Raw genomic sequence first — 72089 nt, 5'->3', positions numbered from 1 at the left:
AGGCTGTTAAACCTCACTGAATATGTTTGCAATAACTACTTGTTATTTCATTACAGAGCAATAACTCTCCTTATTAAGTCTAAATTAAATCCTTATTTGAGACACTTCATTTAAGGCGTTATTGGGAAACCCACCTTGGAAGAGGTAGAGCCAGCCTTCACTTTATGGCTTACAAGTTTATATTATACACATATGTATAAATGTCTATTTTCAGGGAATTTCACCTCCATGGCTGCAGCCCACAGCCACAGTCCCCAGCATCAGACGCAAAGCACAGCCTGGAGCTATTCATTACTCTGAGACCACCACGGCTCCTGTGACCCCCTCCCTGCCTGGTGTCACCAGCACCTCTCCTTTCCTTTACAGCTGCTGCTGTGAGGGGAGCTAGCATCGCTCTTTTCGAAAAGCTCCCAGGCCTGAATCCTGTGTCTCCCCATGTGTGTCCAATCTTCATGCTTAGGCTCAGCTGTATTAATGACCTTCTAGCAGCCTGTTCCATCAGGAATGGGCAGGAGCAAAGTGAAGACAGGTTGATTTGCAGATTGAAGTATAAGCAGGATCTTTCTGGTAGTCTATGACGAGGTGAGCAGTTCAGCTGGGTGGCAAAAGTCCTCTCTTGTACTCCGTGGCCAGCAGAAGTCACAGAAAGAGGCTTTTCTTAGGAAACCATAGAGCCACCTCACCTGGGTCATGCCCCATGAAAAATCAAGACTGTGATTCAGGATTTAAAAAAAAAAATAAATCAATAATATTGATTAGCACTGACTGGGAGCATTTACTGGTAGATCTGAGAGAGCTTTGTAGAACTGTAGCTCTCCTCTACAGCTAAGGCAATTGAAATGCCATTTCTAAGCTGCGGTAGAAGGGAGATTACAGCTACCCCTGCTGAATCCTGTCTCACCCACTCATTGCTGGGTAAAGCAAAAGGGACCCCTTGAAGCCAACGTTTTCTACAACGCTTTTGAAAACTCAGCCTCCACTGGGGTGTGTTTAGAAACCACAATGGAAAGGGACAGGTTGGCTCTTAAGACAATGGGATATTTTTAGATTCTTCCACCCACAGGCTACTGGTCAAGGTTGGTGACGGTCTAATGGCTGCTCAGCTGCCCCTTGAAAGAAATTGTGTTCACTTCGCTGACTACTGCTGCTGTAGAAAGTACCTGCTCCGTGGCTTCTCCTCCCTGGCTCTTGGTGGCAAACCAACCCAGGGTTGAGGGGGCACAGAAACTGGTCCCTTTTCCTCCCCACAAATGTTTCAGTGAAGCAGCATGTGGGAAAGCCACCAGGCCTGGGACTTCTGCACATTTGTAGAGCAGGGCAGTCAATCTGTTTGAGAAAACGTACTTTTTGGCAGATAAATTGCATTTTTGAAACAAAGCATTCCCAGAAGAAGGGGCAAAATCTTCCTCCCTCCTCTGCCATGTCCTCCCAGTGGGGTGATATATGCTGCAGAGACCACTCTAATGAGCAAAACTCATCCAAATCCTTTAGAGCTGGAGACACTCACATCCTTATCAGACTCCAGACCCAGCATCCGGGGTCTATTTCTAACATAAAGCAGAGGATTTTGCCTAAAAGCTATTGCTGTCTCTTGGAGAGGAAAGAAATTTTGAATCTTGACAGTCCTGGGGCTGGGCTAACATAGTTATACCAGAGATTTCTCCTCCCAAAGTCCTTTTAAACTCAAGAGTCTGTGTTTATACAGTGCTTAGCCCAAAGGGGGCTCATTCTGTGTTCGCCCTTTGGCACTGCAGCAATAAACAGGATTAATAACTGGAGTCAGCAGGGCTCGGTACCCGTTAGAATTTCCCATGGACTATGCAGAAGGTGCTGTTCCTACAAGCATCTTGGCAGTGAATTATTTATGGGCAGCACAAGGATCGCAGTGCTTGCCAGTTTATTAGATTTATAACTAGCTGTGCTAGGTCCATTGTGTGTATCTGTGCATGTACGAGCATCTACGTGTTCAGCTGTTTCTCTCCAATCCCCTACTAGTTAGGGAAGATCTGCTTACACACATTTCCAATATAAACGCACCTCTTCATGACTCAGATGTGAGAAAATCCAGGAGAGGCAAAGGATTGTTACTAAGGAAAAAAATAACTTGTTTGGATACCTCAACTTTCATCCAAGCGCAGGCTGAAAAATGAAAACCCAAGATTAGTTGAAGGATGAGATAGTTTGGTTTACTTCCCAGTTTCACAGCTTCTTAGAGCCCTGCCTGTGTGGGTTTTATTTGGAAACACGTAGACTTCTACCTCCTTTTATGGCATATGCAGAATTTTGATACCCAAGGAACTCCAGATGGGCAGCTCGCTGCTGGATATCGCAAAGGATTTTAAACACAATCCTCTTTTCAAACCCATGGATGGGAGCACTTGCCTTCCAGCTAACGTCTGCTATTCCAGTTCCAACAGATCGCAGAATAGATGTTATTAAAGGCTCTTCTTTTCCTGCTTTCTCTGATACACCTGTGCTATGATGTTGCCAGTGGAGTCATCACTGCATATGAAGGCACTGGCCTGGGGCCATGAAGCTCTACAACACCTCTCTCTGAAGCAGCACAGGTGACTCTGTTGCTATCACCAGAGGTTCTACTATGAGGCAGGAAAGAGGTGACAGGAGCAAAGACCTTTATTCATGCAAATGATCCAGGCAAGAGAGCAAAATTTCCTACAGCTGGAGCAGAACTGGCTGAAAGCAGAATGTTTTGCAAAGTTTTCTGTGAGTCCTCATCAACCCTGACTGCTGGAGAGAGAGCCTGTTTGAGCTGTTCAATAAATTGGGTGGTTTAAATAATACATGGACTGTCTTTCTGGATTCGTGAAAATAGCTGTGAGAAGCAGTGACTAGTTCAGGCTATAACAAGTTTCTTTTCTTTAAAAAGTTATCTTCACTAGGCATCAAAATCTCACGTCTAACTTCTGGATTCTGCTTTGGAAGACTTCTGGTTAGACCTGAGCAGGTCGGTGTATATTTCACAGGTCTGTTTTCATGCTGTCTTGCTTAAGTTTGGTTTTGTTTGTTTGTTTTGGTTTGTTTGGTTTGATTTGGTTTGTTTGTTTATTTTTTTTTCTAATGGTCATTTAAAGAATCTCCTGGTAGAGAAAGGAAAAAGGTGACCCAGTCAACCCATTTCACATCCCCAACTAAGCTCAGATGCTTCTCCAGCCTTCAGACACTTACATTTATTGCTATTTGGACTGAAGTTGTGTATCAAATCCAGAGATCAACACCTTTCTGGGCCATGGTTTTATGTCTTCATCTCCTATCAGCTAGTACTTGTGGTCCAAGAGATAAACCTGAGGAGGGTGAAGGAAGACAGTTACTTCAGTGCTGCAGGTAGGAGATGGAATCACAGAGGCAGCGAGTTGCCAGAAGTCACAAAGATACAGCATAGCAGAGAAAAAGGGCTGAGCTCCTTTTTCTGGTGCTTTCATCGTCTTGTCATCTTCTTTCTCTGCCCCTTGGTTACTTCAGGTATGATGATGATGATAAAATGAGGACTTCCATAGGCCTAGTCATCTCTGATTGCTGAAAGATGCTTTCAGAGGACTGATTCATAAAGCTGCACAAAGCTGTCTGGTGTACTGTATCCAAGATCAGTATGAAAATATCATTCGTGTTGCCCTGTGCTGCTTGCAGCGCTCTCCTAAGTTGCCTCAGGATCCCTCAGTGAGACCTGCCTTTAGCCTGATCTCCGTAGTTGAACCTACCCTACTTCCCTGTGGTAAGTAACAACAGCAACACCACCACAGCATCAGAGACATCAGGGCAGAAGAACTGCTCATGCAAGCATTCAAGGGCATGGAGTGGCACTGTGCAATGCATAGAAGTCACTTCAATCAACGGTGGTTTCAGTATCTACAAATGATTCAGTCATGCTAGGACCCTTCTATAGTCAATGGGGAGAAACAGCCTGTTAAGGGTGTGATTCATGTGACCTACTTTAGGCATCTGCTTTGGAATGAGGTGAATTACACCTCTGGCTCCATTGACTGTATATTGATGAGATGTCTGTCTACTATAAGAAAGGAGCTTTGGGTGACTAGCTTAAACTTAGAAGCCTGAATTTAATCAGATTCATCCACCCAATATGTCTACACATGCTCCAGTTCTCTCTCTTGTTGCTGTGTAGACATGACAGGGAGTGCTTTTTTTTTTTTTTTTTCCTTGGGAGACTGCAAATAAATCAGATTCAGAAAGCATTCAAAAAAGAGCATCAATGTAAGATAGGGATAGCATGTGCAGGAAGCTGGGCAGGGAAAGATATTTGCTTTTCCTCTTTCTTTGGAACAAATCAAGGGCAATAAATGTGATTTTGTGCCTAAAAATAAATATATATTGGTGAAGTGAAGTTTCCTGGAGTCTTCTGGCAATTTGCCACAAAAAGGAAAAGGTCCTCTCCACCCTACTGAGACATTCTTTGTTGAAAGGTTTGGACAATTACTGCATTTTACTTTTTCCACCACAGTGTGGATGCTTTCTTCTTTTTAACAGTTTGTCTATGAGTATTTTAGCTTCAGCTTAATAAGAAAGGATTGATGTTCACACTCTATGGAGAGGTTGTGCAGGGTGATGTTTCTGTTTGTTGCAGTACGAAGATTATTGAAAAAGATGCCTCAGACAAATGGGTGGGGGGATAATAATAAAAACTCACCTGTCCTCTTCCTCCACTAAAAAACCAACAACCCCAAGCCACCACAACCAGCTGCAAAGAGAGGCTAACAGATCTTGGTGGCATGAAACAATTGTCATCATGAAAATTAAAATCCTACCAAAACAGAATGATAACACTTTATGTTCAACCCTCCCACTGGGAATGAAAAGGAAATCTCACCTATTTGCCCCATGGCTCTGACAAAAGTAACTTGACTGCTTCAGTCGAGATTTACAAAAATGTGCCTTGTTCCATTTATTTATTTCAAGCGCCCGCCTCTCTGCGCAGATCTGAACTCCTGCAAGATGCTCACATACCACCTCGAGAAGGGCTGTACAATAACCAGGAAATAATAAAGTAAATTTCAAAGGATGCTGTCACAAAACTATTTCTCTTATTATCACAGTGCTGCTTTGCAACTGCACAGCAAAGACCACTTTGGGGCCTGACATCAAGGCAGCATTTCCCTATAGGGCTGTGTTCAATACCTGATGGAAGATGGGCTGATGGGGACAGTGTCTGATACGCTTCCCATGTTCCCAGCAAAGCGAACACTGTCACTTCTTTAGACACATATTGCCACTTCTCAGCTCTCAGATTCAACCAGTAATAATCAAGAGCCAAATTTCCCTCTTACTGTCCTGTGGAAATCCACTACAGGATAAACGAGCTTTTTGCAACCAAACTGAATGACCAGGGTTTAGCTGTGTTCCCTCAGACTTCAGTAGAAATTGCCAGGCTAGGGGTGGACAGGTCAATAGCCTCAGGCCATGTCAGCATGGTAAAGCCTCTCTTAAACTCTGAATATCATCCCAATTCTCTTCAAGTTGACACAGAGAAGCCTCAGAGTTTAAGATCAGTGGTTGTGCACCTGGAAACTGTGCTTCAGCGCTTGGCTCCCCACTTAATACTACGGGGATATAAAAGGTAGCCAGGCTCCAAGTCAGTAACAGAATTGTCTCCTAATCATCCCTCACTCATGCAGAAGTCACTCCTGGCTGAAATCCACCTGCCATTTCATTTCTCCCTGTCGATGGGTTAAACTGGATCCTCTCTGATCTGTCTTGGTGTGCAGGGTCACAAAAGGCAGGGAGTGAAAATGCAGTTAGCAGCACAGTTTTATACCAGAAGAATCCATGTTCTGCTGCAAAAGCACGGAGTCTGCTTTTTAATGACTTGCTTCTTTGTATCTATTTTTATATATATTTGATCTTTTCCACTTTGAGAAATATCAGCAGCAAAATACATCAGGGCTGACTGCATAGTGAAATGGGTGGAGGGCTGCAAAGATGGATTGCTAGTGCCAGAAAATTGCCTGATAAGGTGGTAACTGCCAGATAAGATGGAAAGTTTGAACACAGATCTGTAGATCTCAGATGCAGAAATTTAGCTCTTTCACTTCAAGGCATGCCTGTGTGGATGAACCTGGTCAAAAAGAGGTCCTGGTCAAAAAGGACCTTTGTGAGTGTGACTTCCCCCTGTCTACATGAATTACTTTGCATCAGTCAGCTTTGATCTTCTAAACTACTACTCGAGGCCATGGACAGCCCCCTTTAAGGCTTTCTGCAGATTATTAAATGTAATATAGCTATAATTTCAATATCACATCCTGCTCAGAACTCATTAGAGCTCCAAACAGGCATAAGCAGCAGTGAAACCATCTTGTTGCCATCTTAAACCATCCAGTAGACTTAAACTATTTAAATGTGAGCTTACCTTCTAGCAAACCAAAGCAAAAACTGCAGAGAACAGGTTACTGCTTGTTCTCATCACCTGGCCAGGGAAAGGGACTACAGAGACCTGTGAGAGATGCTGCCACATTTGCTGAAGGACGAGCTGATGTCCAAGAATGGCCTCCAAGGCTCGTTATTCCATCGTCAATCCGCAGTGGCTCCATTGTTGTCATGACGTTTTCCTGATTGATACCTCTTGTCATTGACATAAGAATCTGCTCCCTCTACACTTTATGAGAAGCCAGGTAAAATATTTCCACCATGCCTTCCTTTTTATGAAAATGGAGCAAAATGTGGCACACAGACATTCAATCTCCCATTGGAGATAAAGCGCCTTCATTTACTAGCTCAGAAAATCAATACCTGTGATTTGATATGAGCATTTATTTTCACTTAACTCCTTTCTATCACAGAGCCGTTGGGGGAAGGCAGGAGAGCTTCATTTAGTGCAGTGGGATTTGCAGCAAATGCTACGAGTGAATTGCATTTCACTGTGTGTACACATTCATCTGTCTTTCTGATATTCGTCTTATGTGTCTCTGCCTTTCCCAGTGGTATCAGAGAAAGGTTGTGTCCAGAGATGGGGCAAACCATGGATCATGGGCTTATATCTTGGACTGTGGAACTACTGTCCAGTAGCTCTTTCACTGTGAGTCTGGTGACCATGAGGCATCCCTCCGAGCTGGCAGAGGACAGGATGGCTCTCGGGGGCTAGGGATTCATTCCTGGAGTCATGGATTCTGAGCTCCAGATGAGAGACTCACTTATTTAGCTTCAGGGGAATGAGGTAAGAAATGCTGCGTGGGATCTGCATGGGAGAAGGCAAAAAGAAAGAGAAGAGAATTTGAATCAAGTCCCTTTCTTGCAAGGACAGCAGAAGCCGGGATTGCCTGTCACTGGTGTGTGCTGGCTGCTGGAGCGTCTGGCTGTGGAGGGCTGTAGTGGCTGCATGGTCTAGCAGGGACAGTCACCACTGGTTTCTTCATGGGACCCCGAAGTGGTTTTCAAAGGTGTCTGCGGCCATTTTCAAATACCAGAGGAGTTCTCCCAGGGGTGTAGTCATATCCCTGCAGAGGGGTGGCAACTAGCACTGGCTGCTGCTCCTGGTGTTGGTGTGGAGGCATGCGGGTGGTGAGGAAATAAATAATAAACAAAAAAGTCAGCTTGTCAGTGTGCGAGGATGGAAATGAAGAGCACTGACCAGCGATGACCTTTTGTTTACATTTCCCTCCGAAAGGGAGAAATAATTGCAGTTTCTATGTGATGCTGCCTTCAAATTACACCCTCTCTCCCTGCTCTATTCAAGACCAGCCAGTGATGGCATTAGAGTCTTGAATCAAACTAAGTGGTTACTATGGTGTCAGGCTGAAATTATGAATCTCAGAGCCCGCCAGCTTGGAGAAGGAGCAGTGGCGGACACATAATTAAAACTGGGAGAGAGAATAGAAACCACATTGTATCTGAATAGCAGTGAGATTGCACTTCCGAGGAGCCGTTACCAAAAAAAAAAAAAAAAGAAAAAAAAAAAAAAAAGATGTGCTTAGCAATGCAGTTAAATGCATAATCAGGGATGAGGAACAATGCACTCTGCTGGTATTTTACTGTTGGCTGTACCTCTGCTTCTTTCCCTTCAGTGCCTCCAGTGACTGCCTAGAGCCCTCCCCAGCAACCAGCAGCCCCCTCGTAGTCAAAAAAAAAAAAAAGCATAAATCCAACAACCTCAACACTTTTCATCCAGAACAGTTTTACACGGCAAAGTGACAACATACTAGGTGGCTGGATGCAGGCTCTGACACAATCCTTTCCCACCAAGCTGGGCGACGAGAGAGTGATGACTGGTGAGAGGCGCGGAGGTAAGGCCAGGGTGTTGGGAAGCAGGACTGATTTGGTAATTTCAGCGGTCATTAGCAGAGTTTATTTTGAGTTTGATAGATCTGCGCTGCTTTGTTACAGTTACGTGGACTGATTGTGGAACACAGAAACGTTTTTAGTGACATGACAGCTAATTTAGAAAAGGGGGGAGTGGTGGGAAAAGAACACGCATTATTCCATAATTATATCTCGCTCTGTTCCAGCCCCATGACTGACTCCCCTGGGAACATAACTCTGGTTTCTCTGACACCCTGAACAAGAGCAAGATGTCAGGCTTTTTCCTTTGGGCTGCTGCACGGTAGGTCCCAACCTGCTTGTGGCCTTTTATGCATTATCCCACTGCCGTACTCGTTAAACGCCACTAACAGCGTGATTCTGCAAACCCTCATGCTGCCCAGGCATCAGGCTTCCATGAATCCTTAACACAATGCACAGGATTGTGTTCTTGCCTCCTCCGTTTGATGTTGGAGGCTGCCCAGTTAAACCACCCTTCTGATGTCCGATGTGGATTAAGGAGAAGATCTGAGCAGGGAGAGAAATTCACCCCAAAGCTGGCAATGAGCCATTTCGTTTAGATTTGGAGCATTTCTGCCAGAGCCCTGGGAAGAAATGGGCCACCATGCTTTCCACTACAGGCACCCCTCTGCGTTGTTTCTAAGGGGCAGATGCACAATTAATAGGTGATAAAAAGTCAGGGCAGGGTGCGTCATTAAATACAGTCAGAAGTAAACCAGCAGAAGTCAGTGCTGAGGTTTATCAGCCATGTCAGGGACATCATCCACCCTCTACAGATGGTCTAAAGAAGATCTATGAATTCACCTTTTAGATAAGGTGTGACCATTGGGCCACGCTGGGGACCTTGTTCAACAAAATGTTTATATATGTCCTTGGCCATTTATATCCTGTGGAAGTCAGGAGATCAGAACCTTAATGGTCTTGCAGCAGAAAACACTAGGAGAAATGTACAAAAGGTGGTTCTTTTATATCACTAGGCTCAAAATACCTGAGCTGAATGCTCTCAGGGACAATTCAGCTGAAAGAATAGATGCTGTTTCCACCCTCTCCCAGTCCTTGCTCCACCTATACAGATAATTAAAGGCTTGCAGAACTGGATCCCAACACTACAAAAGAAAAACATCACATCTTTTTAATTGACCGTCTGTGTATCCAATATAAAGAAATCCAGACTATGGTCGGTAGGCAGCATAAGAGTTGCCTTCCATCTTTCTTCTTTCAGATCTTTGAGTCTGCATCTAAAAAGAGAAGGAAAAATAATTGGAATGCAAAGCAGAGGGGTGGGGAGTTGGCAGGAAAGCCGGGGGTGGGTGGGGGTGGGGGGCGGTCCTGAGAGCTCTGCATTGGGAAAAGTCCTCAAATGCAGCTGCTGCTTCATGGGAGCAGTGGGCTATTTTTAATGTGCTGCGGCTGTATTTGCACTTTCAATTGCTGTCATTAAGAAGGCAATACCGAGTCTAGTAATTATTACGTCAGCGTGGTTCATCGGAGGTAGCCACCTCCCCCTTTCGAACACCTGCTGTATGTCTTGCTATGCTGTAGAGGTCAGGTGAGTGTGCTCCAGTTATACCAGTCTGGTAGTGTCACTGGGGCTTGCACATTCCTCATGTAACTACAGATGCGCTTCAGATGGAGATCTTTATGGCCCAAGGATGACAGCAGTTGGGTAAGCCAGACTGAAGCCTCTCCAGGCAAGAGCTGAAGGAAGTTACCTGGCCACTTGGAACATCTCTTTGCAAATCAGACTTTCAGGTGGGCATGTCCCTGGCACAAATATTCCCTCCCCAGAAGAATGCTGAAGTGAAGGAGATGGGGTTCAGTGTCCTATGGGAGTGTCCGTAAGTAGGAATTCTGTCTCCGGACACAATTAGGGATCAATGGTAGGAGTTCCCACTTTTTGGGACCCTTGGCTAAGGGCAACTGGTAGGATACTATTTGCCCTTGCTGTTGTGATGGGTGCAGGTCTTCAGAAACAAAACAGACACTAACGATCAGGGATTGCCCAGGGTCGACAGCCAACATAAAATCTCCCTGGCAAACTTAGGAGGAGGTGCAACTTCTTGCAGATATGGATTTTTTGAGAATCCTAGATTTTTAAGAAACAGCAGGAAAACTTCAGTCAGGAGAGGGGAATTTTTCCTTCCTCCACCTCATTTTTTCTTCAGTTTAGAAAGATTTTAGTAAATTGTTTCTCTTCAGTGTTAGCCTATCTAGTTCTTCTTTCAACTTTTCATGGTCAGCCAAATGTTCCAGGCCTTACTTGCTACCAGAATCCCTGTTATAGCAGAATTTGAATTATGTCATTAAGAAAAAATATTCAGAAAATAGAAATATTTGGCCAAGTCTGTTGAGCTTTAATTAAAATTAATATTATACCTTATTGGAGCCGAAATTCTGAAGCATCACATGTAACTGAATATATTTAACCAATTAACTAAGTCAAACAAGGCTGTCTAAACTTAATCACAGACCTCTCCATTCCCCTATTACGTCAAGTGCTGCTAATGCTGTTACACTTTTGACAAGTGGCCCCTGGTAAATGAGCAAATCAATAATGTATTTGAGCTAGACAAGAGGGGGAGGAAGTGAGCACATTTGCATTTCTGCAGTGGCTTTTGCTGAGGATCTCAAAGCACTGTGTGAACTTTCAATTCGTTAAACTTCCAGCAGTGAAGGGAGGCAGAACCTGGTGGCCTAATGAGTCACCTTTATGGATGGTCTGCATGAGGTGGAGGGACAAAGGTCTGGATCCAGACAGAGCTTTAGATGACATACTAGACCCCTGGCTTGTGGCAGACCTCGTCCTGCCCACATTCCCCACAAGACAGGGGTCTCCTAGTTCTTACCTCACTGGGGACTCTCATGAAATGCTGAATTCCCACCCACTTCCATTCAGTTTGTGGTTTCCAATCTGAGGTGCTGGTCTGTCTCCAGTACTGCACGAAACAAACTTCAGCTGCTTTAAGACTCAGCTCCATGCTCATCCTGCTACTGCTTGCACCTCTCTGGGATTCAGGGTCCTGTCACACCCTGTGATTCTCTCCTGAACTCTCTCCATCTTCTGTGCTGCACAATATGTTTTATGGCCCATTCAGGCTCACATGAAGGTGCAACACAGCTTGGTTGGCCATCCTTATTGTCTTGGAGAAAACATGGCTTCCAACATTTTGGAACTAGTGAAGTTTTAAATGCTCAGAAAGAACCAATATTGACTTTTCATTTGGGACCTTTTTGCAATAACAGTTAATCTCATTGCTGGGAACCTGCCTTTGATATTCATCCTGAATTTTCCTATTATTAGAACAGAAGTCTAGGGACATATTTGTAATATCCCTTGTACAATAAGTAGAATAAGTATTTATATAGTCACAACACTAGGCTGTTTAGCTTGAAATTTGAAAGACCTTTCCAAACACTAAAGCAATAACCCAGGTGTGGAAAGCAAACATTTTTAGACCCACTGTACAGGAGAAAATCAAGACCATGAGAAATCCATACATGATTTGCCCGACGTAGCGTATTGGGTCTGTGGCTGAGCTGAGCAGAAAGTTTGTGGGATTCATTCCCCAAGCCCTAGACAATTTCCCTGTAATTAAAAAAAAAAAAAAAAAAAAACACTACACAAGTGCGGGTTTTGTTCTTCCTACTCATGGGAGAAATATATTTAAAAAATGATTTTTCAATAATGGGTCATTTATGTTGTATCACAGTGTGATTAACGGATCTTTATATCCCCAGAGGGGATCAGGCTAGTGACACTGATGCCACACCACTTCTTCTGAAATCAGGAGCTTGGTTTCAGTTTTGGCAGCTCTGAGATGAACTGGAACAGTTTCCTTGACTCCAGTAAGAGCCACTTGGGATCACTCCCAGTCTGGAGTCTGTGGTGGTTGATGTTCAGGAGGTCTTGAGACCCATCACATGGCAACAGGAGGGTAAAGAGCAGCAATTGCACTTGAAGTGAACAGGTACTTAGAGGAATGAAAGGCAAAGATTACTTGTCCCCTGGAAAGCAGCAATGTCAAAGGAAGAAAGTTTCAATAATGACAGATAAAACTGTTACACATGAAAGGAAACTTTTGACTACACTGATGCTGTGCAGTTGTGTTTAGGGGCTCGCACATGTGGGAAGGGGGTAGAAATTTATACGAAGAAAAGATGGATGGGGGAATCTCTTTTATTAAAGGAGGAAAGAGGCCACAAATAGAGGCAGAAAGGGTGGGTGAAGGCAAACACTCCACGAGTTCCAGAATTTTCGGGGTGGTGAGTTGGAGCAACTTTGTCACATTGCCGAAAATCCCAGAGTCCCTTGAGCGACACCTTTGTGCTCTGCCTCTGTGAGAAGATGGCTTTATGAGATAATGATGTTATTTCAGCACAAAACTCTTTCATTCCTGCAGTGAATTAAAAGAGGAAAAAGAAAATGAAAGGAGGGTGGGGGGCTGGGGGAAGAAGCCAATGTTATTTACTCCTCTGCAGCTGACATTAAAGGCTCCTTTAAGGGCCAGTGGGTTATTAACTTCCTGTCGCCTGCCACAATGATATGCTGTGACATATTGTCACCGCATTCCAGCGAAGCCTTAAACATTAATTGGGAAGTAAGATGAGTGAAGCGGCTTTAATGAGATACCTTGTTGTAACTTCTAACTTTACACATTATTTACAGTGATTCCACTAATGGTTCCATCCATCAGAGACAGAGAGAGGGATTGGGGAGGAGCGCAGGGGAAGGAGGGGGGGGAAAGACACAGATAGATATCAGAAGTTGAGAGAGGAAGGTAGGGAGTAGGGTGGGAAGAAGAATCAAGGTGTGGGACAGAGATAGAGAAGTACCATCCTGCTGGTGTTTCCCCCCTGAATTTACCTTCCTTCAGTCATTTTTCATCTACAGCATTTCTGTAGCAAGAAGATGGGAAGAGAGTTTATTCCCTAACAGACTCCCACTGATTAGCCTGGCTTTGAGCCTTGGCATTGCTATCACAACCCATTACGAGCAGCAAAGCTATCAGTCACAGCTTCCTGACTGCCCCAGGTCAGGCAGGTTCATCCTGTCATGCTGTTGTGTCAGGTGAGCTGGGACCAGTGGGACATCCCACCACCTCCTCACTCCAGGGAGGACTCACAAGGATGCCAGGCTGGATGCACAAGGGCGATGGATGATTCCTTGCTTTCCTCAGGTGGGGCTGTTCAGTACTAAAGCACTGCTAGCACTTGCAAGCAGGAGGTTGTGTAACCAGCTTCAAGTGATCCTCAGCCTTACAGTTGCTTTGCCATGCTTGTCTTACTCCTCCCTTCTAACGCCTCTCTGCTTCCTTTTCCCCTAGGACGCTAACTGAACTTGCACCAAATTCACCTTGGGTTTCCAGGGTGGGCAGGGAACCCACCCTGATAAGATGGGCAGCTGGAAGACATTCATGAGGTTGTTGTTAAGCGCTGACAGGATGGGCTCATCTCAGCAAGCTGAGTCAGCAAAGCAACTACCGTGAAGGTAATGCAAGGATCAGTGGAGTGAGTTTGTTTACATCTTTGCTTGAAAACTTCAGAGCCAGATTGCCAGCACTGCCTTATTGAAGCCGCTCCAGATGGGACAGCGTGGCTGTTAAATCTTGTAAAAATGCTGTCCAGTTTAAACCCACAGACAGCAGTTAAAATCACCAACAGACCCAAGACTGGCAGGTGTGGATTTAGAAGGCAAGATGTGGGGAGGCTGCACTCTCCAAGCTGGTGTTTCCTGGTGTAATATTCAAACCTGCAGCTGTGTGATAGCGCAGAAACTCCATGGCAGCACAGCCCTTTCCATCAGGGATGGAGCTCTGCCCACCTCTGTAAAGCCAGCACCAGCCCTAAGACTGAGAGGAGACCATTGCCCACCACCTTACCTGCCCTTCAAATACAGCCCTAAGGAAATGACAGGAAAGGTGGTGGACTGGCAGCCTCAGAGCCTGAAACTGTCTGAACGAGGGTGTGAGGCCAGGCTAGATCGTGTAAACGTGATGTTTGTCCTCCATTCAGCACTGGGGCAAAAGCTGAGCAGGTAGCAGATGACCCCAGTTTCCATGCTCCCTTTATTCCCTAAAAAAGTCAGCTGAGATTGTGGTTTGGATGGGTCAACACTGAAAGGAGGAAGATTTGACCCTGTTTGAATTAGGAGCAGAATGAGAAATCATGGAGTTGGGGGAAGACCATGATTATAATAATATGGCCTGGCAGGAAAGAGCCCAGAGCACCGGGCATTTCATTCCCAGCAGAAGTCACTTTCCTTGGATTACAGACGACATGATTTCAGGATGCTCTGCGTGCCAGCAAGTTTATGCTCCCTGTTCTGTTTTCCACTAAATCATTTCTATCCTTGTTAACAGCAAAGCCCTGCAGAAGCACATGCAATCACAGCTAATGGATTCCAGTTTTATTCTTAGATTTAAAGTATGCTTCTTTTCGCAATACTGGGCTGGGTGGCTGCTGAAATGGAGCAGACAGAGACAATTAATTGCAAGCACGGGTGTATAAAAAGCACCTGGGGATAGATCAGCTGGGGAAAACACATGGAGTTTAAGAGCACATGCGCGTGCCAACAGCCCCCTTTCCCATGAAAAGTTGAAATTCTGAACTCCACTCTCAGCTACCTGTCAAGGTTGGCGTGCCTTTAATTATAATGTCTGTGTGCTTCTTTAGGCACCATTTAATTCTCTCTGACAGCCACCCATTTAAAAATAAAGGCAAACACTCAGAACTTAGTGGCAGATCGGAGCCAGGCAAGGGATGTGCTAATTGCCAGATGTTGTTCATTTGACTCTGATCCATTACCAAAATTAAAGAAGAAAGAAATGGAAGTAGCAAAAAGGAAAAAAACCCATCCCGCCTCCCCTCCACAAAGCTGTCTGTGGGTTTGACTCGCTGCTGTTAGCGAACTTCACTGAACGGAGCACATTGGGGTGTTTCTGCATTAACAGCCTCACAGGCCAAGTCACTTTATGCAATGGACTGTGGAGCATCTCTCTTGGGGTCTGGTGCTCAGCAGCTTCCAGGGCTAGCAAGGAAATATTTCCCCACAGTGCAGCCATCTGTAGCCTCTCTCTGACATTTCCAGTAGCTAATCTGCTTTATCAGAGATGAAAAATTTCCGTAGCTGGTGGCTCAGGAGAACAGGAGGAGAAGTCAGAAAGTCAGTCTGGATTTAAAGTAACCTTCACTTGGATGGTTGCTAACACCTAGTCCCGGCATCTCTTGCGCTATTTGGTCTGGGAAAGAGGATTGCTAAATGCCAAGGGAAAGGAAACAAGGTCAAGGATGAAGACAGACAGCTTAGATTTGCTCCTAAGGCAAATCTGAGCTGGATTTGGACTTAACCCAGTAGGTGCCCAATGCATTTTGCTTCTGTTAATCCTAAGGGGAGATTCATTTATTCACTGATGACTCTTGGGGAGAGACTCAGGTGCCCCAAATAGGCATTTAAAGCCAGTTAAGACATAGGAATCTATCAAAGAGATCCGCAGAGAGCTTACAGGACATAGAAGCTAAGGGAAACCTAACTCTTCTGGAGCAGTTTGTCTCCTTCCAGGTAGTCACAGCATGAGGTGTGGTCCCCGGAGGGCAGGAATTTGGTAGCCAGCAAGCAGTAAGGTCAGCATTTGTTCCTGCCAGTTCCTGGGGAAGCCACCTGAGGTGGGATGTCAGTCTCCCACGGCTGCTGGGTAATGAGGGGGAGGGCATGTCTTGGTAAGAGAAATTGCTGCGGAAATCTGGGCTGCACAATGCCTGGTACACATGGAGACCTTTTCATTTGGGACTTCAGCATTTGTTATAGCTGTCAGGCCATGTCACTCTCTTTGGAGTGTCTTTTGTACAGCCAGGCCAGAGGGGCAGCTCAGGGAGAGAAGCTGGGTACAAACACCCAGCATCATCCTGTGGCTGCTTCTAGAGACAGAGGCATAGAGGGCTTCAATTTTGTTTTAAGATAAAAGGGCTTCTCTTTCAACTGTCAGGTGGATCAATTCATTAACTAAAGCCTTAAAAAATGCCTCTGACTCTTGTTGCTTACAAACTGCTTGGGGTTAGCCATCAAGCTGGGTATTTATTGTGAGCAGAGGTCAGCTGTGAAATGCTTCACGTGCAGTGTTGCAATATCCACTTTCAAAACAAAATCAAAGAAAGAAATTACTGGAAATTGGGATTTCGGCTCGTTACCCTCTGAAAGGTGGCTGACAGCCCATGGAGTCCAAATGACATTCTCTTGGACTGATATGTACCTTTATTTCCCCGCCCCGGTCTATCAGATAATCCATTGAGCCTTCTTTTTCCATGGGTTTGTAAAGCTCCTGTCAACAGGCCAGGCTTGATGCAGGAGTGAACCAGAAAGGGGCTGGATCTCCACATGAAGAGGTCCCTGTGGGATAGGATGTTGCCTGGTACAGGAAAGGATGTATAACTTCATTTTGAGCCATCTTCCTCGCCTCCAAGTCAAGGTTTTCCTGATACAGTGCAAGAACTACATACACGCCTAAAATATGTAATTAGGCTCATGGCTCACATATAGTCAGTGAGCCTAAAAGAACCAGAGCATCCATAAATATTGGAGGGGTTTTTGACTTACTCATTCTTTTAAAAGTAAAAAGTAGGACAGATGAGCTGTGAAGGGGGGGTAACGAGGCAAAATTAGTCTTTTGTCATTTGTGGCTGCTCTGATCCACATGAAAAAGGTTCTGAATAGCAGTGTTTGGATCCTCCTCTCTCGGTGGGGTAAATGCAGAGAATTCATTAAACAGACAACCTAGCTGTGCCTAAATCCTTCATCTGTCACAGGGATTTGTTTTAGAAAGCTCTGCTCTTGCATGAGATATATTTGGATTTGGAGCACAAAGAGTATCTTCATTTAATAACTCTCCATTCTTATCAGGTTGGCCTTCCTTGGGGCTGTCTTTTTAGTTCTGTGGGAGTTTATTCTCATAACAGGCTCATCTATCCCTTTGTCAGATATTCTTTTAAAATGGCCTCTGTGCAATAAATTGACTCAGTTCGGGAAAATTCCTTCCTTTAACTGGTCCATATGGACAAGCAAAATCTACTATTAACTGGATAGCAATAATGTTTTACAAGGACATTTCTGGCTTTCTACCTGCTACAGATTCAGTTTAATTTTGACAATATTTTAAACCAGGCTATAGGGCGTTGTGTCCATACTTTGCTGAAGAGGTCAGCTACCTTGTGCATGCCCCCATTGGCAGTCCTTCCATGTTTTTGACCTCCAAACACCATGCACGGACCACCTGGAGGAGGATGCCTTGGTGGGCATTCCTCTGATGACAAAAAATCATGCTGCCAGGCTGCAGCTGGTGGAAAGCATCTTTTATTCAGGGTTTTCTTGAATACGAGGGCTGTCTACATGGGTCAGCTCACCGTTGCAGCACTACCCTGTGTCGGGACCCACCAAATCTAGCACAATCAGTTGGAGGGGTCCAACCTTACGGACCCAAAGGGGAACTGCAGGGCTGTGTTGTGAGCACCTAAAATACTGAGTGCTTTCAGAGGCAGTGCTCAAATAGGAGACAGGTGACAGAGTGCTGCTTGTCTAGTGCAGGAGCAACCCTGACAGGCCTGTTTCTTTAGCACCTGTGCAACAGTAGCAAATCTCACTACTGTCTTTCTCCACACATACGATACTACTTGCTGTGCTTTGCACCAAAAGTCGAGAGTTATCCTAAGGGTTTTGAGATTTGTGTCATTTTGCAAGAAGGCTGCAGTAGTCAGTTGAAATGCTCCCTACATGAGCTCTAGATGAAATGCAGGGTGAGCGGAGGGGAGAGGGAAATATATTCTTTTTTCTCCCTAATAAGGAGCGATACCGAAAGAGAATACAGTATACAGTTCACTTAGCTAATTTTCTAACCAGTAGTCATTGCAATGTTCTCTCTAGGATTAGAAGGGACAAGGGAAGAGGCAGAATAATAAATCCAGACTGGCTTTTTGCAAGCTACAGCCATATCATTATAGGAAGGAGTTTAAGACATCCACTCCAGAGAGAAAAAAATTAAAAACAGAGGCCATTTCAGCTCACCCTTGGCAGCACAATTAATTAAAATTAAATTCAAGAAAAAATAAGTTTCAGATGCCATCTGAATGAAATCCACCATCTAAATAGTGTTCTCTGCAGATCTGGGGCTAGCTGCACTAGTGAGTTGATTGGAATGGGAGCATGCATCATCTTGGGATGTAATATATCCGTTTCCCACCTGCTGCTGCTGTCTGGAAGATAGGTCCACATTTCCACTCTCCTCTTATCCTACCCCAAGATACAGGGGCTCTGAGGAAACATGCCATGCAACAGAAGTGAAAAGCAGGGCGAAGGCTGGCGCGGTTGCACCCAGCATGGCTCCTAGGACATCCTCCAGCTTTGGCCAATTCTGCTTCTTGCTAAGCTTAGCAAAAGGTGCATGCCAGGCCTGGTTTAGCTTAAAGCAAATGCATGTCAGTGCTGTCACAACACTGTGTGACATTGCACCAGGAGCAACATGCATACAGTGAATAAAGAAATCTGAGAGGATTTTTTATAAAATTTATATGCAATTATATTGCATGCCTCCAGTGTAGGGAGGGTATCTGCCCCCTGCAAACCTGCTGTCAGCCTTCTCTGCTGCTCTCCAGTCTTGTCATCCCTGTACCAGCTCCTGCCTTACCCTGCCAGAGCAGAGCCTGCCCTGGTGTAAAGGCAGCAGCTTAATCCTCTCACACTGCTGCTAGGCAATCTCCTTCCAAGGCAACATGAGAGCCCTGATGTAGAGTTAGTGGCCATTCAAAAGAAAGCAGAAAAATCAGCTGAGCGTGGTTTTGGCTTTTTGTTTTTTTGATTATTTTTTTAAGGGGAATTTTAATTAATTTCTGTACTTTTCATTTAGGCAGGACTCCCAAAGGATCAGAGGAGAGCCCAGATGATCCAGGCTGCACCATATCCTTATTAGATTAGACAGCATCAATTTCCCCAGGCCACAACCCCAAGGACAGGGAATTACATGAGTTTTCCATCTCTCCCTTACTGTTATAATCGATGGTAAAAAAATGAAATGCTGATAGAGGAAGGGAGTTATGTCCCTGGAGGCACATCCCCACCCCAGAGCACTTGGTCCCCTTTAGTTTCTTATAGCAGCTCCGGCTTTTACCTCTCCTGGTCCCAGTCTTGCGGATGTGTGGTATTATCGCTCGGAAAATTCCTGAGGGAGTAAATCTCTATCTCAGAGGTTTGTCTCCCATAAATCAGTATTACTCTTCTGTCCATACTGGGCCTGCTTTCCCCCTGCTTCAGTTTTCAGGCAATAGGGAAGAGCTCTGCTGCCTCACACAATAGGCAGGACTAGTGTTTTCAGACACCAGAACAGAGATTTGCCACTTGCGTATCTCCCACCACCACTTTACTTTGTAACTGCATAATTATTTAGTGATGTCAAAAGTGCATCTAGATTAGAGGAGATGAAGCTGTGAGTGTCTTTGAAGAGATGCTTAGAAAGGGCTTGCTATGATACAGATACACCTGCAGGCATGGAAAAGAGGAGATGGGGAAGCTTTTCTTTCAGACAGGGTCTCCAGAGGCTCTTTAGCCAAGAAAATGCAGTGGCATTATTAAAAATGATAATTGTGTGATGAAAAATGAAATGGCAGGTGGCAGGCAGAGTTTAGGATGGAACAGGGGAGATGTGCATTGTTTTACTGCAGCTTACAGATATTACAAGGCATTCAGAGATCGATCCCAGAGCAGTTAGCTGACATCTTCTCACTGATTTCAAGGAAAGCTGGATCAGGCCTTAAAAAACCAGGAGGATGCTGAGTTTACCCCACTGGGATTAATCCTGATTTACACTAATATGCAGGAGATCAGCCCAAGCTCTATTGCCTGGAAGTGCCTAGACATGCCTATCTGTCCTCTGCCTGTATTTGAGGGGAGCAGAAATATCTCTGGATCTTCAGCTTTGCGTGATGCCTGATGATACATCGCTCTGAAAGGATCTGCTGCTGCCTTTGTCCAAACCAGCCCTGAGGCATGGCTGACATTTCCTTGCACTGTCCCTCCTTCATCTCCCTGCTCCACCAAGGTTCCCACCCTGATGGACACACCGCTCCATCCCCAGTGCCCTCCTCCTTCCCTGCGAGCACCCAGGGCTTGGTTTTATTCCTGGTACTAGACAGGCTGGGAGACAGGGCTGTTGCAGTGAGAGCCGTAGAGGCTAAACTGCTTTTAAAAGCCACTTAATAAAGCTAAGCAGAAAATCTAAAATGAGTTAAAGGAAACTAATGTGAATCTCAATTTTTAAAATTCATAACATTTATCAGTGTCTATGCGAGGCAGAGTAACAGAAGTAAACATCGACTCCCATTGACTCTGCTGGCTCCCCGCCTGCGCCGCTGACAGCAGAATCAGTCCCTCTCTTTGCCACTTACAAGAGAAAAGATCCTGGCTGAGGTAGCTCAGACATCCATCTAACATGCCCTAAGACAGCAGCACCGGCGACAAAGATCCTCTACAGTCTAAACGAGCAGGACAGAGGCACGTCCTGGTGCTCTGGGAAAGAGCGTTTCCTGGAGCTTTTTTACATGCTGTTCATCTCTGACATTCCCTGCAAGTCACACAACTCCTGAAGCTGCCAGGAGGGGAGGGATAATCACCTCTGTGCTCCAGTCCTTCCTCCAAAGCAAAACGTTTCTAAAATTGACAGTGCAGAGGTGCCAATTGCATTTGAGGCAAGTTTTGAAACGCTGGTGAGGGTCAGAGAAATTACTCTGGAAATGGCATCGTGTTAGTGCACAGACTTGGTTTGTAGGCAAATTCCTCCACAAGTCACGTCTGCCGGGCTGGCTGACAAAAGCAAACCAGCCCTGAGCGGTCAGTGTGCCAGTGCCTGCCAAGAACCCGTGCTTGCAGGGCTGCCTTGTCCCTCAGGCCTGGGTACCCAGCTGTGAACCCCCCCCCCCCCCCCAGCTTCTGCACCCCCTCAAAGGCACAGACCTTTCACAGCTGTGCTGCTCAACCAGGAGAGCCCCACGGCTGCTCCCAGGGGCTTTGCAGCTGCAGGCAGGACACCCAGCGTGGGGGGAGCCCAGTCTCTGGGGACAGGTGCCTGGTGACTTCATTGTACCACCAAGCACACACACTGGGAGCTGCAAGGCTCCCAGGTGGGGCAAAGGTAGGATGGTGCTTGGGGCTGGCTGTGTAGGGTGAGGAAACTGTGTGTCGCAGCACTCACCAAACTATCAAGCTGCAACAAGGTCTTTTACCATCTCATCCAGCATACTCTTCATATAGTCCCTCTGCTGCCTTCTCCTCATCTTGCCTCATTCAGGACCTTCTCTCTCTTCTCTTGCTTCTTCCTCTTTCCCCTTCTCTTCCTCGGCTGCCCAACCACTTAACAGAACCAGCCACAGCTGCACCTTGTCTACATCAGCCAACGCGCCGGCCCTGAAGCCAGCCCACAGCTGTATATCAATGCTAATTAACCCAGCTTCGTTCCACTACACCTGTGAATCGCCACGGTTGGACTGGAGCAGTGAAATCTTACAGGAGGGGTTGCTCTCTGGTGCTGCAGCATGGGGTAGTTCTCTGGATGCAGTAAGCCACAACGTTTTCCACCGGCAGAGGACTAGGGTGGGTTGACAGGCGACCTAGTGCAGGGGTGGAGGGGCTGTGCAGCAGATCCCCTTCCAGCCTACTGGCTTATTCATGGGGGTATAAAAAATCATGACTCTCTCAGCCTTGGGAATGACCCTTGTGAGTTGCCTCTGATCATCCCCCTAAAAACACTCAGCTGAATTCTTGTTTTCTGAGCCTTTTTCCACTGTAACATCCATCAGACCACTGTCTTTTTATTCCTTCCTTCTCTTACAAAGTCTTCGCTCCAATTCGCTCCTCCAGATGAGACCAAAAGCTGCTAGCATTTATCACTGTCACCAAAGTATCCCTTTCTTCTGTTTGCTGACACTTCACCCACCGATCCCAATTACTGGCTGTCTTTTCTTCCATTCATACAAATTCCCCATGCAACTTTGGATCATCAATTTTCAGCAAATGGGCTGTTGGTGAGTGCCGGGCCCTGCCTCATCCCCCCTGGCTGAGTGGTTGCCTCTGACACACGGCATCCCTACTGCTCCCAGGCCAGATGAATGAAACTTTGTCAGGAGATCAGTGAATGAAGAAAAAAGATCTCGTTTCCCATCCCAGATTCCTCCAGAATTCATAGAAATTCAGCTTTTGGTAAATAGCATCACATGGGGCAGAATATGAATCCCAGCTCCAGCACACAGTTAAGCACTGACCACACTTAATGAAGCTCAAATTACCCAAAGAAATGGGAACAGCCCTGGGAACCCTGAGAAGAGATGTAGGATGCACATTTATGTGACCAAGCACATAGATCTCATCGGGTCAAAGAGGCACTCCAGTGCAATCCTTCCTGTGCTTGAAGTCAAGCATTTATTTAACCCCGTGGAGACAAGAGTAGTCATCCTGCTCACCAGCCTGCTGTTGCATCGCTTTGCTGGTGTCTGGGAGCATTGCAGAGATGGTCCCAGCCAAACACTGCTCTGTTTGCATGCATCTGCAGGTGTGTTACTGCCTTCTGCCTCAGCACGGCTTGCACTGTGGCATTTCCATTTCAGTGCTGAAATTGAATGAATACTTTTTCCACAGCCCTTTGCACCTTTCAGTGCATCCATGTATCACTGCTCTGCACCCCTGGCTTATGGGATTGATCAGAGATGAGGAGGGAGAAATTTGGATGATATCCCCTTGTTAAAACCCTGAAAGCAGGCACATTAGGATGCTACTAATAATCCTTCAGTTTCTTAGCATATGATAACTGCCTCCTAAAATATTAATCAAATCATGTCATGTGATCCTAAAAATAGGCTTTCCGATTCCACTCTGCTCTCTGCTTAAGGTTTCTTGGCTGTTGTGGTTTAACCTTTTCTGGCATTTCACTGATTGCAGCAACTGCTTTTCCAGAGAATCACAAAACCTGATGCCCTTTCCCAGTGTGTACACACATGTATGTATATAGCTACACATGCCACTCATCTTTCCCATCATTTTGGTACAAGTATCTCTTCACCAGTATGCAAATACATTAATCCACCCAAGGAGATGAGAGGAATTTATTCTAAAATATGGTGCTGCAAAATCCCAACCTCTTTTTAGCTCTTCTACTACCTCGCCTGTCCCGGTCCCCTCCAAGGCAAGACAGACGACACACACATGCCGGAAGATTTTGGGGAAGCCAATCGGCAATGTGCGCCCCTTGCAGGTCTAGGAGCACCCTGGCTTCACTGCTTCCTTTCTGCTGCTGCAATGCTAATGGATGAAGTTCTATAAATATTTGATTGACCTGTCACTCTCATGCTGCTCTCATTTATCACTTGCTCAAGTTGGATCTGAATTACTTTGGAATATTTTGTGCTGTCTTTACAAAGTGTTCAGTACTTCCCCTGCCAACCCCACTGCCCCCCCCTCCATGCTGCCTTCAACACAGAACATCCCAGAATGGAGCCGCTCCTGCAAATAGCCCCTCCTGGGCCAGGTAAGTAAACAGAGCCAAGCGCTTGGAGCAGTGGGACAGAGAAGGTGAATCTGAAGAGATGTAGAAATAACTCGGATAGGGCAGGGGGATGTATGAAGGGTGAACCCACCCAAGCCTCAGTATGAGGGAGTACATACCACAGCGTATGAGATCAACAGCCCCTTTCGGCAATTTCCATAGTGCTGAGTCCCAGAAGAGGATTACAGATTTACTAGAAATTCAGGTAATTTGCTCGTCATGTTACCCATAGGAAGTGAGTAATTCTCTTGTGCTCACTACTCTAATCAGAGTCTGGGTATTTTTAAAGCGAGGGCTCTGGAATAAATTAGGAGATATAGTCCACACAATCAAATTCTATTCTGTTCATTTTCACTCCTGTCTTCTTTAGATTTTTACATTTGGGATGAAATCAGCAAATTTTAGTGCTTGCCAAGATTGAAATTACTATGTTTAGTGATATAGCCCCTGAGCATGCAGAGACCAGTGCTACTTTGCTCACAGTAACAAGCCCCCCCGGGTGCTCGCAGCCCTGCCTGCCCAGGGCTCCCACAAGGGCCCTTCACCCCATGCTGCTGAGTCTGCTGACCCTGAGCTGATCCCCCACTGCAAACCACCGCCACACCTGCCCCAGCATTTTCATGGTCAGTCCAGCCCCCAGTCCTCCCCGCTGATGTAGCCTTTTACTATGGATCTACCCTGCAAAGTCCCGAGGCTCTGGCAGCTAGTGGGAACTCCTGGTGTAGGTGGCATATAAATCCCACGGGCTGAGTTGCCTCTGCACAAATGAATCTTTCTCTCAGCCCTCAAAAAACAAAAGCCTGACACATTGAACTACTTCTATCATTAGTATTACCCCTCTCATTAGCTCTCCTCCTCTGCCTCCTCCCTTTCTCATGTCACCAATATGCTGATCCATCCTGCTTATACGAGCTCTTACCTATACTCCAATTACTTTTTCATCTCCCCCACTGGCTGTTTTCAATACTATTATCTGCTGCATTTGCTGGATCTGGCTTTCAAGCATTTGACTGATGCCTGATTCCTGTAACCAGAACATGTCTGTTGATTGGACTGTCAATGGATTTCTTGGCAGAAAGGGCATTGGGCCTTGCAAATGTGTAACTGTATTTCAATCTCATTTAGGAGGAAAGAGAACAGAGAAACAAAAATATCCTAAAGCCACCTTTTCCCTTGCTTTCTTTGAACAAGTGCTTTAAATAAACAAGCATTTTACCTTTTTTTAATAAGGTCATTTGTGACATCACTTTCTTATCAGAAAAAGGAACATTTTGTGTTGTGTATTTTCAGCACTGGAATACCCATCTTTATTTTGCAGCAAACGGCTTCTTACTGATTCTTCTCTGGGGAGGAAAAGAGCGGGGAGTGGGGAGGAAGATGTACATCCATCCCTGTCTTCTGGCTGCCCGCAGTGACACCTTGCTGTAACAGGAACAGGCAAAGCAGCCTCCTGGCCAGCCCTCCACATGCTTGCTCGCAGCCAGAGCCTCTCTGGAAGAATGCACCTTTGACTTTCCTAAATAACAATGCAATTACCTTCAAAAGCTGGCAGCCAAAGTGCGTGCTGAGAAATGGCTACCATTAAGAAGAAATTATCTGCTTTCAGGGAACAGCCAATTTGTTAAGTCGTGAAGGAGGCGAAAGATCCCAGCTCCAGACCATGTGGGTGTGAGGATGGTGGAGGGAGAATGGCTGCTCCCAGCCAGCCCCAGTCCAAGGCTGGAGAAATCTCCTGGGGTTTGAAGGATGAGCTCTGGGTGAGCTGGATCTGGTGCATTTTGCTCCCTGTGCTGTACAGGTGCAAATAAACAGGTACACACCATGCAATTCTCCGTGCATAATGCAGGGGTCCTGCAGAGTCATGCCGTATGTGGAAGCCACTCATGAGGAATCAACAACACGGTCCTGCTGCTGGAGACCTGATCTCCAACACATCCACTCTGGTCACCTGCCTGTGGCTAGAGGAGGGTGCCAGAACTGCTGGTATCACCTGAACCTTCAAAAGCCCTTAGGTCAGGATCTGCATTTGCAAACAAAGCCAAAAACAGGGAGAAGACAATTTTTGAGACAGGAAAGACTGAGGCATAAATAAATTACTTCCATCAGTCTGTACCTTTAGGGCTGGACAGGTGAGTTCTCACACACTAAATGTATTTTTCCCGCTGGCTTATCAAAGGCTCTTCAATACAAAAAGCGAAGATAACTGTGATCTATGCAGAAAGATCCAGGTTCCGTTTAACATCAGAGGCAACCTTTGATTTTGCACCAAGCTACAGAGAGCACCATGTGCCATTTTCATATCTAAATGTAACCTCAAGAAGCCCACCTGTGAGTTAGCTAGGAACACAGCTGAAATCACTAGTGCTGACAGGACTATGTCTGAAAATATTAGCGTGTTCGAACTCAAAGGCTTGCTTGAGACCTTTCTGGCAGACAAGAAAAAAACCCTACCTCAGTGGCATGGAAATAGATCTGGTGGGCTTACAGTGCTAAATAAATAACAGCAGAATCAGGGAACTTTGAAGATGACAAGATTTTCTAGGTCACGTTGTCTTTTTTTCCCCTTTGGCCAATACAGTGTGTTTCTCAGCGTGTAGCCTTGAGACCTCCTTCCAAACCAACCCTAAATGTTACAAGCAATGCAGTTTGACAACTGCTTAGCAGATACACATAGGCATTGGCTTTGTAGGTGCTGAAGCTGTCAGAGTATAGCTATTAATCTAAGCAAGGATGTTTTGGGTATTTATTACCTTTTTAAGAGGAATGAGCTTGGAAAAAGAGTCTAGAAGCAGATTGTGCAGAAACCCCCACCCTGAAAAGGAAGAGGGGACAGATATGGACCTAGTGTCTTTTCAATGCTTCAAGGTGGAAAAACATAGAAAAAATGGCAAATTTGGACTTTGCTGCCTAAAAGCCAGAGCAGGAGCAGAGACAGGCTTGCTGTGGGAGAGAGGAAAGAGAGCACTGCCAATGGAGGGCAGAGCGTGGTGCTGGGATTTCTGGAGAGTCAAGTCCATTTCTTTTTCTCGTGGAGACAATGAGGCTTCTCTCTTATCTCTCTTTTGACTCTTCCAGCAAAGATACTGCACAGCCAGAGGCAGTTGCAGTGAGGAAAATGTAAACGTTAGGAAACACAAACACAAACTCAAGGTAGCATCTGTTGTCCCCTCAGGGTCAAGAGTGGTCTCAAAGGATTGGTCATCATGGAGGGAGCTCAGAGAGAATGGAGCAAGAACATCTGCCAGGTGACAGTCAAGTCCTACAGAGATATGCTGGCCAGAAGACCCGGGGTTTCAGCTCAAAAATCCCATTCTGGGGAAGAACAGTAGGCTCAGGAGAAGCTTCTTGGCTTCCTCAGTAAGACTTGAAGGCAATACATGGCTTCACCAGAAGTGATTTGTAAAAATCCAGACTATTTCAGTCCTAGTACTGGACTTCTGCATTTTGCAGGCATTTATGTCCAAGCCAGAACCTTGTTTCTCATGGCCACATTCAAAACACTCCAGCTTCAGGCAAACCCACTCTTAGGCTCCCTCGCAGAGCCTGGAGGTGAAGAGGATGGGACAGGAGGCATTTTTGGGTGCTGCAGACTTGCTGTCATGCCATGGGCACTCTGAGCCTAGTGCTAGGAGCCAGGGGAGCATCAATGCCTGCTCCAGCAGTGACCACAGGTACCTCCTCACCATACTGCTGACATCCTTCTTCACCGCACGACGTGCCCACTGCATGGTGCTGGAGTGAAACACAATTAGGGAAGCTGACAGAAAGAAGGGAGAAGGAAAACCACAGCAGCCTGAAAAGCAGCAGCAGGGCAAGAAAAGGTTATTCCCTTGATACATCGCCTCTTCCCCCTCCCTGTCATGCCAGCAGCCTCTTTAGCTTCACACGGAGGTTGTGAGATTCATTAGTTAATGTTTGTGAAGTGCTGTATAGATGGAGAGAGGTATGTAAGTGCTAAGTATTATTATTATTACACAGAGTCGCTGTTAAGGCAATGGATATGCTCTTAAGTGTCATTTCATATTTAATTAACGTATAGTAATTGTCTTCCTAAACCTGCAGGTAAATCGTTATTCCTGACACTTCCTTTAAAGGAACATTGCAGCAGAGCTGCTGCTAATGGGCCTCCTCCCTGCTGGTCTTACCCAGAGAGGGTGGGATTAGCTGGGAAGCAGGGCAAGCAGAGCCACCAGGGAAAGGAGGGTGGCAAGGGCTTTTCAGCCTCTCCTCCACACCCCATGCATGCTGGAGCCCCACGGCAAACCTGGAACTGAAAAATCAGTTTTGATCACTGAGCTGAGCTGAAAGGTTTGCTTTGCCAGCCCTACGCCAGCCCGGAGAGAGGTGGGTGCTGCCCCTCAGGTGGAGGGCAGAGCTCCTGAGAGCTGCTGTGGGAACTGGCGAAGGGCACGAGTCTGCAGCCTTTCCCTAGTGTTACCCATGAGGTCAGGCTATTGGCAGCAGCATCCAAGCACCACACACATCTTCTAAGTAACTAAACACAGCTGCATCTGTGCACCTTGCCATTATGGGTAGAATTAAGGAAATAAAAAAAGATGATAGTGAAGCATGAAAGCACAGGGAATTTCCCTGCTATTTTTCAGGGACATCTTTGCCAAAAAATGGTATTCTCAGAGCAAAGCTATGTGTCTTTTACCGACAGAGGGAAGCAAGGAGAAATCATCTGTGGGGCCATCTGCTCTTCTAGCAAACAGGAAGGGGAAGCCACCTCTTCCACCTCCCAGCGATGTTTGCATTTTCAAGAGAGACAGGGGAAGTAAAAAAAGAAGGAGTCCATCATTAACTCAGAAGTAACCCACCTACAGGGGATACAGGATGATGCCTGGCCCTTGGTGTCTCTCTTTCTTACCCAAACACCTCTTTTCTCTAAGATTTGTTGACAAATCAGTGCCCTCTATGGGCATCGCTCCGAAAAGCCCGAAGGATGCATTTCCTCAGGTTGCTGCCGCTGTGCTCAGGGCCGCTGTGGTAACAGCACCGAGCCCTGCACCTTCGCCTTTGCGATCCCCTTCCCGCTGGCAGGCAGGAACAGGCAGCAGCCCCCCTACGCCGCACTGCTCTCCCCTTACTCCCATGCACACACATACCCTTCCCACCCCCACAACAGCTCTAATGCGATCAGCTGAATGTTCCTCATCAGTGCCGAGTGCTCTGAAGGTCACAGGTGATAAAGCTCCCACCACTGCCAAGGACCAGGCTTTGTTCCAGCTCTGGCCTCATCGTCACCCTCCTCTTCTCTCCCCACGGCCCCTGAGGCAGTTGAAGTGATGGGACCCTGGGAGCTCACTCCTCGCCTCCCCCTCCAACCTCCCCCTTTCTTCCTTTGCTCTCATTTATTTCAATTTGCTATGCTTTCCTCCGTGGCTTTCAGCATTAGCTGGGGAGGGGGAGAGGAGATAAAAGAGGGGAAGGGAGGGAAGGGAAGAGGGATGCTTTCATGCTGGAGAGCCAGGGAAACCCCTGTGTTGCATGGCAGTGGGCAGGGGTCTGTGGGCAAGTGGGACTGCAAAGTGGAGGGGAGATGACAGCAACCAAACAGCCACGCAGGAGCTACAGGGGCGGGTGGATGTCAGCCAGCAGCTCATGGTGAGATTTAAAAATGTTAACTTAGATGTAAGGTCAGACTGGGGTTCACAGGAAAATCAGCCAATTTTTTAGGCTGATTTTGGGTGCAGCCTCTTGCGGTTTGGAACATAACGGAGGTCAAAGAATTGGCAAAGTGTTGTCAGGACCTCAGGATGCTCTCATGGCATCTTGGACTACCACAGCTGACTACCTGATTGCCAATGCAAGGGAAAGAGGGCAATGTGTGCTCAGGGAGAGGTGGCACTGAAGCACTGGAAGGTTTGGGGCATGGTCCAGACTGTTGTGTGAAAGGCGTATTTGTGAAATTCATCCTCCGTGCAGGCACCACATTCCTGTGATTTGTGGCTAAAGGAGAAGCACCTCTGTAACAGCACTGCTCATTTTCTCTGCACCTCATGAGTTTTGCTTTTCTTCCTGGATTCCCAAATGGCTTCACTTGCCAGGAATACCTTTCACAAACTTCAGCTGTTCTAGCAGACACAGGATCTGCATTCCTCACCTTCTGCTACCCTTCCTTTCACTGTGTCACCACCTACTGCCATGCAGAAGCTTTTGTACCAGTCATTGAGGCAGTCCATGCTGCCATAAACCTGATGCTTTCCAGAGCACACCAACTTTCTGGTCCTTAACAATGCAATTTAAGGTACAAGCCCTGCCTTTTCGACTCTGTAATTCCTGGACATGACTCACGATGTCCATGGCATTCCCTTCCTTAAGGAATGACTGATGTGCTATGTTACTACTATCCAAAAGTCTATTTCCATGACTCTTCGTCCTGCAGGTGTCCTCAACAGATCCTTGGGGAGATGGTTTGCAGGGTTTGACCCTTTTTATTTCCTAAGAATCCCTTCACAATGGCTCTAAGAAATTCCCCCGTTAAAACATCTTCTTCTGGATTGATTTTACTATTTGGAATCATTCAGCTGTCGTGTAGAAAGGAGAAGTGGAGATGTACTTGAGGAAAGACAGACCTAAAAAGGACACTTCATGTTAGCATATAAAATCATAAAAAACCTGAAACCATTAAAAGCCTCAACAAACAGGTGACAAATAATGTATATACTTACTGCTGACATGATCTCCTATCTGACATACTGAAATATAGCATGAATTTTTAATTCATCTTTGGAGCAGAAATTCAACCAACCTTTCTGTCTAGAAATACATCCCATGCATTTTGGATAATGCTGTTAGTTGGTATTATCAATGCTGTCTTTTCCCCAAGAGTTTTCTTCAATAGTCATCACCCTGCATTTCAGTTTGTCCAATAGAAAATTGGAACAATGATAAAGAATAAAAGAAGAAACAAAGCAAAGAGAAAACTTCATGCTCACACCACAACAAATCTTAAGAGCAGATGGAAGGAAACGTCACCACCAGTTCCAAAGGTGGATACGAACACACAATTAAGATGCCTGTATTTCAATATATTGTCCAGAGAGTGCACTAGCATCCAAAAATACAATAATAATCAGAACAATCCAGCATTTTCAGGATGTGTGTTTCTACCTGTTAAAGGGAAAGGCAAGAGAGAGAATCCAGTTGCTATGGAAATCAGGCCATCTCCATGGGAATTCAGAAAGTTGAGTATCTTCTTGGCCAGTAAATTAGACACTGAGCAGCCATTTCTTGACCATGGCATTGAACAAATCTGAGCTGCTCACAGGACACATCATTTCCCCACCGCTACTTCCCTGTCTCAGTGCCAACTAAATTTGTGAAGAATTGGATTCTTACTGGAGTTAAGAACTTGTTTTGTGGGGTGTTTCTGTGAAGGTGTCTCTTTGCTTTAGCTCCTGTTATTGGGGCATAGATTTGTGTGGGTGAAAAAAAGGAATTTTTGGGTTTGCAGCTCAGTAAGTGGTTTTGCTTTCATATTGTTGCTGTGGAATAAAAAAGGGTCAGTTAGGTACACAGGGAATAAAAGAAGTAAAGGCCACATTACAGAACATCAATAAGAAGACCTGGCAGTGTTGTGCAAATCAATGCCTTATTCAGGACTCCTCTCTTTGCATTAACAGACTGACTAAAGAATATTCATGGCTTAGCTGGGGGATTCTATCCCTTTGCCACAGGCACTGGCTCTGCTGCTCCTGGGCACAGGTGATTGCTCAGAAGTGGGAGCCACATGGAGGACTACATGCACAGGTCTCCCTGAAGACCACTGGTCCTCACCTCTGGTTTTGCTCTGGTGTCACTGTATGGAGGAGGTCAAGAAGCTCTGAGAAAAGTGTCATGGGACGCTTTGCTGCAGAGCTCTTCTGTTTTGTCATTATATTTAATCATAGGTGGGTATTTGGTCGCTAGAGCCCAGCAGACTGACAATTGCCCTGGCTGAAATCAAAGGAAGCTTTGACATGAGCACCAGTGCATGGACAATTGGCTTATGGAAAGCAGGTGATGGATTTACGGTGCTGAAATCCTTGCTTTGACTGCTATGCAAACACCATATATTATATCTGTAAGTCCTGTATAAGCCAAGAAGATAAACAAGTTCTTCTAGAAAAGATCCCTGGCCAGATATACCTTCGTTCAAGGGGACAACTGCATTATGGTACAAATGCATGTATGTCATTTAGCTATGGTGAAGTTAATGGGGCTTTATTTGAATGTATCTCAGTAGGTAAGTACAGCTCACAGACAGAAATGTCTATCTGGTATATGTGTGTCAGAGAAAACTGCCTGACATTGATGGAAAGCTGTTTGATATAGTTTCATCTTTCAATTCATTTAGATTTTTAGAGCTCAGGCTAAGTTGCCCAACTTAATTTGCAATCATTTAAAGTAAGGGTTAAGTGAAGGTCGCAGGCTACTCTCATTTAGACAGAAACCTCTGCAGTACTCGCATGCTTTGACCTTTTCAGCGTTTTCTGATTCCACTGACCAGCTGCGCTCTTTATAGCACTGTTAACCTGTGAGCAATATATGGAGTGGTCATCTCCCACAGTAATGCAGAAAATTTTAAAAGGTTAAAGTAGTTGAGAATATTCCTGGCAAGAGCAAGTACTGAATCCCTAGGAACAGATTTTCTGTGTGTGTACGTGTGTGTGTGTGTCAGGAATTTCCTGCTCTGCAAGGTTTGCATTAGAAGCAAATTGAAGAGAATGCAAAACAGGGCTGTATGTAGATGTAACCAGGTCACCCAGGTTCAGACAGCTCTGACTGCAGGTTATCTCAGCAATCAGCTCAGTGGAGAGTGGTTTAACACAAATAAGGATCCATGCTGTATCAGAGCTCTAAAAATTAATACTAAAAATATTCCTGCAGTAACACAAAACTAGGGACTCATGTCTTTTCCAAACTTCATATGCAGAATCCTGGGAAATGTGAGGTTTTGACATAACCGGAGTTAACAGCAATGAGCTCTGAGTACACGTGTAGTGGTTGGGATGAGATCTCTCACTTCAGCAGCGGCCAGAAAATAAAAACCTTGTAATCCATGCCCCACGTTCTTTATGCTCTAATTTCCCCCCTCCCCTGAATTTATGATCCAGTTCCTAGTTTTGCAACTCTCCCTTCTGTCTTTAATGAGGAGAAATGGAAAAACTGTAAAACCAGACTGCTATAGTGAGTCAAGTCTCTTGTCTTCCCAGTATAGTTTCTTCTATGGCCATGGCTGGTCCCAGATGCCTCCTAATAAGCTACCTTTCAGACACCCACCTTTCCAGTTTTTCCTAATGCCACAAATACCTGGAGAAGGAAAAGAGAGGATAGTTTATGCTGAGAAATGAGAAGGGCTTTATTTCATTGCAATATACTCTAAATATACAGAAAGGGTCAAAAGTGTCAGCTTTTGCCGTAGGACTTCTGACTGCCGCAGGCTAAGCCTCTAACTCCAAGTTCCATGTAAAAGAGCACTGGGAAATCACTCATCATTAAAAATTCAGGTTGTCCAATACATCGGTCAAGGGCTGACAGAGAGTTTCCAGTCTGCAGCTTGGAGGAAAAAATGAGCAGAGTGGGAGGTAGAGTCCCCTCGTCCTCCTGAGCACCCTCATGAAGGGGCATGGGCTTCTCCAGCTTTCTCCATCCTGACACAGCAAGGGAGAGCACAAAAATTCCATTTGCCTTTCCAGACCACCTTTCAGCGTGGCAGGGAAAGGGCTGGTGTTACACATGCTGATAGCGATAGTACATGATATGCAGTCAGCAGTTTGTTGCAATCAGAGCTTCTGCTGAGCACATATAAAGCCTGCCCCTTTCCTGTTAATTGAATGTAAGCCCTTTGGTACTTTTCTCTCTTTGATCTCACTTCGAATGAGACGTAAGGCTATTAAGGCAGAGGAACTGGGTGAGCACAATGCTAGCAGTAATCTGTGTCAGGATGAAGGGATGTTATGCAAGAGACTAGGAATGAGATGGTGCGTGATTCTTACCACCCCCCACCCCCCAATTTTCTGATCCAATCCCAAAGGGTGTTTTTCAATATTCACCAGATAGCAACTACAAAGCAGAAAAACTGATGGACATAAGAGGGAAAAATCATGCAACGAACACATGTAAAAAAGCTCATTTGCACCAAACCCCAAAACACTCCTGCATCTCTACGGCAAAGACTACCTGCTTACCAGGGGATATAAATGACCCTTTGAAGTAAATGCATGTTACTGTGTTCAGCATGCAGCGTTACTGCAGGATTTAAACACTAAAAACCACAGCACTACAGAGAACTGCTGATCCTATTGAAACCAAAACAAGAAAAAATGCAGAATAAAAAGATTAGAATTACTTCAATTCATTTTGTACCTGGAGCAATTAGTGTTTGGACTGGGGATGACTTGTAGGTGAAATAGTTAGGTCTGCAAAAGAAATTGCAGACACAATGTTAATAGTTACAATGGTGGAGTTAAGTTTCATTAAAAGAAAAAAAACTAGCCCCCTATCCTGATTCTGTATTTTCTTCCACGATTACCAAAGTGAGCACTTATATAACATGCTACATATTTCAAAGCAAGTTACAAAATTAGCTAGTAAATGCATGTAACACCTCTTTGAAGTGCTGGAGGTGAATGTACTGCACCTTTCAGATGGTGTTAGGCATATTGTTACATCCAGTTTTTCAGATTTCGGGATCTAAAATTATGAAACCAAAGAATCTGGGTTTTGGACCTAGGAAAATGCTTGTTTTCAATCCGAAAGGACATTGAAACTAGTTGTTATTTCATTGTTAAAGTTCATTGGTATTTTTTTGAAATGTGTTCCTAAAGACCTGGAAATAGAAAAACTAAAGAAAGGAGAAGAAAACCTGAAACACTTCGGTCTGCTTTTGCCTGGTGAAAAATTAAACAAGAAAAAAGTTATGCAGAACAGTTAAAAAATCCATGCAAATCTTAAAAGAACAAAAGGGCATTTTTAGCCAGCTCAAAGGAGAGCAGCAGATATACAGAACAAGAGTGGCAATTCCTACATGCTACAGATCTTCATGCCCAATAAAAATCAGACTATGTATTTTAACACCTGCAATCGCTGGTCTGATGGCTCCCTTCTTTTGCTTGCTTGGTGCCCTGGGGGTTTCCATTCTGTCTCCATCTGGTTTGGGCAGAGCAGGCTGGATGGTCTCTGCTCATGCTGCCGCTTTTTCCATGTCCAGCAACTCCTGCAGTCACCCAGGTCTCTAGTGGCACATTTTAAGCAGGGAAATGTGTTCCTGCAGCATTTTTGTCAGGAATGGGCCTTGCCACAAGGCAACAAACCCTTGTTCCTCTCCAGTCCCTCTTCTTTTGCAGCTTTTTGGTGCAATCTCTCTCCTTGGCTACCTCTGGAAAGTCTGGGTCCCAGGCAGCCTGCTGGAGAGTTCTGTCCTATTACTGCCAAAAGACAATGGCACAGCCTCTTCACCTAAGCCAGGATCATCCACCAAGCTCACACCATCAAATGAGGTTGATTTCATGGGGCTCTCCTGCCAGTACAGTCATCCCCTCTTTGCTGATACATGGCAAAACCCACGTACACATGGTGAGTACTGAGCCTCCCTTTAGGAGACAGGTCTTCGCAATAGGTGGTTTGATTGTCTGTTTTCAAAATATAATCACGTGTATGTATTAAAAATAGCATCACACTGACTTGCTTCCTGCGAAAACAAGTTTCAGTGCTAGGAAACTAAACATAATTTTAAACGTTATCATTCGTCTAATCAAGTTTTACCTCTGTTGGTATTCCATTTCAATCCATATAATTTTTCTGGTATGAACCTGGGTCAGTTTTGCATATGTCCAATCTATTTTATATATACATGTTCACTCTATTTGCACACTCAGATGGGAGACATATGCCTCTTCTCATTTGGGCAGGCCATAGTGTTATTAAAATGGAAATGTGCAGGCTTTGGGATCCAACTGCAACATATGTTTAAAAATGAAAGATAATTCTTTACTTGTAACTACCAGAAGAACTCAGAGCTTTTGACTTCTTATATAATTACCACAAGACCTTAACAGCTTAATTCACTAGGTAATTACATGGTTATTTTTTGTTCTATAAAAGGTAAAGAGGTAACATTTAATTTACAGAGTGCTGCATAATCCTGTAATTACTCGGTAATTTCTGTGTCGTCACACAATAAAAGGAGGGGCCTTTCCATGGCCCAGATATGACATGATGAAAAGTCAAACTGTATTCAGCAGTGTCAGGAAAATCGGGGGATCTCTTTGCTTCCTTCAGATATGAAGTTGAGAGAATGAGAAACTGGTAAAATGAAAGACATGGGCCTTAAGTGCAATGACAGCAGTTTGCAAATAAGAAACTTCCCTCCTTGGTCAATGTCATCTCTTCGCCCTTCAGCTTTCTGGAGAACAAGCATCCCCCTTGGGTTCAGGCCCTCCGTGCCTCTCTTTTCTTGCTTCCTGCCATTGCAGCCCATGTATTAGAGCTAATGCCTGGAAGGAAAGCCTGTGATATGGGTTTTGTTTCTATTACTGGCTGATTATTTTTTCTATTGCCCAATAGCTAGTTTGGGTTTAAGGAGTTTCTCCAGGTCTGCATGTAATGGAGCAGTAGTGATTACAAGAAAGATGACAATTCCTGCCAGAAATGAACCCACAGCTGTTAAGCGCCCTTCGCTCACTGCTCTGAGCTGCCTGACAACTGCATTGGTAAAATGCCAGGGAGGACATTTCTGACCACACAATGTCACACGTGTCCTCTTGCTCCTGCCACTCTGCTCCTAGGATCCCCCTTCTTCCTCTGCTCTACCAGCACAGCAGTTAGGGCTTCATTCAGGGTGTCTGAACATCTTATACTGCCCTTTCCACTTCATTTACAGATTAAACCACTCTGTCTTGTCAAAAGGGGGCTTTGGCAAATATACGTATCCTATTTACCCAGAAAAGATCAACCAGAGTCTGGTTACATCTGCACCACTTTCCGCTGCAAATTATGATGTGTTCAAAAATGTCCTTTGAAATGACAGGATCTAGCCCTTGAACAGCACCGGCCACCTGCAGTTTCAATCACTTTCAAAGGCTTTGGGGACACCCCTCACACTCGCATTCAGGCCTGTGGTGTGACATTTGCTCTGAGGCAGAGAAGCAGTGTGAGAAAGTTTCTCTTCCTGAAGTCCCATGGGAGGATTTGTCCTGGGCTGAGCCCATAGCGAGGAGAGCAGCACACATTTATATAAATAAAAGCAGCACCTGCAGTTACTAACAATAAAATAAAGAGCCTATTAATCTTCATGTTTCAAGGTATCAGCAGCTAGTGCCAGGAAATGATCTCCCCACAGCCTGGGACAGTAATTTGCGATTGCCTAGCTACAGTTATGAGGATCTCTTCCTTTCCCTGAACTGTCACTTTTCCTGTCTGGTGGTGTCATTTTTTTCATGCTGTCCTCTAAGCTGCACTGAGAGCCCACTTGCTGAGCGCAGGTACGACAGAGCAGTAAATGAGATTTCTAAGGTGCAGCACTCACAGTGTATACCGCAGTCCTGATTAAAAAATATCCTTATTCTGCCCATATACTGTAGGCATCCACTGCCTCTGCTCTTGACACAATAACCCATAAAAACTGCAGTCTAATGCATTAATAATCCACGAGTAAAGGTCCCAAAGTGCCCATTGACATTATAGCCATTAAGGTGCAGTGTGTCAATAACAATACATAGCATGAGAGCAGACACTCTGCCTTCATGTGTGCGAGCACGCATACCCTCTGCTGTTTAATCCTACGCACTGTATTTCCAAGTCACATCAGCTCCTCTCTGATCTTGGGGGACTAACATGACAAAAATCCCTTACAACTGCTATGGTGTGCATTTAACAAGGAAGAAAGAGCTGTTTCAGCCCGGGAAGGGTGGAGCAATTCTGAGCCGGCTACCTCTCACACATACAATAATTTATTGGGCTGACACAGCCTGACCACAACAGTGTTCTTGCACTGTTAATTTCAATGGCATTTTCTGTTAACATGAACAGAGTGGTGCCCTCCTCTGGGATGCCAACACTCCATAGATCTAGGCGTCTTCCTCAGAGATGGAGATATTCCATGTAGGCCTATAAAAAGGAAAATTAATTGTGTCTACACACCCACACACTTTCTTAAAATACCACTAATATTTTACATTTCTCCAGTGGCTTTTATCTTAGAAGTTTAGGAAGCACTTTGAAACCTTAAGTCTACAGATATCACCCCCACTCCTTGAGAAAAGAGCCCTCTCTGCGATGCAAGGCAGCAGCTGCTTGGCAGCATCTCAGAGCCACCAGCAGGTCAGGACAGGACATGAAGATGGGTCTGTTCATCTCTTAAAGAACAGCTGATGAGCAGAAGGCAATTTAAAAGAAGTGATATAAAGGATCAACTCCTACCAGATTATGAGGCCACTTAAAAAGAAGAAATTTTGGAAAGGAACAGCTCTCTAGCACTTTCTAGACTCTGAAACAGGACTTTGTCCCAGTGTGCACAAGCACTGCAGGGTCACTGCATTAGCTGTGCTATGTGCCAGGGGCTTGGCTGGAGCCCACCAGCCCGCTGGGTCATTAGGGCATCAGGATGCAAAAATTCATGATTTGGAGTGTTGTTACTACTCCTCTTGTTTTTTCTTTCCTTTGCTTAAAATCCTGGGCTCACTGACCCTCAAGTGGGGCTTATTGATATTGGCCCAAATATAGCTATAAGGCAGTTATAGATTTCTTCTCCTCCTGCCTCCTTGGAGGTGGATAAGTAGCTCCTGTAAGCACTCCTACATGCTTCTTGGCTGCAGTGTCTAGTGTTTAATGGTGTAGTGCTGAATGCTGCTCGCCCACATCAGAAACCCACACCTTAGGACATTCCTGAACTTCCCCTCATCTGTCACATTTTGCACCTCCTGAAGGTGTAAGGAAGGGCTCATGACTCTGAATCTGGAGCCAGGACGTTCAGTGTGGCTGCTCCCCAATTAATGTGATGGACTGTAGAAGTGGAAAGCAATGTGAGCGGTAACCAGAGGTTGTCAACAACATGTAGGCACCAGCTAATTTAACAGAATGCTGTGCACACACCCATCAAGGCTCCCTTGCTGTACACAGACTTTAAGCAAAATGTAGATGCCGGCTATGAAAGGCAACAGGCAATGTCTCTTTCTTCAATGTGACATGAGCTGACTTGAGGAATAAATAACTTTTCAAGTAATTCCTGAAACTCACAGAGAGCCTTGCAGGCTGCCCAGCTAGGTATGAATGAGCACCACTCCACCCTAAGGATGGGAGCAGCCATGGACGGAGGTAGGGAGGAATTAGGAGGAGCAGGAATCAGATTAGGGCAGGAGAAATCAGAACAGCCCGGCAAGGGGGAAAATTGGGAAGCTGATAAGTAAGGGGATACTCGTGTCAACTGTAATCTAAAACTAGCTTTTACAGGGTACTCTATCTTCCCAAAGGTAATCTCCCTCAGGAAAAGAGATGAGCAACTCAGACAGTGGACTAGAGGCATCAGTGACGCTTATACAGGGCCCATCTCAAGCCTCAGTGACTCCCCCTGGGACACAGGGGCCCAGTGGAGGAGCCATTTGCTCCTTACTGGCCAGAAACTGCCAAGACAGCTCTGGCTGCAGAGTGGCTGGTTGTCACTCCATTACTATACCCATCACTACCGAAACAGAGGTGGTGCAGAAAGAAACTCTCTTTTGTCCGCTCTGAGAAAATACATGCCGTCTGGGCTGACAAGCCACAGCAAGCGCAGAAGTGCTTTGGGTCTTGCTGGTTGGCTTCCCCTAACCCAGCGCTGGAGTAAAGGAAAGCAGAGCTGACTTTCCGAAAGGGACAGAGCAAATTACAGCTCTCTGTTATGCCCTGAAGTTGCAAGGAAGGAGAAACACATCATGTTGCTGACCCACAGCAGAAGAGACCGACAGTGAAAGAGAGATCTGTTTGGCTGCCCTGTGACACTGAATTTAAAAAAGAAAGATTGCTCGGTCCAACCAAGCGAAAAATCTTCTGCATTTTCCCAGAATATTTTTCATGACTTGGTTAGCCCTATGATTAACCCTAGGCTAGGCACCAGAAGCTCTGCTCACCAGAGAAGAAGGAATGTGGAATATTGCTCATTTCATTCTCAGAGAGAGAAATGACCAAGCTACAGACATGCTGGCAGGACCAACCCACTTTTAGGTATTGGTGAAATGATGGTGCACTGTAGAAAGCCTGAACCAGACTTCCAGAAGTTGCAATAAGGTTAGAAAGCAAGCAAAAACTTAGCAGGAAACTTCCTAGTTTCATCCACACAGGCTGCCAGAAAGAGGAGAAAGAGGCAGAGGTTTGAAGCAGAGGTTGTTCACTGAGTTGGAAGAAGGAACTATCAGGTGCTGTGTACAGCATCTGGCCCACATCCTGAACTGTCATTGGAGCCAATGATATTTTAAGCATGTTGATGTAAGTGTAATTAAGATCAGAATTGGCAATGTGCATATTTGTTATATGGAAGGCAGTCAAACTAGTCAAACTCTTGTGCACATCAGGGGAATCACTGACTCCCACAAGTGGAATATCATCCAAGAAGTATTGCTGCTTCAAACTTCATGGGTCACTGCCCATCACTTCTGAACCTAGTGAGGTTTTAAAGAACCATGGATATTAAAAGTGTTTTGCTCCTGAAAAAGCAGTAACAACAAAAAAGCTGAAGGCTAGCATATCACTGCGGAAGAGAGATTTCAGCTAGGTCAGCCCCTGGCATGAGATCTGCAAAACAGAGCTAGGAGAAGGAATGGGAGACTGGTCATGCCATGTGCAAGGAAATACATGCACCGGAGGTGATAGGCAGTGTATTTGCTTTTGAAGAATATTTCCAGGCCAGTAACTTAAGGCAGGAGTAGTAATGCAATTCAAAGCAATGCTAACAGGTGTTTTATGTCTGTGGTGTCCTTTTTGACATCAAGCAAGTTCACTATGATGCTAGCTGGAGGTGACTGAAGTGAGCTGGTTTCCCTTTGCAAGGTTTCTTGTTTCGATTCTTACACAGACACTAACATCAGCATGATGCTTGCTCTGAAGTCACACCAGAGGGTAAATCACTCAGGCCTTCTTGTGTTACACATGGATGACTTTCAACGGGATGTTGTACAAAATTCTACAGAGCTGCAAACTTTTTCAGATTGTCATGGAAACCACAATTTGACTCACCCATCCTGCCCTACTTCTGTGAACAAACCTCATCTGAACTTTGAGTTAATTATCAAGACACATCTGGTCTGGATTGCAGTGCCAGTCAGATACTTCAAATGGTGGCAATTTCTATAGGAAAAAGGGCATGCCAAATTTTGCTGAACACACACTGTTTTTGCCAGCTCACCTGATCCCAACATCACCATCTATAAGAAACTCTTGCTAGAAGAGTTTTGCACATTAATGTCCAGCTGGTCTCAGTACCAAAGAATCATGGACAACCTGTGGCTATTGAAAGACTGTCCAAGGACACATTGTCCCTGCTCCCAAGTCTACCACTATTTTAAAAGCATTCATCCACAGAAAGGATGCAACTGGCTTCAGCTACATTCAATTCTGCTCCTACAAGGAGTACTGCTGTGGTTTGCTCCATATACTTGAAAACCTGGTAAATGTTTCTCCTTCACCTGTTTCCATAGATTGTGGAAAGATAGGAGAGATCTAAACATAGGTACATCCCAGCTCTCTTAGGAAGCACAGTGGGTGTGCTTTGGTCTGAGTTCTGAATGTCTGTTCACATGGAATTTGAGCTACATGCTCTCCTTGGTGTCCACATTCCAGATGGCAAAGGTTACAGGTGCAAGCCCAGCATCAGAAATGTACAGAGAAGTATTAGAGGCAGGGAAGGACTCCTAGATGCCTTATCACCTTCATACTGCATCTCTTGGTGTGTGCATTGGGCATAATGAGATTCTTTGATATGAGACCTTAGCTCTTTGCCCACAGTCATTCAGTTTTATTAGAAAATTGTAGGTCAAAATCCCCAAACACTAGTCCAGCAGCTATCCTTAGTGAGAAAAAGATAAGACAAGATAGGAGAAAGAATGTGGGATATTGCAACCTTTGGCCCTGGGCTATCTTCCTTAGAGCTATCTAGTTACAAAGAGGCAAATGAAAAGGGAGGTATCAGCATGGTCAGCCTTGAATAACTTGTCTTTCTTCATCTCTTTTAGACCCTTTCCCATTATTTATTTTCATGTCAATTTTGCTGATTAATTATAAATGATGCAATCAAGGCCCCGTGCATTTATGTCTGTTCCAATAACAGAGGTCACTGGTCATTCCCCCAGGGGACCTTGACTTCTGGCTGCCCATCTATATCTCTGATAGCTTTCTCCCATCAACTGACTTGTAATCATGCAGCTCTGCAGACCTGGCCAAGAGAAGCGTCTCTCCCATTTCTTGCAAACGTAACACTTCACGGGAAGGGGAAAGCACAGCAAGAGGATGCTGAGGCATGAGCATGCCAAATGGGATTTCCCAAACTGAAGGTCCACTGGCAGGGGAGACTTTCATCTGAAAAGAGTCCCCCATCCCTAGGGATGCTATTCACAAGGATGGAGAGAGCAGCTCAAACGGCTAACTTCCTCGCTATGGAGAGCTGGCAGACTGCTTAGCACAACTATTTGCTATTCTTTCTGCACAGCACACGACTGGTCACATGGAAATCTTTTTCCTCTGTGGCTGTCTGACAGACCTTTTAAAATAGCAGAGTAAACCAAACAATCACACAACCAACAAAGCAGGAAAGAAAATACTTTCCAAAATGAATTGAAGAAATTGTACTTTTTTTGATGAATACCAAAGGACCCCTTGAAGTTCAGCAAATTAGACTGGAGCAGTTTGATGGTATTTGTGCTACTGTGCAGACCCTGGGCTCTAGGTGAAGGAAAGATTAAGTGGTGTACAATTCACATACTCCCTCCCTGCCCAGCTCTGGGTACAAGATGCAGCATGGGGCCATGGCACATGCAGTTTGTGAAGAACTGCAGCCTGCGGGGAGAAGTTCATGGAGGACTGTCTCCCATGGGAGGGATCCCACGCTGGAGCAGGGGCAGAGTGTGAAGAGCCCTCCCCCTGAGAAGGAAGGAGCAGCAGAGACAGCATGTGAACTGACCGTAACACCCATTCCCTGTCCCCTTCACTGCTCATTAGGAGGAGGGAGAGAAACTGGAAGTGAATTTGAGCCCAGGAGGAAGGGAGGGGTGGGGGAAAGTGTTTCTAAGATTTGGTTTTATTTCTCATTACCCTTCTCTGATTTGATTGGTAATGAATTAAACTAATTTCCCCAAGTCGAGTCTATTTTGTTCATGACAGTAACTGGTGAATGATGTCTCCCTGTCCTTATCTCAATCCATGAGCCTTTTTTTATATTGTCTCTCCCCTGTCCAGCTGAGAAGGGGAGTGATGGAGCGGCTTTGGTGGGCACCCGACACCCAGCCAGGGTCAGTCCTCCACACTCTCCAATTAGTGTCAATCAATCATTGTCATGAGCTGTTGGTGCATTGTATCCTCAGATGTGCTCCCACCAGTCTCTAAGAGGTCTGGCTATAGCTCAGGTTGTGTAAGCCAAGCCTGCATATCGCTGAAAAGTTTTAGTTTAGATGGGGTGGCCTGGAGGCACTGAACCCCATGGGTTTACTGTAAGACAGGGCCAGGAGTTGCCTGCATACAGGATGACCTTGGAAAAAAGATGCTGAAGTGTTTAGAAGCACATGGAAAAGCAAAGGAAGGAGGCTGGCATGCTGGAGTGGAGAGGGTCGACGACACAAAATCACAAACTGTAGCTGGTAATTAGGCCTGTGGTAGCACGCTGGCTTGCACTGCTGTGGAGATTAGAGATTCAGGCAAACAGGATCAAAGTAATAGGCACGGAATTTTATAGACAACAATCTGATTGGACCTGAGCAGGGATTTATTCATGAAGATCTGGAAATCAAAACAAAACTGAACAGCTTTTTCATTACCCATCTAGCTCCCAGCAGTGACTCATGGCTCTGCAGAAAGCAAGTTTTGAGCTCTTTCACCAGCCACTGTGAATTCATGTGGACGGACAAAGGTCAGTGGCACAAAAACCAGATGGCTTCACACAGCCTGGGAGAGAAGGTGACCTTAAACCTGACCAGGACTTAATCCTCTGTCCGATGGTAGATGCATTCATTATAACAGTATTAGGGATCTGGGTGGCTTGAACAAGCGCTCTCTGATTCAAAGGATGATCAGATCCAGAGACCAGGTTTGGCCATCTCTGGGAAACTGGGATTTGGCCCTGAGCTGCCTTTGGATTTTGTTGCTTTTCAGATGAGGTTTTTGTGGTGCTATAGTGTGCAAAGGGGCTGGTAAATTGATAAAATGACATGGCTGATAGCCTAAGCTTTTAGCATACACCCATCAGATTCATTAATACTCACTTAAAAATTGCCAGCCCCTGAGCAAATACCTTGATACTCTGCTGAATTGGCACAGTCAAGCACAGAAAAGTCAGAGCCCTGGTCTAAGGACAGATCATAACAATGAGTGTTGAGCTGGACAGGTGGAGGGGGGCTTCATTTTGACAGGCAGCCACTGGTAGATCTTACCATAATGGGCTACCAACCCAGCTGTCTCCCTGCCCCTCTGTCTGGGATAATCACTTACTGCCTCTGCATTACCTTCTGTTGTCAGTGCGATGGCTGATGGTAGATCACTCTCTGGGGAATGGAGAGGATCACAGTGCAGGCAGAAACACCTTGTCCAAATGTCTGCCTCAGGGGTCACATCCTCTGGCAGTGGAACAGTGGGAACCCTTGATTGCTGCAGCAGGTTTGAACCGTAAACATAAGGGTCAGAACTCAGCTTGTGCTCCTGTATTTTCCAGCACAAACCTCCACCTCACGTGAGTCTATGCACTTGTTTTATTGAAAGAAAAGGGGAAAAAAAGGTCGCTGTGATTTTCTTTGAAGGGGAAGAAAAGGGCTAACTACTCAACCTTCACTTCTGAATAAAATTGCAGAGCAAAAGCACTCACTTTCCCCTTGCTATGAAACCACCCATCCCGCACCTGCACAGCTATTTTCCGACCTGGGACCTCCAGCCCAGCTGCTGTGCCAGGTCCCTTTTGCATGCAGGGTGGGTTCTCCCAGCTCACCCCTTTCCTTCAGCTATCTCTCACGAGTGGGACTGCAAGTCCACAGGCCTAGACAATTAAATTAAAGTACAGACCGAGGAGGTGAGTGTGCTCCCACGTCCCTGTTAAAACGTATTAACTTCATCTGAAGAGGCTAGAAGGCAATAGGCTTTGAGGAGGAATCTTGATGGGGAAGGAAGATTGCATCTTATTTGAGAAGGATGGAACTGAGCAGATGTGGTCATTCGATGCAAAGAGCTTAATTTCAAACCATCATCATCATTACTACCAACTCCAAACATCAGGGTTTTCTTAGATGAAAAATGATACAGCTCGTTTGGTGTCAATAAATCCAGCTCCTGAGTGAAAAAAGCTCTTAAATATTTCAGCACTTTGGGACTGACTCATGCTGAGCTTGAAATTTGGAGATTTGCAGCAAAAACTCCAGCTAGGCTTGAGCTTAATGAAAAAGTACACAGACCGGATCCTTAGGAGCTAAACTGGCTTCTGCAGCCACTGGGTTGGATTTACAGCATTGCCCCACACTTTTTTTTCTTTACTAAAAACCAGAAAGTACTCCCCCTCATCTCTCATGAAGACATGAACTTCAGAGTCGCTGAGGCTTCAAGGCTTCAGCCCTTTCATTCAGGTGCTCACTGGTCCAGGAGATGAAAGCAGGAGCCTGTACATACATAAACAGCACCAAAACAACATTCCCTGCCACTGATGCTACCCTCTCACTAGAAGAATTGCATTGCATGTGCTAGACTTCTGCAGTGATGTGTGCTGAGAAGAGAGGAAGGTGCTCAGACACGGTGAAGATGAGGGATAAAATTCAAATGATAAGAAAAGAAAAGAGATTCTCAAATGGTCCAGAGGAGGGAAGGAGGCTGGGGGGGGGGGGGGGGGGCGGGGAGCCCACCGTGAACCCCATTATGCTGCAAGACAAATAGGGAGCAAGCCAGAATGGTCTTTTTCTGGGGTGCTGTGGCCAGATCTAAGGACAGAGCACAAAGCAGGGATCTCAAAGTTGAGAGTGGGGCTTTGCTTAGCAGTGACAGGTCATTGTGTGAACCAGATCCTGCCTGGGAGGTTAGCAACAAGACAACCACTCTGATCCCTCAAAGAACAGCACACCCCAAAAGGGACGGGACTCCTGCCTCCAAGAGGCATTTCCATGTATAGGAAGTGAGTGCCTTCTTCCCACGAAATTTGGAAGCTTTCTCCACCATAAAACTGACATGCCGAAGAGGATGTCCAGCCCTGCCTTAATGGTATCCTGTTGTTCTGCAGGTTACACAGGGTGGAGAATGATGGGGTGAGATAAGTTTCTTTGGTTTCTATTCGCCCCATGATTTTACAAGCTGACTTCTCAGATGCAACGGGGGAAAGCAAGCAACAGGGATAAGTGTCCAGCAGTCAAATTCAAAGCAGACATAGATCAGCCCAAACACATCGAGGTCCCAAGGAGTCTTTGGAGCTGCTGTCACTGACCAGGCTTGTGATAATGAATTTTGTACTCCAGGGATCAGAGTTCCTCTTAGTTATATTAAATTAACCTTTGACTTCATAGGAATTCTTTGAAATGAAAACTCCTCTCGATAAAGCTAAACTTTCCTTCCCTGAGGGAACTTCTTGGCTGGGAGAGAGACAGAGGCAGAGAGGGGGTCTGTTACCTTGGGCCAGGCTGGAAAGGAGGCAGTAAGAGTTTGGATGGGGCTGGTATCTCAGATGGTACTGAGCTGAGTGAGATAAAGAACATGAACAACAATGGGATTGATAAAACCGTGGTTTCCCTGCATTTCCTCTCATTTATCCCCTTCCTCCTTGAAAAGTGGGGAGAGAATAAAATATATGGAAGAAGGGGAAAAAAAAGTAGGCCCTCGCAGCAAGAATACAAAAAAAAGAGAGGGAGAGAGAGAAAGGGAGAGCTTGTTGGAGAGTATCTCTTTCCTTTGGGCACTGAAGTGTTCCGACATCAAACCTTCTGTCCTCATTAAGAAGCCCTGTGTCTACCGTTGTGACATCTTTATTCACACACCCCAAGACTTCAAAGACTTCAGTAGATTTCCTTGGTGGATTTAACATAAAAATATCAGGAGATGAAACAGAGCAAAAGGCAGCCTGGTGCATTCTTGTTTTAATTAGACCTTGGGTGGAGGAAGGGGGGTAAGGAAGGAACAGAACGACCGAAATGCACATTAAAGTGTGAAGGCAAACACACGCGCGCGCGCACACACACACAGACGTACACTCATGCACGCACATGCAATCTTGATCATCAGGACTGAACTTCTCTTTTTTTCACAAGCTTTTGGAATAGCAAACAGACCCTGAATCTCAGAGTAATGATTTTTTCCAGCCTCTAAACCAGATCCACATTCATCTCAGGAATAAGAAAGTGCTGCAGGTGAAATACATGTTTCTGTTGCCTAAACAAAAAGCTTGAAGTGTAACTAATAAGAGGCAAAATTAAGAAAGAGGAAAAGAGGACAGAAAAAAGGCTTGGAGGGTAGAGGAGAGATGAGCTAAGCATTCATTAGCAATGAAATGTGGATCTAGGGAGAACTGTTCCTGTTTTCTTGTGGTTTGTCTTTTTTGTTGTTGTTGTTAAAGAAACTTTTTTTTCAGTGAATTTCCAAGCCACCTGTTTGACTTATGAGTCATTGGTGTTACTTGAAATTTGCAGCATGCCCCATTTGGCTTGAGTATGTAGGTGATACAGCTTGTTTCTCGGCCCCAGAGGGATGACACCAACTCTTCATGCTCTGATCTGATCACTACTGAAACTGCTTGTAATTTCAAAGCGGAAAACTTAGGGGTTTTTGGCACATATTCTCTACACTTCTCTGAAATTTTGTCTTCTTCGGTTACCGCCCCTCCTAGTAAAACTCATTCGCTTGAATGCTTGTGGGAAGCAAAAACCACAAAGAATTGCACTGGAATTAATTTGGAACAGTTTTAAATGAATATTTATGAGCCTTTCTTCTCACTATCTAGCCAGGTCTAGGACCAAGATAGCTTCTTCTTGCAGAGAGCAAATATCAAACAATAATTAAAAACGTAACTAAAGAAAATGAAAGTTCTGCTCTCTTCAGTTAAGATGTTCTTCGGCCATCCCTAGTAAAAGGCAGAGGAACTACCAACCTCCTGATACTAGGGTTTTGAGTATTAGAGCCTAAATTCCACAGGGCATCTTTAACTGATTAAAATCAGCATTTTTTCCAGCCCACAGGACCTGATGTGCTCCCGGGGACAGGTGGGTAGGAAGGGGGACACTACTCTCTTCCTAGATACATTAGGCATTTTCTGTAGCTATTCTGCTTATGGAAGCACCCACGGGGACTACCCCCCCCAAGCACTGGGGGCTGTCCCCACGGAGGCCACATATAATTCTGGCACATAATAAGAGGATTGTCATCTGCAAAATCTAAGCAGCATTTTTAAACAGCTTAAAACAAAACAAAAAAAACCAAAACAACAAAAAAAAGAAGAAAAATCTCTCCCCAGCCCTGCCCCTGCATCAGGGCCTGATAATCTACTCTCAATTAGAGCATTTTTAACAAAGTCCTACACCTGGCCCTACTCATTTACAGCTATTCCTGTTGTCAATGGCACTGATTAGCTGGTACAGCAGTGAACTTGGTTGATCCCTATGGTATCTACTACCCTCCTACAATTTACATTTAGCAGCCAGCTCGGGTTTGGATGGAAGGAGTGAGGTTTGCACGGAAGCAACATGAGATTTAGGAGACACCAGCAGCAGGAGCAAGCTGCCCTCCTCGCACAGACATGATCCATCCAGGGACAGGGCAATAAGTCCCCCAGCGGGTCTGAATTCCAGTTAATTATGGAACCAGCTGATAGCTAATAGAAACGGAGCAGATCCACATGCCTGCTCTCACTTTGTAGCCTGTGGCTGCGAGCCAGTAAGAAAAGTGTGGGTATTGATTTCATTATCTTGTTTGTCCACCTAGACTTGCTGGTTGCATCTGCTTTTCCCAGTTCAAATGAAGTGTTTTCCATGGATTAATTAATTTTAATTTGTTTTCATTTCAAGTGCAAGGTTTAGTTTTTATTGACAAGCGAGTACCCATATTCCTATGCTGGCACAATTAAGCATTGCCCCCGTGCTGCTCAAAGCTAAAGTGCTCCCATTTTGCTAAAAAGTGCTTTATGTATCAACTGAAACCTTTCCCTTTGGCCTTCATGGTTTCTAGAAAAGACAAAACTGCGTCATTCAACAACTAGTCTCCTCACGACTGAGGCAGGCTGGGGTGCTATGAGAGGCCTCACAGCCCAGACTGGGGCCGCCTCACCCCTTGCCCCCGGGTACTCTGTGGTGCAGGCTCAGCCATGCTGCTTTTATAGCCAAGGAGGGGAATATCACCCAGCCATTCCCCCAGAACCACAAGTCCTTGGTTCCTGCAAACACAGGCCGCCACACTGCCACAGCCGCCTATGGCCACAGCCCTCGCGGCGGTGAAAGAGGGCAGGCAGGGATGAAATGCGGAGGTGAAGCTATTTTGAGAGTGCTTGAGGTTTCACTCCTTTTCAAGGTCTTGTGTTCGTTTCAATTAGTGTCACCAATGCATTCACTTCAGCCCAGTTTATTAGTAAGTTGCACTGCGTTCTGTCATTAAGGCCAGAGAAACATGAGTACTAAAATGCCTATCTGTATTTTGCCTAAAGCTCCTAAAACACATCAACAAGCTATAAATGCCAACAGGGCAAGGAAAATGCTAGTGAGAGGAGAATTTATGGGCTAGCAACACCCATGGCTTGGCTTGCTTCTGCCGAGGGCCTGCCCCGAGGGGAACAGGCTTCCTCAGTGCCAGAGGCAGCTGTAAAAACATGAGCTCTTGCTACACATTAGCGGTGTTTACAGGGGGCTTTGCAAATGAACACAATAATATTTACCTTTTTGGCAACAGAGGGAAACTGAGATAGGAGGAGATTTTGGGAATGTCCTGGCATGGTCTGGGATCAGAGACAGGACAGAAATACAGCCCAGCAACCTGCAGCTCTTTTGGGACCCATGGCACAATGTGTGCCATCAGTGAATGATCAACGCTCCTTCCATTTTTTTATTTACCCAGATATGTGCTAAGATGCGTAATGGTCTGTTTTGACCTACCGCCTTTACCCCAGTGTCTTCCCTGGGGAAAGTTAGCTGTGATTTACATCCTGCCCCTTTAAACAGCAAAGGCTTACACTGCTGTGATGGTAGCTGAAAATACTGTGCTGCCCAAAACCTTTCATCCCGGTTATGAATTAGCTGTTTGGTGGAAAGGAATAGAGCCACAAATATCTCTCAGCCAGCCATGGATATCATCAGCACCCATCTCAGTCAAGCAGGGATTGCTGGCCAGGTATATCTCAGGATTATTGCTTTACCTGGGATTTTTAAATTGCCCTTGAACATCCATACAAATAAGTGTAGGGAGACGATCCCAGCTAGATGTCTCTTTGGAGGAACAGTGCTTCTGCTGATGAACCATGATGCTGCTCACATCTTGGGTGATGCTGTGTTGGGACATCCCCCCCAACATTGGCCTGATCCATCCAAGGCTGCCACCAGCAGCAGGGCTTATGGCTGCTTTTGTGGGTGCAGGAGACTAGCCGAGGGAATTAGAAAGTTAGAAGATGAGGTGAACAGCAGGGCACGGAAAAAGACAGAAAGATTAATGGCAGGGACACAATCAAAAACAAAAGTTAAAATGGAAATGTTAATCATTTAAAAGAGGGTCTCAGTGGAATTACTTGCTTTATGGCTCAGAATAAAAAATAGAAAGGGGAAAAGGAGGAGAAGTCCCAATAAGAATAATTTAGTGCTCTGTGTAATGAGCTGCCTTTCTTTTCGGTAGTTCCCTCTGGTGTCTTATCACTTACCCTGTGATTGACTGAGTCTTCCCTTTGCCTGCTCCTGCTAAATGGTGATTCGCCATCTGGTAGTCATAATTTCTTTTCTTTTTTTTTTTTCTTTTTTTTTATCCTATATTCTTTTGTAATTAGAAAATAAATTACTTTTTTTAAAAAAAAACTGAAAAAGAAACATGTCTAGCATATTACTTACAGATGACAGTTGGTGTGAGTGAGGCAGCGAGGCAGAGGGAAGGGACTTGCCTCCTGCCTCATTTGGACAGACCCCAGCTGACATGCCAAGGGACATATCAGCTTTTCTGTTGAGTGTGCTGGGTGCTGAGGTAAGAGATAGAGGAAGCAAGCAGTGGACAATGACTTCAGTGAGATGTGAAAGCCCTTATTTGAGGGAGAATGGGAAAGATGAAGGCTCTGAAGGGCTTGTGCAGCAGAACAGGTATGTGTGTCTGTATGTGTAGGATATTGGATAAAAGCAACTGGTGTGTGTATGATGGGCTCTCAAGGCTACGAGCTTGCATCAAGCCTGGGTGCTGTGGTATTTGCTGTGCCTCACTGCAGCCTGGACCTGCAGGAGGCTGGTGTCTCGACGCTGCTCCTTGCGGCTCTGCAGAGGACCTAATAGGACTTCAGCTTTGCACCGCTGTCTCTTATTGGCACCAGCTATGGAGGGAGCCTTGAATATGCTGGATGCTGAGCAGCCTGCGTGAAATCAGGGAGCAGGGTCTTCCCCACGGGGCTGAAAGACTAAACCTTGCCAATGCCTAACTGCAGTGCAGTTTCTCTCCCACTCCTTGCTGGCCTCGTCTCTACAGCCTCTGTGCTTACCCAGACTGCCATGCTCTCATTATATCTTTGTACAGCAGCAGTCCTCTCTGCTCTCATTTCAGTTGCCTCCTCAAGGTGCTCCAGTAATTCAAGTGATAAATAATAACAATAATAACACAGGAGCTGGTTGAATTGAGCTTGATTACTCCGTGGCTGAGTTTGGGCTTGATTGACTGAAAGCAGCATATACCCCACCCCCACCCCCACAAGTTGTTATCCTGAGAGCCTCATTTTCTCAGTGCGATGTCACTCCTCATAGCCTTACACCAATCGGGCCTTGAGGCCACTGCCAACATGCAACCCCATCATTCTCAGAAAGACCCCGTGCCAAAGCACTATTTGCATTTACTTTTTTGGCATGTCATATAATGAGGCAAGAAAATGACAGGGAAAATATCCCACTTCTGTACAGTGCCAACAAAGATGTGTTTTCTCTTGTTTTCTAGGCAGGCTCACTGTTTTCTGAGCAGGAAGATGTTGGTTTGTTGGGGCTTCGAAGGATAGTTTTTTGCTGGTTAAACTGGATGCACCCGCATATTCCTGAATATTTGAACTGGGCCCTGCCTGGTTTTATACCACTTTCCTGACAGGTTATATGCGTGTGCGTTAAATTGGAAGGAAAGAAATACAGCCTTTAAATCAGCAAAAGATGTAGTGTACACCCACTGGTGTTCAACTGCTGGATATCTCCCCCCTGACACCGCTCATGCAGAACCCATGAGTGGTGTTCTTACTATCGTGCTCCCCTTGGCCCTGCCATCACTCGAGAGAGTCAGTGGTGGAGCTGCCCAGCTGCCTTCCCTCCAAAACTGGGGGCAAAGGGCAGCTCTCCAGGGACGGCTTTGGTCTTTTCCTTCCTATCTTAGGCCAGCTATGCTCTGCACCTGTCTCTAGTGTTGATGAGTGCTGTGTTTTCAAGGGAGGTGCCTATATCAAAGCTGAGTGAAGGCATTTGGTAACATCTTTGGTTGAGCCCAAGAAAGGTGAGGAGCAAATGATCTGTGTGAGGTGGAGGCTATGTTTTTCTTGGCTTAATATGGATGAATGAAGAAAAAGGACAGAAAGAAAACAACTAATTTTCACTCCTTCTCTAAGCAGCAGCCACTGTATTGCTATAGCCAGGAGCATCTGAGAGACAGAAGGAATTCGAATAACAAGAAAATGCCGTTGTACAGACCTAATTATAGTGATTGCACCTGTTAGAGAAAACAATAAGCAGTAAAATGAATAAACCTTCCTGGGACTCATTTTATCAATGAAGCATGACCATGAGAAAACTCCACAGAGACGATCTACAAAGAAGGCATCAGTGTACTTAGAGTTTCTCCTTTCTGATCTCCCATCCTGTAATCAGTTGGGCAAGGTAACCAATGTAAACCATGCGTTCATCCAGTGGCTGTATGCAGCTGTATGCAGACACAGATGACTTGTTAACGGGACGCCTTCTCAGTCTTGGTGTTAACTTCCCACCATGCATTTACATTAATTTACAGGCATATGCATGTAGCTGCAAACTTGTGGTGCTTAGGAAAGAGTGGTGCACAGGCCTACACAGACTTGCAAAATTGGACAGCTATGCTAGGGATAGTGAGGGAGTCTGGAAATTCTCCTCAGGTCAGGGATACTGCTAAAAAACAGTTCCATCTGTGGACAAGCTATGGGTACAAACCCTGTGTCACTAGGAGTGGTGTGGAAAGGACTGTGTTCTACATGTTTTAAATACACCACCAAATCATTCTTGTATTGTGTAAAGTGGTGAAAAAGTGCTCCTGCTCCACTGCCTTCCCACCACCCATGGTCCCATAGACCTCACCACATCCCTCCCTCAGGATCTGCTCTTTGATCCAGGGGATCCTACCTGGTATCTCCTACTGAAGGAGTTTCCTGCTTCTGGCTGTCTTTGCTCCTGCTCCCTTATACCTTTCCACACTCCCAATTATAGCTCCTCTGCACTGCAGAGGCACATCTAACACGGAGCTTTGCATGCTTCTGTGGTTAAAGCAGACAAAGAGGATTAGCCTTTATAAAGAGTTAATGCTGAGTTTTTTTGCATACACATCCCCATTCATCCAAAGATCTTAGAGCAGGGAAAGTATCATTAGCAGTGTCTTGTGGATGGGAAAATTGAAGCATGAGGAGATGAAATAAATTTGCTTATTGGATGATTATTCCCTTACTGGATTTGCTCCACATCTCACAGCCCACGTCCTGGGCCAAAGCCCCATTATATGACATACAGCCCAGATAGAGGCAAAGCCAAAGAAACAAGGAATCCTATGATACTCAGTCTCGTTTCTTCTTTTCTTTTTCCAAGACCACTACCATGTACAAAAGGACAAAGAAACACCCCAAGCTTTGTAACATGTCTGAGTAACAGCCCTGGTGTCTGCAGTCCTTCGGGCACTCACTGAATGCACTGAACAATGATGCCTCCAAAATATTGACCCAACAGCATGTCTCAGCCCTGACTCTGGAAGAAAAAGATGAATGTGCTCTTTGATGACTGTCGCCATTGAAAATTGGGCTGTGTTATTGCCAGCTGGAGCAAGAGAGCTCATAAGAGTCATTTGGTGACGCAAGCTTTGACTTACCAGCTCCTGGGAGCTGCCTTCAAATCACCACTGGAGAAAAGGGTTTTTTTCCACTTCCCAGCCAAGCCTGACCTAGTAGGTAAAGGGCTCCATAACTAATTAGTAATAACCTAAATCAGTTTCTGAAGGAAAATGGACAAATAGTTCATGATGAATAATTTATTGGATTAATTTTACCTCTTTTTCTGTTTGTGTATTTTTTATGCTTGCAGTGTTGATTTTTCCAGCTAATAGTTTGTTTGAAATTATTTGCTGATACAAATACCTCTTGGCCTACTTTTTTCTTCAGGAAACATTCATTAAGAGTATCCCCAATCAAAAGGAATTGACTAATTTTAATTGATCACAGAGGCCACGTGGCATAAATACATTTTGTGGCATGTATATATATTTCTTCAATTCACTTACTGAAAATATTCTTTCAAACTGTTCTTTCCATTCAAATAGGATGTTTCTGTGAGTATCCCTTCTAGTCAATATGGCTGTTGGCTATTCCTGCAAAAGAAAAACAGATTCCAGAGTTTGGTCAAAAGGTACTCAAATGGAAAGAATCAGTAAAAGATGTCCAAATGGAAATGGATGTGAAATAACTTACTTGTGCGTAGGAACGTCTGTATTTGTGTATCTACACATGCACAGAAATTGCTCTTGTATTCGTGTTGGTTTAAAAGAAACTTGCATTTGCTTATATCAAAAAGAAATTAAAGAAACCCAGAATTAAAAGCATTTAACTAAAATTGCCTCTACTTTAAGTGACTGCATTAGCATCCATGGTTTTGGCACAGACAGGGTCAGCGTATATTCCAAGACATGTACCAGCCAGCTTAAAATGGCTTTGTTGTCCCAAGCACTTCAGAAAGGCTGTCTTAAAGGAGGCATGAACTTATGGCCTCTTCCACCAGCGTGAAACCATAAGCTCCTTATATTGCAACATCTGTAACATAGAGCAAGGAGCAAAGAGGTTCAGACATGGAGGAAGGAAGGTGAAAACAAGCCACCCAACTTGATAATGAAAAGCAAGCACTTGGCCTTGGTGTGGAGCATCTCAGATAAGTAGTTTAATTGCCAAGCTCTGGTGCTGGAGGGAGGGAAATCTAAGCTAAATTAAAAGATTAAAAAGATATTTTTTCGTCAAGTGACAAAATGGAAGAAGTGGACGAGTCTGCTCGGGAGAAAATGAGCAGAAAGGAACTGTGAATGTTGTGAAAATATATCCATTAGACCTGCCTTATTGAAACGTGCTTTTGCCAAGCATCCAGCCCTGCATCTCCATGGCAACATGGCCTCGTCAACAGAGAAGAAAGTGTTTTTGTCAGGATGGGCCCAAACACGTAAAAGCCATTTCGATTTGGGGGCAACACGATCTTCTTCAATCAATACTGCACACATAATAATGACTCCTGCCACTTTTTTCATAAATCTCCACTTTCTGCTTTCATTTCCTGTGGTTTGACATCACTGTGAACTAGAACCACGTTTAGATTTCCTACAATTTCCAGCCTCCGCTGCCCTCATCTGCAACACACCATGCCTCACACGGCAGCTTTCTCCTTTGTAACCCACTCGATACACAGTGCAGTTACAGGTGGGATTATCCTGGCCTAAACTGTGAGACAGGCTTTGAGGAATGCCCCGGTGCCACCATCCACAAATGTAACAGCTGAAATTCTGGCCATGGCTGAGGTGAGGGGCTGGCCACATGGAGGATGGTGAGTTTTTCTCTCTAGGAGTTACCTCTGATGAGATGAGAGACTGAATGCCCTGAATATCTTAACTCTCAAAGAAATTGTGGTGTCCTTTCTAGGGCATGGGTGATAGGTCTTCTGTCCACACCCTGTGAATAAAAATGTTTTGTCTTCTCCATTTTTTCCTGCATTTTCGGTTTGAGATCTCATTCTTCTTGACTGCCAGTTGACAACAATTACTTGGTCGTTCCAAATAACCAGATCAGCAGTTCCGTTTACAGAAACCAATGCGTGGCCAGAGGGACTTCTGTACGCATGCACAGTCTGCAAGTGTATGTGCTGGGGAGAGAGAGATGGAATATATAGATGTGAATGCCTATCTCTATTTTTCATTTAAATTAGTGGGTATTAGGTATATAATCCAATGTATTGCTTTGAAAATCTCAGCAGTAGCTTGTTGAATGTTTTGCTGTGGAAGTTACTAAAGAAATGTAAAATATGTTTTTTCATAATAACTACAATCTAGCTAGACTTAAAGCAATGCCCTCTTTGTTGTTTTATGTTCTGTTTTGCCATTTGTTGAGAGATTTTTTAATGTATTTGATCTCCAAAACCCTATTGAGAAGTATGATTTGGTGCACAGAGGCAAAAACAATTCCACATTTGTGCTTTTCAGCTAATGCATACAGAGGGAATCTATTTCTCCAGACAGGTTGTTGTTGCTTTTGAATGCTACATGAGGGTCAGCGATTCAAATCCTGCCTGTTCCCTGGGGGCCTTTGGGTTTTGAAGAGGGGGAAGATGGCATTTGGTCACTGACATGTTTGATTCCCAGACCAGTTTTCCAGCCTTGTAAGCACACTCTGCATGTTAGTGTTGCACCATTCAGTGCTGTGGCCAGAGCCTGGAGGAAAGGAACACAGGGAGGCGGGGTTTAAGTGACATTAATGTTAATAAATTAATGACTCGAATTTAGAAAGAGGCTGTCATTGCTAAACCACACACTGTTTGCAAATGAGCTTACAAACTCTAGGCTTGACTCGTCCCCAGTGAACACGATATTTCTCTCTGAAGAGTTTGTCATCAAGGTAGCGATACACAACCTGTATCAGTGTGTACCACAGCAAGACCTCAAATGAACTACACTTGCTTCATCTCCCTGGCACACTGAGCAGAAACCCTTTAGAAATGAGTGATGACACCACACTGCAGGCAATTGTACACTGGCTGGGGTGCAAATAAGGATCCGTACATTCTCATTTATCTGTCTGTATGCCTAACCATCTACTGAACTGTCTGTCTAATCACTTGTCATAGAAGCTTTGATATAGGCTGAGTAGTGGTGTCACCTGGAAGCTGTCAGAGCTAGGAAAGTGCTTGGCAGGTTTCATTCTGAGCAGAGAGACACTCAGAAAATGCAAAGCTGGACTGCTATTTTGATTCCTTCATTCCTGTCCAGAAATCTTCAGGGTAATTTGATAATCTGGATGACCTTCATTATTGGTGACTGCAGTCACCAGGTAAGAGACTTGAGCAGGAGTCAGGCAAAGACATTGTTTTTATGAACATCCATTGTTGACATAGGCTCATCTTTTCCAACCACTGGTAGAACAGTGCAGAAAATGGTTTATGGACTGGAAATCATGAGCTGATGGTATTTCAACAGTGGATTTCTCAGGATTTATCAGGACGGATTTTTTTGTGAAGGTGAATCTCTTCCTGCCCTTCTGAAATGGAATGAATCTAGTGAAAGTGAGTCTGAAACACCACCGGCTGGTGACACCAGGAAAAATGAGACCATTTTCCTTTTTACTTCCTTTTGAATAGGTAAGGTGAGGATAGTGGCAGCCTTCAGCAAAAGAGCTTTTCTTTTCCCACGCTACTTTTTCCTCTTTCTTCTTCTAGAGCAACACCTTTCATGAACTTGTTATGCCTGGGTGTTGAAGAGAGATGTCCTCTTACAACAGCCAGGTTAGGAGCAGAAAAATGAAGAAAAAAACATTTAACTACTTTCCCCAGTTTAACTGGCTTTTCTTATTCAACCCTGCTTTTGGATCCTTCTGAGATTGGACCTTTCAAGTGAGACCAGGAACTGTCACTTTGTCACAGTTCAATTTCAGTCCTTCAGCCAAATAAATATCTTAAGATTTGGTTTATGCTGTTCCCCCTCCCCAAGTTCTTTTTCACCTGCTCTGACAGGGGTGGCCCTTTTCCACTGAGGACTGAGGCAGGTTTTGACTATCAAAATCTGAATCCGCTGCATCCTGCAAAACAAAATGACATTGCAGCACAGTATGCAGCAGGGAAGGAGGAATTAGGGTTAATGATGGGGTAGAAGTTGGCTTAAGAGTAACACACCACAGGGTTTTTACTCCTTCCAGGGGAAATCCAGGACACGTGCAGGATGCAGCCAATTCAGTTCTTATGGGTTTGACCTGGTCTCTTCCAGTCCCTCTTGACACAGAGGGCCTTTATGGGATTTGTGAAAAAATACATCCTAAAATCACTGGAATCTGGATGGAGTGTTTTGGTTGGTTTTGTTTGTTTTTGGGTTTTTTTTGGTCTGCCTGCGATCAGGTCCAGGGATATTAATTAGTTGTGCTGTGTATGCTTGGTTCATTGAGACAAAACGTCAGGCAGCCTTTCCTCAGCAGTGAAAGCCATCCCACTGGAACACTGATTAAAAAGAAGCAGGGTTGACAGGAGTAGATGAAAAGGAGGTGAGTTTACAAGGTGGACCAGTGAGCTGGGAATCAAGAAGCCAGGGTTTATTTCTGCCACTAATTCTTTCTGCAGCTTGGAGAAAGTTTGCAAACCTGTCAATGCCCCCATCTCCAAAATGATATCTGCTCCAGAGTTGTGGTGGTGGTGTCTTTTTTTTTTTTTTTTTCTTTCTCTTTAATGAGAATTAATTAATGTCTAAAAAGCACTTTGGGATCCCAGAATGAAAGAGGCAAAACAAATGCAAAGTATTCTATTGTTTTATTATCTCCTCTATAGACTGGAATGGAGGCACCTTGCCACTCACATAATTACTTCCCTGCAGCTGCAGCCTCTTAAGAAGTTAATATATGCTACATCTCCACATCTAGGTATGGAGAAAGACCCAGGCCCTCTCACCCATCATTTACCCTCCCTCTCCTTGTCCTTTCCCTCCTTGCTCTCTGTTGCATTAATAGCAGAGATGGCATTAAAGTAACTTTATCTTTCTGGTGCACACATATACAAACTCAATGGTGGGTAGTGTTATGAGGCTTATTGCTGAGTGCGTAATGACTGCTTCTTTTTTGGATGAATGAATTCAGTGGGTGACAGGTATGTAATTCATGGCTTTGTAAAAAGCTTTGAGAGGAAGTGTATGAAATGTACTATATAAATGTCAATACACTGCACACTTTAAAACCTGTGGGTTGAGTCATAGGGAGGGTAGATTTAAGGGGGGAGATCATAAATAGCAGAAGAACAGCTGGTTTCTCTGGGTAATGATGACTGAAGATCTGAGTGGTGACTGCCTAAACATACCCACTCGGTAGAGGTACTTACGTGGCCCTCTTTACTACAGTATCTGAGCACCTCATCGCCTGTAATGCATTTATTCTCCAAACAGGGGAGGATATCATCTCAGCTGCAATGGGACTGTGTGGAGACATGGGGAGTTTGTGTGACAGTCCTGGTGTCTGCAGGAAGGAAAGCAGGGCTGGCAAGCTCAGGCAGAGAGGGACTCCAGGCCCCCCTAACCCACCAAACCCAGAGCATTTCCCCTCCAGACACAGTGCCTGAGGTGGTGCCACCTGAGCTGATCACCAAAATGTGAACTTTGGTGTGATCCTGTACCCCACACCAAGCCCGCTCTGCACGCCATCACTGTGCAATGTCCTGTGTCTCCCCAACACAGAGGAGACTCTACCTTCTACACAGAGAGGAAAAGCACAGCCCCTAAGGGACAAGGACACTGGTCTTTCCGCCATAGGGATAGTAAATGGGGACTGGCCTTGGTGGAATGGAACCGTACTCATTTTTCCCAAACTGTACCATCCACCTTGGAAAATGAGGGCTGATTAGGAGTCTTCAGTGAATTTGAAAGAATACCTGTGGTTTCCAAGGTCTGATGAAAGGTTCATATTTTTGTGGCTGTGAACTTCCCACAGCAGCCAGCTCTGCTGTTAATTGTTTTCCTGTAGTATTTTTATTATGTATGTGGAGTAATGCCTGAGGGAGTTAGGTAAAAGAGCCTTTGGAGCTCTTGATTCCCTTGCCCACCTTAGAAATACTCAGCCCTGATATTTATCATCAGTTAACATCTTTGCATGGCTGATACTTGTAAAGCATTTTCCTGGGAGACACATGGCGAACAAACACCATTTTGTGCAGAAACAGGACTGAGGTATAGAAGAAAGTTACCAGCAAAGGCGACAAGTTACCATACATCAGCAGATGCTGCAAAAATACAAAGTATTTCAAGTTAGCATATTTCTTTTATTACCTCTCCCCCTGCAGACTAAGCTAATTACACTCCCATGGAGGAAGAGCACACAAGAGAGAGATTGCAAGTGCCTTTCTTCAAATGGTGTGTGAGAAAAGCCACACAAAACCTCCAGTTTTACTCATTAAGGTGTGTATATCCAGTTGGGTCTAATCTGGAGAGAGGATTCCTTGTCACGCTGATTTAACATACATATCTCCACCTTTTGATTGTACCTTTGTGCAGCGCCTAGCACAGCAAGAGCCAGCACTGTCCAGGACGCCTGTAGGCTCCTGTAATGCATCCAGCTGTAGTACTAACCTTGCCCATGGCTTCCTGCACTGAGCTCATGGTCTGCTGTAACCTGAGTGAATGTCTGCAATTAAACCCGGAGAAATAGTGCCCTGGCTTTTATGAACAACTCCACAAGCAACCAAAGGGAAGGATGAAGAGGATTTATTTAGTTTCTTGAGGAGCTGGATATGTTAAATGTTGTGACTTTTTAAGGCTCACTGCAACAGTGGCCGTAAACAAGGTGTAGTTGTAGGAACTAAATAAACAAGTCTTCAAAACCCAGCGACAGAAGAGTGAGCTCAGGACTGTTTCTTGGCCAATGCTTCTGTTCTTTACAGTGCAAAACATCTGAAACACAACTTGTTCTGCCAAAAACTCTGTTCCTCATGCAGGACAGCAGTTGCCTCAGGTACCTACTGTGTGGTGTGGATATGGATTACACTGCTTCAGGTGGGCATCGTGAGACCCTGTATGGCAGTTTTCTGCAAAAGAGGGGACTGAGGCACAGAAACATTATGACTGACATTTATGGGAGCATTTAGACCTCCGTGTCTCGCATCAGGATTAGTTTGGGGACGGGACTTGAGAGAGCAAACCAAAATCACTGTGATTTTTACTATGGTGCCTTGGGGTTTGCTGCTGCGCACGCCTGGAGAAGCCAGTGCACGGACTCACTAACCAGTCTGAGGATATCTCAGCTCAAAGTCACCCAGCTCAAGGAGGAAGGCTGAGCCACCAAGGCTGGCCATGATCCTGAGAGATTCTGGGCAAGACAGGCTGCATTGTACCACAGCAGGGTGACCAAGCTCAGGAAGCATGTGCTGGGGCCAGCTGCCAGCAGTTAGGGGCTAAAGGCAGCGCATGTGTGCCGTCTCCCCACTACCCTTACCCAGGCAGACTGCAGCAGCTGATTACTGCTATCCATCTCTATCATTAGCTCAAGTGGCAGAGGTCAATGTGTTGAATTGAAAGGCTTTCAGCCTGCCAGTAACCCATGGCTGGCGGGGGGGCATGTGGAGGGAGCAGGAGCAAAATGGTGCTAAATGATGGGATTTTGAGGGTTTTCCTCGTTTCATTTTTTTCTCTTTTTTGACGAATGAATGCCCCTGGTCTGTGTGCGCTGTACCCATCTCTAATACAGTGCCCACCAGCACTTCACCTTCTCAGACAGCTCCAGTACACAGGTCAGGCACTGTTTTCCTGCCATGTTCACTTTGTGGCCCAGTACTTTATTTACTGCTCTCTCACTCCTGCACTTAATACCAGTTATAAATTTCCTCACAGGCTTTTTCATACAGTGATCCACACCTTAGTATCTGAGTGCCTCTCAGAGATTAAATTCCCTTCCTACATTCGTGTGTGTCTGTGGTGGAGCTGCAGGGAGAGCTCTCAGTCTGGGATCCATCCAGGGAGAGGCTGAGCACCATTTTCCTCCCCCTGTCTTAGAGATGCTGAGTAATGTGGGGAATCAGATTTCAAGGGGCATTGCATTTTCTGCTTTCTCTGCACTCAGCATCCTTCTTGGCTATGAATGAATATAAAATTTTGGGGGACAAACGAGTGCAATCTTGTTCCATGATTCTTTAGTCTTCCCTATTCTTTATGAATCTTTATTCTGCCCTACTTCCACTTCCCTTTTCTTTCTATTTTTTTTGCAATACTGCTTTCTTTCTTTTCCTACTGTCTTCTTTCCACTTTTTTTTTTGTCTTTATCTTTCTTTTCTTCTGCTGCCCTCCCAGCTTTTCATTACTGTCATCTTTTTTCCCAGCCACTGAACCCTTGATGTTGTTCTAATTGACAGACGGGGTTTAAAAGCACATTCGAAAGTGCCTGTCTTTTTAAATAGACTCCTGTCTCATCAAAAGATGTACAGCAACATTCCATTAGAGCACATCATTTGAAAATAGATTGGGCTTTTAGCAACTGCACTTGTATTTTTATAGTTAGGCTGTTCAGCTGGGATTGTCCCTCCCCCTTAAGAGCCCCCATCATCTCCCCTTTTGGGGAGGGCAGGGGGAAAAGATACATTAAAGAGAGATTAATGAATGTTTGGGGTTTTTTTTTTTTTGTTTGGGTTTTCTCCTCTCTGCAGCTTTCGGGTGCTTGTTCAGCCTATTTGTTTCTTATAGCCACAGCTCAGAAAGTTTGGGAACGAAAATGGGGATGCAAAATTACATGCTGACATAAATGAAGATGTGTCTGAAAAAAATGGCTCTTGTTGCACTGAGTTGTCTGGTATTTTATGAACAGAGATTCAGTTATGGCTTTCCCAACCAACGTGTGCACAGGGCATTAAGATCCTATTCTGCAGTAAAGCAGTCATTGAGAGATGGCTCTGTCCCACAGATCATGTCCACATAAGCTTTTAAAGTAGCTCACTTGGATATCAATATCAAAAATGGTAGCTGCGAGCTCCAGCAAGGCGACTTCTGGAATAGCTAAAGATGCCAGCAGACTTCTGGAAAGGGGGACTGGGGCAGTGAAAAAGCCCTGAACTTGCTTTGATCTTCAGCAACTGAAAGCCAAGATGATTGCAACTGCTGTGGCCGTTAGGTTGTGTAGGAATGAAAAGTCAATATCCAGAACCACCAGTGAGCCCAGTCTTCAGGCCTTGCCACACCTGTGATGTTGTTCAGTGTCCCTTCACAGTGTCCCAGCCCACTCTGCCTGCTGTGATCCTGGGCTGGGTGTGGGAGCAAGGAGGCAGACCTTTGGTGTCCTAAGAGAAGAGAGTGAAAAGTCCAGAGAAACTGAGATCCAGGGAGGATACGTAAACAATGGGTATCTCCTGGGGGGGACAGAGAGCTGAGTCAAGTCTGCTCTTTCCTCCCATTTTCTGGGCAGCTATGAACTTCTGCTACAATGTACATTTTCTCCCATTGCTATGGAGTAATGGTTCTGCTCATTTTTTACATTCAGAACATCAAAGGACATGGAGATGGAAATGGTCTTGCAAAGGTCTATTAGATTACGTAGTTCCTTTCACTACCTCTACAGCTCCCCACCCCCACCCCATATTGTTTAATGATAATTATTGTGCTCCAGAAATTCCTAAAGCTTAATTACCATCTACTTGGTAATCATATGGAGAGATGCACCAATACTTTATAAGGTCATCATTTATGAACTACAGTTACTTGCTGCTAGAAGTCAGGGCTACTTCAGACAGTCATTACCAACACAACACACACTATCAAGCTCTTGCCTGAGCCCAAAAGCCATCATTGTTGTTATGTTCAGATGAAAACTGGCCCAAACTCTGAAGCTGACACCAGTTTAAGTGCGCTAGATGTGCTTAGACCTGGGCATCTAGCATGGACCACAAATTAAAGATAGGATCCTCTTTCTGGAGTCAGAGGTGGCTTTCCTCCACAGGTAGGAGCATTCAGTGAGTATGGCACCCATCTCTGCACACTGGGCATTCACTGTTTGCTCCCAACTACTGGCAAATATCTTGGATCTCCATTCTCTGAAAACCCTGCTGAGGGAAAGAGAAATGGCCAGTTCTCACTGGCAAATCAGGTGGATGTATAGGATATTTATTTACTCTTTCTTCAATGACCCAAATATCTGCCCTCATACAGACTGTCCCTCCAGCCACAAGCCAGTCTGCTCACAGCTCCTGTGTTTCACCCAGATGCACTGATGGGAAACATAGTTTACCTTAGGGACTGAGCTCTCTTCTTCTTCCCAAGCTTATGGAGGCAAACCCCATTCCTGTTCTAAATCCACCACTGATCAGTAACTGGGACTTCATCATCCCCTCTCTCCACTCCCCTGCCCAAGTTATTCACTCTTGCTATGCCACTGTTAAGTCCAAGACAGAGGCAATAGGTACACTTTTCAGTCCCTACAAAGCAAGAGCTCAATGCTCCCTTTTTGCTTTCCATGTTCCAGTTTCATGTGTAATAGTGATAATCTCTGTCACTTTGTTGGATTCTCACAATAAATGGCTTCTCAGATGGATTAAAACCTCTCTGCTTGGCTCAGGCTGTGCATCGATTTTAGCTGCTGCTTCTTGCTTTGTGTACAGCACATCATAGAAAACAGACGTGGAAAAGACCTATTAAGTATCAACTTAAATGTCTGAGTCTCTGCACCTCCCCTCAGTTCCCCAGGGGCTGGCAGGAGATTACTCATTACAATGTGTTTGCCGCAACTTTTTCCAGTCCCTTCTCAAATGGCACAGGGACCAAGCCTGCCAGTCCTTCCCATGCAGGACCCAGCCACACCTAAGTACCGTGCTAGTATTAGCAGGGAAGCTGGCTCCTTCGCTCCTGGACCATTGCTCTTCTGTGTCTCTCTGGAGCCCTCTAAATAAAGATGCTTCCTTGGGGCTCTCCCCTCTCAAAGGAAGACACAAACAAGCCAGACTTTGAAGTTAATGGGCGTTTCTCTTACTCTCAAGCAGGATGCCTAGGTTCACATAAAGAGCATCCCCACCCTCCCTTTCCTTTTACACTAGCCTTTTGAGAGCCAGATTTCCTGCAGAGGTGAATGAGTGAGTTTGGAGGGTTTATCCTTGTTGAAGATGGGACTGTTGACACCAGTTCACCCTCTGAGTCTTGATTTCTCCAGAGCAATTCCTCTCTGATGGTGTCTGATTGCAGGTATTTCCATTATCCAAATACTTGGGAGCTTGAACCCATTTAAGCTACTGGCTTAAAGGTTTTCTGCCTTCCAGCCTGACCCTCAGCCACTTCAGCAGGATCGACCTCTCAGAGGAGTCATGAGGACTCTTAAGAAGGAAGCAGGGTGGGCTGTGCCTCTGATCTGACCATATCTTACCATGCACACCCAGATCAGAGACTTCCCTGCAGCCTATTATTTTATGGGGGGAATACTTTCAAGCATAGTGAAACAGAAGAGGAGAAGCAACCCCGCAGAAGTGGATAATCCTCTGCTGGTTTCGTTCCCCAAGGCAGCTCACAGGAGGCTTGGCATTGTGCAGAGAGGACTGCAGTGCATGGCTGGGAGCAGGAGGTGCAGGTTGGGCATCCAGTTGGCTGTACACACGCACACCCCCACCCCCCACCCCCCACCCCATTTGACAAAAGGCAGGAAGAAGGGACAAGGCAGCTGGCAGACAACTTTTATACCTCCCTATTCCCAAAATCATTGAGCAGCTCTTGGCTTGGTCCAGGATATTTTCCATTTCTATTGCCAGTAATGTGGAGAACAATGGAGAATCATCCCTTTATTTTTTCAAAAGAGTTGCAGAAAATAAGAGTTTCTGCGAACACATTAAATGGCCTGGATTCAGCCAGCACAAATTCCACCCAAGCTCCCATTATCTCATGTTTCCCACCAGCTGGCTCTAAGCCTTAAGAGGCACCTAGCCAAAAGAAAACAGGCACTGGCTGTGTCTATGTCAGGGGCGGTGGGATGGGACACAGGTACCTTCTGCAGTGAGACCTACATGCCTGACTGTCCACCTTTGAGACCTACCAGAAGAAACTGTGGCTCCTGCACAGCCAGGGACCCAGGTTTCCTTCCTAAGGACAGGGGTGGTACATGGATGAGGTGAGGGGACAACCAGCCTGGCCCAGGATGTAGATTCAGAAGGGGACTGAGTTCTGCCCTGGAGGGTCAGGCTCATGGAGATCATTGCAGAGCCACAGAGACTGGGGTGGGTATGGAACAGAGAGGAGAAACAACTTCAGTGGTTGACCAATTTGTAGGAGGAGCAGCAATTCCCAAGAGACGCAAGGGGTTGTGGTTGTAGAAATAGCAGGCAAGCATTCTCCCAAGGCTATTTTTTCATCTTATTTCCAGACTAATACTCAGACCTTCATGTTTGCTGTGCTTGCTGTCTTTCTGAAGTCAGCTCTATTAAAACCAGTGCTTGCATGTATCAAAATAGAAGAGGGGGAGAGTAGGGGAGAGGAATGATCATATTTTTTTGTGGACACACTTTGTGTTTCACTGGCACCTACTGCCCTTACTATTGCAACCCTTCCTTCTAAAATCCTGCCACATTAAGCTGCCCAAAGCCCTAAGCACCATGGCCAATTCCTTGACATGAAAACTACACCAGCTTCAACAAAGGTGGTAGACCTGAATGAATGAACAAACATGCACTGTTCCTCACTTTACCAGGGACAGCTGCCAAACCAGCGCCAACCATTTTAAACACTTCTTTGCAGATCCTGGGAAGGAAGTTTTCTGTGCATTTGAGGAGGGGCTAGTCATGCTCCCCCCCTCTTCAGCTCCCCTGTGCTTGTGAGCTGTGAACAAAAGCAACGTGGACCCAGGAAAATTCAGCAAAGACTTCAGCAGAATTCCCATCCGTTTTCTCTGCTACGCCAACATGAAAGCAAAACGGTGCATGCATTTATGTGTGTGTTGTGAAACCACTGTGTTCAGGCGCAGCCCACTATCGCTTGAAAAGTTTGAAGCAGCTTGGTAAAATTTCCTCAAGCCTTTCTTTCAGGCCATGTCTACACAGCTTAGAAATTTGTCTGTTGGCTGGTAACCTGTTTACTGATGATATTTTCCACAACTACAGATTTTTTAAGTTTTCTTATCATTTCAGAAACACCCATCCTGTCCCCCATTAAATATTGCCACCTCTGGCTACACAAAGGGTTGATATGATGCTCAGCACAACAGAGGGTGGTGAAATTGCTCGTGAGGAGAGAGGATTGCACCAACCAGGGTACGCAAAGTGGAAATGAGAGAGACTTTGGGGCGGATCAGCCATTGACAAAATGGGGCAGACACTTCTGGTAGGTGGTGGGAGCTGGGAATCATTTTTGTTCACTGTTCTTTCTTCTCATTAGCTACAGGCTACACCCACATGAGAAAAATCAATAAATTAGACTGCATCTGGAAGATAGGAGACTTGGTAGTTCTGCCAGTCACTGGCTGGCTGTGTGACCTGAGGCACTCAGCCATAACAAATTTCTCTTCTGCTTTCCCATAAGAAAGGAGGCAGGGGGAGGCTATAAAGCATGTTGGGATCTGCAGATGAAAAACACTAGCAGATCAGAGCTGGACTTGGTCTCTCTGATAATACATCAAGAATTATTACAGTTACTTCAAAGGTTTTCTACTGGTTCACAGACAATCTTAATTTTTGTTTGCCTTTTTTTTTTGGCATTTTTCCAAAATAACTTTATTTTAGATAGTGGTGCTTCTGCACAAGTAATTTTCTAGTTTTGTTCTGTGTTTTCTTCAGCAGGCTTAAAAACAAAAACAAATGCCATTGACACCTACCTGACTCTTTGGGAGAGTTGGAAATTTTAGATTCACTGTATAGATTCCCTGTCCCAAAGATCTCGTAGTTATTGACAGCAGAAGGATTTTCACCTTTACTGTGAGCATCTGATGTTACTTCTTTCCTCTTTCAATCAAAGTTCAACTTAGACAGCTTAGGCTCCTCTTCTCCCACCCAGCTCCTCAAGGGCTCTGGTCTCCTTTCCCCCCATCCTCATCCTTCTCTCCTTTACAGTCTCAGGACCAAGAGCCACACTCAAACCCAAATTCTAGACATTTCAGCAGCTGAGATACAAGGCATTCCCACAAAAGGTTTACACGCTGAAACTTCTCTGAGATTTTTTCCAATGAGCATGGATTTATATCAGACCATACCTTTCCACCAATCCCTTGTCGAAATTTGAGGTCTACCTTCCAAAATCGTGGGGAATGAGAGCACAGGTTTGAGATTGGTTTTGGGTTTGCACCCAAATCCACACACAGGCCCCAGTTCTCTCTATGTCAATGATAGTTAGCATCTTATGGTGGATACCACAGATAAATCAGTGAGGCCCCTTCCTAGGATTGCATAGATTGTCTCTATGAGAACTTTGGGTGGACCATGATATATATAAAGTGAGAAGTTTTGTTCCAACAGATATTACAGACACAGCCTGTAGGAAAAGATGTTGAAAGTCTGTGTTTGATCTTCAGCAGTAAGTACAGAAGAGGAGATTGCTCCTAACTGGACCTACCACTACTTTCATGAAATTCAGTTCGTTACAGTTTAGATATGAAGACCTACTGGAAGATCAAATTTTGCATATAATGCCCTAGACTGACAGTAAGGCATTTGCCAGATAGTTATACCAAAAGGTTAAGTAAAAGCTCCAATTCCTAGGTAACTATACAAGCATAAAAATAATAATTTAGTGGGTTTGGGCAGGGTATTCTTTCCTTTTCATTCACTTGGCTCTAAAGCAGCCTTAGCTTAAGAAATTAATTTTGACAGGCAATTAGTCCATAATGTGGTGCAATCACTTCTGGTATTTGAAGGAAAACTTGAAAACAGACTAGATGTTTAAATTTGAAATGTCTGCTTCAGGTGTGACAGGCAGGAACTTTAGTTTTTCTGGCATCAAGAGCTTGGTGACTTGCAGAACAGGCTGATCTCACACCCACAGGCAAGACAGGCTTGGTGAATCTAGCTGTGAGTGTACAGTGGTAACCAGCATGGGTTTGCTTTTACCTACTGGGAAGTTTATTGCTATTTCACTGTTTGGTAAGCAAACTCATGTTCTTCAGAAAGATGACAAAGTCAGAGTCTCCTGCTCTTATTAGTATGTAGTAAGTTGTTCTTCCCTGAACACTTTTTTCACAGCACAGTCTGAGGTGGGCGTATGGGGAACTAGACACTGCATTGTGGCTTATATACATCTTCCCAAGCTGCTCCGTTAGAAGTTTGAAGCTTGCATCTGCACTCCTGTGCCTATGAATTAAAACGGGAAGCGATGGAGGTAGCAATGAAGTTACTTCAGAAACCTCACTCCCCAGGTTTCCTGCTGCTTTGTAGTATTGCCCTGCTGGCTGTGAAATGCCCTTGCTGCAATGCAGAACTGGCACTGCAGGCTGCAGAGAGCCATCCCCAGCACACCCGTTTCTCCTTTCTCTCTGTCCCTTTTTCTCATGGGAAAATGACTTCTGCACTCAGTTGATGACTAATTTACAGAGAAATTCTTCAGCACCACATGTATTTGTGAATGGGGGAAATGAGTGTGCTGCGTGCGATGAGGAAGACAGGATGTCTTCTGGCACAGGGATTTAACAAGGTGCAGTGAAACATCCCTTCGCAGCAAGAACTGTTCACAGGAGCGGGGGGACAAAGAGACCCCAGGGCACCCAGCTCCTGCTGCAGTCCCAGGCTGTTTTTAAAGGCCTCAGCCATGGATATTCATGCTCAGACTGATGCCAGATGACTCTTCCTAGCCAAATCAGACAAAGGTAGTCAGGGATATGGCCCAGTTAGCTTCACGAAGCATGAGTTGGCCTGCTGGGAAGAGCAGCCAGTGCTTTCCACTGCAGAGGCCTTCCATGAAGGAATATGAAGCTGTTCTCAATGTAAAGTCATCCCTCAGTAACACCTCTGGAGCAGTTTGGGTTACGGAAGCATTACATGGCATTCAGCACACGCGACACCCTTTATCACACGGGTGAAATCCATGAACTTGGAGAGAGCTCAACAGCAACACATTCTCTTATCTTTTAAATGAGTAGGCCTCTTATCTCTTCAGACATTCAGGCCAAGTAGAAGCTGGACCGGGTCTTCACTTCTCAGAGTTTTCCAAGTTTCCCCTCTTTCAGCTGGGAAACACCCAGGAAGGGAGACAAGAGCTTTTTACTGTGCTGGGACCAGATCCAGGTAGGAGCAGCAGGGACTATTTTATTGCTTTCAGTCAGAAATCCACCCTCCCTGCTCTGCTATCTGTGCAACAGGCTAAAAGCAGCCTGCTGCCTCCAGTGCCCTCCAGGAGTGACAGCATTACTGTGCATGGAAATATTCTTTAGCTATAGCATTAATTCTTCACTGCATAGAACACAGAGTATTTAACGTTTGGTATAAATTGATAATTTAGCAACAATCTGGATATAGTTAACAGCCTGCGGTAAGTCAGGGGTTTTTTCTTCCCTTACCAGCTTTCGCTAGTAAACATTGATAACACTAAGGGCCTTTCTTATCACTCCTATTTTGACAAACCTATTTTGTATGTTCCTCAAACACCACTTCTGAGTTCTTAACTCATCTCAGGCTGTTGATGCAACAACAGTAGGAAAAGATAAACACGCTGATATTCACTGCAGAGGTAAATCCCTTCATGTCCAGCTCCCACTCAGCCACCAGCTCATACCTCCAGCCCCCTCTGCAGCTGAAGGGTGCAGAGGAAGCCCAGCTGCAGAGCCTGCAAGAACATATCTAGGATGCACACTTAGAGGTGCTCTTCTGCCAGCAGCTGCCAGAAGGGTTGGACCTCTGTCCTCATCAGTCATAGCAGGGTAAGACAGTCAAAGCCTTATTCTCCATAGCCTAGACCATGTAAGCAGAAGTTCATCCACATATGGCACTGCCACCCCACAGAGCTAGCAGGAACCAGACTGCTGCTAAAAAGCTTAGTGCTGCTTAGGAAGAGAGAAGAAATTGCAGGAGAAGCTTTGCTTGGCCATGGTTACAAACATCAGTTCTAAATTATTTATATACCTCCCCTGTGAGGGAAGAGGCTCCTGACAGAGGCAGGAGCAGATATGGCTCACCTGTAGACAACAAGGTACCCACCCCACACCTGAGTTCCAGCCACCTCAGTGAGAAAGCATAAATGAACCTCATTTGCCAGCTGGACATGTCCTAAGGTGCCCTTGCAGGGGACATTGTACCTTGAATAGATTGATGCTCCTCTTAGACAGATGGGAAGTGAGGGGACAGTCTGATGAGCTCTTTAACTTTTACTGACTTCCCTACACCAATCTTTTAGATGTTTTAATTCCCCTTTGAAGGCAATAAAGGGAGGGCTTTTAGCTCACCGGACTCATCTGAAATATCTCAGTTGAAGTGACTGAAACTCTATCTTAATATTCTCTGTGACTGCTGGCTATGGTGGCTAGTTTCTGACTTTCATGGCTCTTGGGTTTCTTTTTTAGTACATGTGTGTGTGTGTGTTTCTTGGTTATTTTTTGTGTGCTTGTTTCTCCTGTTAGCGCAACAGACAGACAGATGGCTGTCACTATTTTGCTAGGCCAAAGCATACTTGGCTGGATACCCCAGATGAGTAATGTGGTGATAACTTAGTGGTTCCTCACTACTCCAGTGCTAAGCAGGGAGGGAAAATTAGAGGGATTTATGAAGGGGCAGAGGAAGGGGAAAGTCAGATAATTACAAGGTTGGGGAAATATTAACAGCAAGGAAGACTTTTGGCAAGGGTTTTCATTGAGTAACCTCAGCTGGGCTCATGCTAGCTTCTGGAAAGTTTTAAACAAAAAGGTGGGGGAGACAGCAACAACAACTCTGCAGACAAACATGTCCAGACTTTTTTCTTCAAATGCCATTAAAAATTGGGAGTGCAAACACAGCTTAGAGACGACATTTCAAAGGGGGCTGGGGGTGGAGAGAAATTGCAAGGTAAACAGGACAG

Source organism: Falco biarmicus, chromosome 4, assembly GCF_023638135.1.
Source record: "Falco biarmicus isolate bFalBia1 chromosome 4, bFalBia1.pri, whole genome shotgun sequence".
NCBI classification, from domain to species: Eukaryota; Metazoa; Chordata; class Aves; order Falconiformes; family Falconidae; genus Falco; species Falco biarmicus.
Note: the sequence above shows the minus strand (reverse complement) of the source record.